At 39.0% G+C, this 72,089-nt stretch overlaps 3 protein-coding genes across 3 annotated transcripts; 2 read left to right on the top strand and 1 right to left on the bottom strand.

Moving 5' to 3' along the window:
• Window positions 1-1,575: 1,575 nt before the first annotated feature.
• On the bottom strand, window positions 1,576-11,649 carry LOC139728303 (uncharacterized). Its single transcript, XM_071639252.1, has 4 exons — window positions 11,616-11,649; window positions 7,633-8,463; window positions 5,865-5,990; window positions 1,576-3,873 (listed from the first exon to the last, which is right to left on the bottom strand). Exons 2-4 carry the CDS (start codon window positions 8,371-8,373, stop codon window positions 1,576-1,578), a joined length of 3,165 nt encoding a protein of 1,054 aa, XP_071495353.1. The 5' UTR covers window positions 8,374-8,463; window positions 11,616-11,649.
• On the top strand, window positions 9,183-11,663 carry LOC139728302 (uncharacterized). The gene is made up of 2 exons (XM_071639251.1): window positions 9,183-10,465; window positions 11,633-11,663. Exons 1-2 carry the CDS (start codon window positions 9,183-9,185, stop codon window positions 11,661-11,663), a joined length of 1,314 nt encoding a protein of 437 aa, XP_071495352.1.
• A 21,425-nt stretch (window positions 11,664-33,088) lies between these two features.
• Window positions 33,089-70,048, top strand: LOC139728314 (uncharacterized). Its single transcript, XM_071639263.1, has 7 exons — window positions 33,089-34,078; window positions 45,623-45,722; window positions 50,320-50,434; window positions 57,901-58,102; window positions 66,279-66,367; window positions 67,096-67,341; window positions 68,113-70,048. The coding sequence occupies exons 1-7, from the start codon at window positions 33,187-33,189 to the stop codon at window positions 69,769-69,771; spliced, it is 3,303 nt and encodes a 1,100-aa protein (XP_071495364.1). The 5' UTR covers window positions 33,089-33,186; the 3' UTR covers window positions 69,772-70,048.
• The last annotated feature ends 2,041 nt before the right edge of the window (window positions 70,049-72,089 follow it).

The raw sequence follows: 72,089 nt of genomic DNA, 5'->3' as shown, positions 1-72,089 counted from the left end.
ACCAAAATGCGAATGCTGGATTTTGCCATTCGCGTCCTTCGCAAATCGTTCGCGTGCTCCGTGAAATCCCACCCTAACTTTCAACAATCCTTTTCCCATCGCTGTGTCGGTTTTACTCCTTCACATTAAACGGGTTAACCCTAAGGGGAAGCAAATTTCTTCGGGATATCAGGGGCCAATTTTCATAAATCACTGGACATGAAACTATTCCATTTTATTCATCAACTTCACGATTCACATTCACTGTAACAGGTTGATCATCTTCTCTGAACATCCTTCAGTTTCAAAATGTTCAAACACATACCGACGCCTGATGACGATTTTGATGATAATCACAGTACATGTAATGATAACAATGCCATGACTCAGTGTAACACTCTCCTAAACCATATGATTAGATATCGACACAAGGTCTGGATATTTCATATTTCACATTTCGTCTCGTTCCCAGGGTACGGATGTGACTAGAATAATATGTTGCACATGTGACTCTACCTAAATTGATACATGACGGTACTGTACAAAATTGCAACATACTGGCTATAAATTACATACAGTGGACTCCCGTTACATGTATAACGAAGTCCTCGGGACAGGCAGTTTTCTTTCGTTATATCGGAATTTCGTTACAACTAATAAACAAAAGAAATACATAGAGTGCATGACATTGCAGCCCAAATCTTTACTTCGTTATAACCCGAATTTCGTTATAATCGTGTTCGTTACAACGGGAGTTCACCGTACAACTGTACGTATAGGACCAAAAATACAAGTCCTGCTCTAAGTTAAAATAGTTTTGCCATTTGCTGTCATTTGCACAATTCCATAAATCTCCCCTTTCTCCTCTTCTGGTGCTTCCCACTTCACCTTTCCTTATTTTTAGGGGTAACATTTTACACACATAGATAGCTATGTGAGTGGACTCCCGTTATAACGAATTCCTCGGGACAGGCAATTCTTTTTTGTCCATTACACAAGGTACATCAAAATTTCGGTAAAACTAAACATATAAGCAAGATATTACATGCAGAGGATGCTGCAACCTAAATGTTTACTTCATTGTAACTGGAATTTCGTTATAACCGTGTGAACTGTACTTGTTCATCATTTCAGACACAGTGGGAGTACCCAAACTACGATGTACCATGTATGTGGGTTTAGCAAAAAATAAATATAAAAAAATAAATGAAAGCATTAAAAAATAAATAAATTAATGAATGAATAGAAATAATAACAAAAAATAACCAAAATAAATAAACAAAATGCAGTCCATCAGTCCCTTCATGTAAATCTGATAATGACTCTACAACTATCATACACTGTAGAAGCTTACATGTTTATGCTGCAGCAATGTCAGCATCATTGAATCCAGTCACACATAATATTGGCAAGTAACAATAACTTAGAATGTTAAAATCTTCGTTCATGAGATGATATTTCATAGATTCTGCAAAAATATGCTCGTTGATATTGTTTTCAGACTGATATCACAAGCAAATATACATTACACAAGCACAATAAATTACCTGATATTATCATAGAACTCTAATTTCAATCTTTGTGTTTTATGTTGTATCATATGTCATCGATGTCTGACATGCTTTCCTCAACAACATAGTCTTCATCATTTTTATCATCTCCTTGGAAGTCAAGAGTCCCTGAATCAGAGGTATTAACGTCTTCATCCTCCTCATATTCAGTATTAACACTAGGTTTCTCATTATCCTTTCCTTCTTCTCCCAAATTCTCCTCCTTGTACACATCATCATCCACTGTACCCACGCCTGTTTCAGAATCATCTTTACGAGTGTCACCATGTGAGTCAGAGGCTCCATCATTATTCTTCTCCTCTTCAGGACTTTCTTGTCTGTTTCTGTTTTGACTGGGACCACCGTAGCCCTCTCTTTGCTCCTCAGCATCATCAAACGCCTCCAATTTAGATCTCGTGGACAACATTTGTCTTAGGAATACACCTGACACAGACTTGGAATCAGCAGTCGTGATGTCGAAGCCATCATCAGAGATTTCTTCGATATCAAGAAGCTCAGCGTACTCACCGTCTCCTCCACCGCTTGAGGGAGAGACAGTGCCTACTTTTTCTGGCTTTGCTCTCTCCTTACGGTGATATTTACGTTTGTGCCTGGCAAGATATCTCTTGACATGAAACTCTGAATCACACTGGTCACACTCATAAATTTTCCCGTCTACGTTGTGGAGTTGCATGTGAACGCTGAGAGCTGTCTTGGCTTTGAATTTTTTGCCACAAATGGTGCAGGTGTAGGTGTAAGCTTCTGAGTGAACAATATTGATATGCCGGTTTAAATACCATTTGATTGTGAAAGCTCGTCCACACTGTTCACAAACATGCGGTTTTACCTCCGAATGAACTTTTTGGTGCTTGACAAGAAGCTGTCTTGTCGAGAAAACCTTGTTGCACTGTTCGCAGGTAAAACTTAAATTCGAGTGTGACGCCTCGTGGACGTGCCTCAGGTGGTCTGTTGGAAATGTGTCGGAGCAAATGCGGCAAGAAAAATGCTTCTTTACTTTTGGGGAATCCCCATCCCCATTTCTGGAAATGTATCTGTTGTGTATGGCTCTGTAATGTCTTAGTAGTGACCTTCGAGCCAGAAATGTCTTACCACATTCTTCACAAGTGCTATCAGTGCCATCATTTACAGTATTTTTTGATGGAGTCCGTTTGTCCACCGCATTCTGCAGCATGGAACTAGAAGAACTTTCCTCGATGTCGTTCTTCTCAGCCTGACTATAACTTTGATCTATTTCTTTTTCAATTTCTTCAGTTCCATGTTGTTCTTCATTGGTGCCTTCACAGCCATTGCTGTTTCCATGAGCTTTTTTGGCATGCTTGTCTCTGGAGCTCTCCTTGAAAAACAATTTCCCACACTCCTTGCACAGGAACCGCTCTCGGTTTTGGTGAATCTTCTCATGCCACATAAGACTGGCTTTTCTGTAAAATGACTTTGGACATTTGGAGCAAGAAAAGGCCTTTATTCCTGTGTGCTGTAGCTCATGCTGCTTAAGGTTGGTCTTCTTGGAGAACCTGTGACCACAAACATTGCACTGGAATGGCTTTTCCCCGGTGTGCGTTCTTTCATGGTGTACCAATTCCCTTGGCGTTCGAAACATTTTGGGACAAAATTTACAATGATGAGGTTTGTGACCAAGGTGCATTTTCTCATGTGTGATTAAGTAGTCTGGATTCTTGAAAGTTTTATTGCAATATGAGCAATGGTGGGGGCGCTCCTCAGAATGAGTCCTCCGGTGGCGATTAACTTGGCTGCTAGTTGCAAATGAGCTCGGGCATATTCCACATTTGTAAGGTTTTTCTCCAGTGTGAGTTCTCTCATGCACCTGTACATCGCCAATACGGATAAACCTCTTGGGGCAAAACCGGCATTGGAGGGGTTTGTCGTTGGCATGGGTGCGCTTGTGGATGCGAAGTGCACTTCTAGTGCGGTAGACATTTCCACACTCTTGGCACATGAATGGCGCCTCCCCGGTGTGCGATCTCACATGATCCTCATACCTGCGCTTCTCATTAAATATTTTGGGACAGTATGGACATGGCATCGTCTTGTCCTCGTGCAACTGAGAATGGAATCGCCGGCAGCCAATTGTTGGGAATGAGAGATCACAGTAGCAGCACTGGTAGGGCGCCTTGCCCTGGGTGTCTTTCAAGTGTCTTTCCAACTTCCTTGGCTGAGTGTAGATGATGTTACAGTACTGGCACTGGTAATACTGCTTGTCACGAGTTTTGATGTTCCTGTGCTTTGCTTCCTTGAGGTTTTTTGGGTTAATGGGCAAGACTGGGCATGTTCCAACTCGATCAACACTCCTCTTCTTTTTACCTTCCTGTCATGAATTAAGGGAGAGAGATCCTCTAAAAGTACAGTGAATTGCCCTTTCACATGCCATGACAGAGAAAGAGTTCAAACTCAAAAGAACCTCCCTATAAACATTATCCTTAATTTTTAGATACATTCCACTATGCGGCTTTAGTTAGAATTTGCATACACATAAAGCTGATAGGAAGCCCTCTCTTTACAAGATCAATTATAATATGGTTCATCCTGTTTGTAGTGTGTGATTTTTTTTTTTTACACAGCCTTTTTCTTTTCTACAGATCTCTTTTCTTTTCAATAGTAAAGTTTACAGTTAACGCCAATAGCTAGAATACACAAAGTAAAGAGTATGAGCGCTTGATGCCATATGGGTCACTTGGAACAGGCACATGACAAGCACAAACTAATGTACATATCAATAGTTAATGTTATCAAACATAATTTGTTCTCTCAGCGTCATAAGCATTTGATGCTCCTTGCCTGGCCATTTGGTGTTTGAGCTTCTTTGAAATCTTCCCCCATCCTGATGGGGGTTTTAGCCTTCACAATTTAACAGCTGATCTACGCATACTTATACAGTGTGTATCTGAACCCTGTTTTTTGTTGTTGTTCTTGTTATGGCTTAATTGAACTGTTACTGTTTACATTTTGAAGTATGCACATACAATATATCCACTGAGCACTGCCTGATACACAATTATTTGCCAAAATTTCATTTTACAAGGAAGAGATGAAATTCACTAAAAGACAAGACAAAACAAAACAAAATAAAACAAAAATGTTGCCTGGCTATTGTGGATGTCCCTACATGTAGACCGTACACATAAGACCTCATCCAAATATACATTTAAAAAAAAGCCTGTGATATTTCAAACTTGTGAGAGAAAGGTGAATTGGAACTGAAGAAGTGACAACTGTTCACAAGGCTCTTTTAAATTTCCCAACTTTTATTCAACTTTGGTTAAATCGTACAGTATGGACAAGAGCACAAATTGTAGCATTTCACATTTCAAAACGACAAAAAGCAGTCACTAGACCATCACACCCTAAGAGCAAATAAAAATGTTTACATGCATGAAAGGGATGTCAAAATCCAGTTACACAGTTTAAAAAAGGGAAAACAATGACAACAAAAAAACAACAATACCTTAACCCTTTTCTAAGTGGGCTATTTGAGACCAAGTTTTTACTGAGGGAGGGTCAATTTGACCCCCCCCCCCCCTTTCAGATCTCGGCCGCCGATTGCGCGATCGCAGTGAAATTTTGCCTGAAGATAGAGCTGGATGGCAACTCCAAGTTTACATGGTCATACAATAGAAATATATTACCTTTCTATTTTTAATAAATCAATTATGCAAATTTGTGCATGAAATCATATTTTCACCTATAACTCCATTAAAAAGACTGGAGGATTGCTAAATTTTTGTGTCAGAATTCCTCAAGACACATCAAACAATTTTCGTGTAAAAAAAATAGCGCAATCGAAATCAATTTCTTTTGTTTTTTATTGTTTTGTTAATTTCTTATGTATTTTATTGTTTTTTCGACCTTTTGTTTTCTATTGTTTTTTGCCAAAATTTGTTGCAGGCACTCTTTCAGGCTTATCTACACTAGAATTGATTAATTTCATTGGGTAAAAGTTGAAATAATCTAATTTATATCAATTTCAACAAAAAACAAAATTTGCATTGGATTTGCACACGACATCGTGAATTTGAGCTGTTTTTTGGTAGACATGCATATGCAAAACATTACGTAACTTCAAACCCCCCCCCCCCCCCCCCCCCCCCCCCCCAGCCCCTTTAGGGTTAAAACTGAGAGGCAAGTGCTGTCCTGTGCTTTAACAAAAAGATGTTAAATAGAATGAGAAGTACCAAAATGAAAAGTCTTTGAATTACTTCTCATTATTAGAGCAAGGCAAGGTAAACTGAATATACATAAAACATAGAGACATAATGATTTGCAAGTGGAGATGTAGGTCCATGGGTTTTTCTGACATACCTGTGTCTCTGGAAGGCCATCACTTTGCAGCTGACTGGAGCCATGCTGCAGGGCCATTTGAAGCAATGAAGGTTGGGGAGGACTTTGGCGAATGCTGTCTTCACTGCTATTTTGTCTTGGCTCCTGCTACCAGAATGAATGACGGTGTGAAAAGTGCAATAAATAGCAAGTGTTAATGTATGGGAAAAGCATGATAACAAAGTCCTTGGAACCGGCAGTTTTCTTTCATGAAATCAAAATTTCATTTGAACCAAGCAGTAGAGCACACAAAGGTTTGTAGATGATAATTTGGGGACCTGAATATTTACTATGTTGTAACATTTTTTTTCTTTTTTTCCTATCAAGTATAAGGAGGGGACGCTGCACTTGAAATGATACGAACATGTACCTGTGTGAAATGTTTTTTTTCCCCCTGTGGGAACAACAAGCATAAGAGAGCACATTTTTCAAATAGGAACTTTTCACAGCAGCACCATTTACTAGATTTCAATTTTATGTGAGCGCACACCAAGTTAAATCATTTGTTTTCCATACCTCAACCCCAATTTTCACTCGTAATACCATTTGGAAAGCAGTAAATTCTAAGATAACTGAAAAGAATGGAGAAATTATTCTAAAACTTACTTCCATGGTTACAAAATTTCAGCTGATAATGCCAAAGTCATTGCAACATGTAAATTACAGTCATAAATTTACTGTGGAGCATTATTTGATTTAGATTGGGAAATACTTCACAGTGAACAGACATTGTTAAGGGTTTATCATCAGCAAATGGTAAAGTTCAGTGAACTTTATCAAAAACAATGAAGGATCATTTAATGTGTATATGGCACACCTATCTTATTCTTTATAATAATTGCATAAGATACTGGAGGCATCTTGCTCACTGCAAGAAAACTGCTCTACTTCATCAAATATGACTTTGTTACTGGCATAGTGGTTGGCTTGTTTGTTTGTTTGTTTGTTTGTTTGTTTTATCCATGTTTGGTACAAAGTTAAGGGTATCACAAGTTTTCACTCGGTGCTAGAGAAATTGTCTAAGTACGACGGGGTACCATTTATAAGGACCATTTTTGTTGCTATATATCTGCACTGCTCTCAATGTTAAACTTCTTTCCATTCAGCAGACATCTTGCAAAATATAAATTGTTATTGGCCTAGTTAAAAGGAAATTACACATGGTATCAGATAAACTTTGTTATACTGCACACAGTATATCAACATTCCTTTTTTCCTTGTTGAATTCTTAGCACAAAGATTCTCATGCCATACTTATGAGATGACTTGATAGTGGAAATGCTGAGGTAAAAGCATGCAAAGATGAAAATAACAATTATGCTAGCACTAAGATCTCAAGTTAATATCAAATATCATTTCTGTCTTGGTATTATCTTGGTAAGAATACTGGCGACTGTAAACTTTGCATGATTGACGTATGAATGTGAGAAAAAAACTTGAATTTGTTGTTTTCGGTCATATTTTCTCTTCTAAGAGGAGAGACCGTCATGTTTCAGTTTGTGACAAGTATCAATAGATGTGCATAGCAATGCCAGGTGGAGTATGACTCATTTCTTCAACTTCCTCTTCACTAACAAGATTCAGCGCACAGAAATGATCATTATACATGGCAAGAAGGGGAAACTTTTACCTGTTCACTTTCAGACGACTTATACACTGAATAAATGAGCATAGCTGGCACAGACACGTGGGCAAAGGGTACTACATGTAGTGCCATCATACTGATTTGGATCTCTACATCTATACTCACCATATTACTTGAGTTGGATGTGCTATCATCTCTACTGGGCATTCTACTGCCACGACTACAGTTCTGGTATTGCACTGTTGAAGATACCCCACCACTGCCACTACCCTTAAGTGCGTATCCTCCCACACTCAGGCCTGAGGATTCTGAGGGGAGAGGCGGGTGGGAGTAGTCCCATTCTCCACTGCGATTCTGTCGAAGCCTGATCTTGGGGATGGTGAGGATTGGAAGCGTTGTACTCAGTGGTCTTTGCTCTGATGGACTGGCCACACTAAACTGATGCTCCCTCTGGAAGAGGCCTTGGGATTTTTGCCACAGAGATGGAGGATTGGACGACTCTCCCTTCAGCACTGCAGAGTTACTGGATTCAGGAAAGCTGAGGCCAGCCTCCAATTTCACAGGAATGGTCTCAGTTTTCTTCGCCTGCCTTGACTGATCATGCAAATAATCTTCAGGACTGGCTTTCTCTTGAGCTCCATCACGCTGAGAAGTCATCTTTCCTTCCAGAGGCATGTCTTTTGAATTGTTAATGGCAAAAGCCTCTTTCTTGCCTATTCTGGAGTCCACCGATCCCTCAGAATTCTGCTCAACCAACTGCTGCAAATTTCCGGCTGAAGCCGAAGATTCCTCAGACTTGATGCCTGAGGGTTTGACGCTGAGATCCAGCACCAACATGTCCATGGTGCTCTTTGTTGTTGACGGCACTCTCAGAGAACTAACTGCATTGCTGCAATCACGATTCATCGCCACATCAAATGGTGGCCATCAATAGCCGTCAGTAGCAGGTCAGACTGGGCTTGCGGTAACCAGGATCAATGAATGCCTGCTGCATGTCTGTTAATGTCAGTTAAAAGAGAATTAACACAAAAGTGTTCATGATTACAGCATCAATGATAATGGCAAACTTTGAAGCACTTACAGTAAGGCACCGTGTCACTGAACACACTGCCACAAAAGAGGAAAATGACAAATAACCACAAAGTCACATCAGGGGGGTCCTTAGTCTGCCTGACTGTATCGATGCAAATTACTAAAATAAATAGACTATGGTTTCAGCATTAAGACAAAAAAACCCCAGCTTTGTTCAAAGGACTCTGTTGTGATCAATGTCGCCAATTTAAGTACATTTTATCCAACTCGGTCAGTGGCATTCCAGCTTTGCAAATTTTGCTCAAATACAAAGCCAGACACACACACACACACGGCCAAGCTTGCAATTTTCTAGAAGACAATTTTGCTGTCCTCCATTTCCAGCATTTTCCCTACAAGTCGCATGATGGCTTCCAAAAGCAGACAGTTTTCAAAAAGTACAATGCATTGTTGTCTCATAATGACGTGCTACAACTGTATGGGATTTACACTGTGGCACACAAAGAATTTTAACCATTTGGCCACTGAAGATTCTGTACATAATGACCTATGGTTCCCTGAAGGCTAAAAGCAATATTCCTCTCATTTCGACAACTTTCATGATGTGAAATAGCTCGCTGCATTATTATTTTTTTTCCATTTCATATCATTATTTGGAAGCCTATCAAGACTTTACCATAGTAATGGCGAGTCACAAAAGTAATACCGGCATAGTTTGGACCAAAGCCAAGATTCAAGGGAGCAGGGACCTCTACATTGCATCCTTCTACATGCCACATAGACACTTGGACAGCATCCGCAAATTAGGAGACTCACTGCAAAAATTGCTGTCCCAGCCCAAGGAGAAGCATATAGTGCTAGCGGGGGATTTCAACTGCCCCGACATAGACTGGGAGCATCTGACAGTGAGGAAAGGAGCACCGGATAGGGAGGTACAACAAGCTCTCATTGACATCGCCACTGACTATGGACTGACACAAATCCATGATCAGCCCACCAGGTTAGAGAACATTTTGGACCTGGTCCTCACCAATAATCCATCTTTGGTGAAAACTTCCACAAGTATCCCTGGAATCAGTGATCATGCGATGGTGGTGACCGACTTCTGTATCTTACCTCAACTCACCACACAAAATGCCAGACGTCTCTATGTCTTCTCCAAAGCAGACTGGAAGAAAATTCATTCTGAAGCTTCTCACCTCTCCACCATCATACTAGAAAGAAAGAAACAGGGGGATGATATATGCTCATTATGGACCACCTTCAAAACTTCACTCTCTCACATCATTGATGAAAGTGTCCCCTCAAGAACAACAAAGAGGAGAAAGTCCCTCCCTTGGTTCAACCACAAACTGAAACGTATGGTACGTCGAAAGGCCCGACTGTATAAGCAGGCAAAGAGAAGCAACGACTGGGGCAAATTCAAAGACTTCCAATGGAAATGCAAGAGAGCATTTCGCATAGCAGAAGAGGAATATGTCAACACTTCCATTATCACAGGGCTTGACAACAACAACTCCAAGCCCTTCTGGAGATACGTCAAAGCCAAGCGGCAAGACAGGACAGGACTTCCACCACTCAAAAAAGATGGGAAACTCCTACATGACAGCAAGGATAAAGCCCAGATTCTTGTGAAGCAGTTTGAGTCAGTCTTCAAGAAAGCAAGTAGTGACCCACCCACTACCAAGAGTTGCAAACACCAAATCGAACCTTTAACTGTTACTGTGGAAGGAGTTGAAAAGCTTTTAGCTGGTATCAACATCTCTAAAGCAGTCGGCCCAGATAACATCCCAAACATCATCCTAAAAGAATGCTCCAAAGACTTAGCTCCGGGATTGACCGAGATATTCCAACTGTCTGTATTAAAAGGCACCTTACCCCCTGACTGGGTAAAGGCAAATATCACACCTGTCTACAAAAATGGAGACATACACTTGGCAGAAAACTACAGACCAGTCTCACTCACGTCAGTAATCTGCAAACTCCTCGAGCACATCATTTGCAAGCATATGATGGACCATTTGGAGACACACAATATCTTAACATCTCTAAATCATGGGTTCAGATCAGGTCACTCTACCGAAACTCAACTGTTAACTACTGTCCATGATTTTATGACAGCCTACAACAAAAGGAAGCAAGTAGATGTTGCCATACTTGATTTTTCGAAGGCCTTCGATACAGTCCCACACAACAAGCTACTACACAAACTTACTGAATATGGGATCAAAGGCCCCCTACATAGTTGGCTGCAAACATTCCTCACTACCAGGGAAATGGTAAAGGATAAAGCTAATAAGAACAACTGAAAGCCGGTTTCAAGTGTTCCAGGGAGGAATACGACAGGCAGTTTCAGGTGTTTCAGTGACTAATTGGGCAAAAAAAAAAAAAATAATTAGTAATTCTGAAGTAATGCAATCATGAATCAAGACCATTCTCTTGGGGCAACCATTGTTTCGTTTCATTCCTTTATGTTCTGTGAAGAATTTTATTTCTATCTTACCTGTGACAAATGGAGAGGATGTATTAGTCAGCAAAGCCTATATACCAACCCTTTTTATCAGGCCTTTACAGTGCAAAGGGTAATCATGTCATGGACACATTGCTCATTACTCACAGTGAGTACATACCGGTACACACACACCACGATGATGAATCAGACTGCACTGTCTGTGGTACGGTGGTGATGTGTCACAGAACACTCAGCTGAGCTCTGAGTTTGATCATGGACACCTTCAACTGCCTTTTTTAAAATATCAGTTACATACTTATACACTGAATACAACCTTTATTTCCTCGAAAGAGTGTCAAGATTTATGATTCCTCTCCTTGCAACAGTCACTATTCCTAGTTGGTACTAGTAGAGTCCAACTGGTTCTGATATACGGTATACAAAATCAACCATCACCAATATCGATACATGGGACCGTACTAAACAGCTGGCGATAGACCCACTCTCCGTACAGCAAGATAAATACACATAGAGTTCTAAATGGATGTAAAAACACATCAATATTTCATCCTGGCACTAATGCATACTTATCAGTTATCGCATGCAATTTATTCTAGAGACATATTTTCCTGATCCTGGCAAATATGATTAATTTTTTTCTCACCATTGCCCTGTTTACAGCCTGCAGGGATTCCTTTTGTCCAAAATTTGACCTTTTCAATATCACCGTAGATGGCGCTACTAAATAAAAATATAATCAGGTGCCCCACCCCTTAATTAAAGCAAAAAGGGTAGAATCGTTTTTACTTTTAGGATGCACTATACAGTACCTTTGAAGTGGGTGTAAAGTTAATTTTACTGTTAATGTTTATTTTAATCACATAATGTACGATGCACGCACGCGCCAAGACTCAAACTCACGCCATCACACGCATTGTATGCCTACTCATTTTGTCATAGGCCTACCCGTCGGGCCTTCATAGTCAATAAGCACCTAATGATTAAAGAAATCCAGTCCAAATATAAGTTAGTTTGATAAAAAGAGAAAAATCTTACGACTTCAATAATAAAAATTTGACTAAAATCAAGTGAAAAAAGAAGAAAGTTATGACATTTTAAAGTTTTGTTGATTTCTGCAAAACAGTTCTTGTACAGTGGATATAAAATTTATGCAAATGAGTGACCTAACCATTATCATACCCACACAACTTTCCATTGATCGTGTACAAAAATGTGATGAAAATTTAATGTTTCTGTCATTGAAGTCTAAAACATTATGTTATTCCTGGTTGTATGACTTCAGAAAAGTGATCTGTTAGAATTCTGCCCGGGTATTCAGATGAGGATTTGGAGCCTCGGGCATATTATTGCGTTTGAGTGAAAAACTGGAAATTTCAAAATTTTATGTACAAACTCTATAGTAAGTTGTGAGGGAATGACGAGCTCACCTTGCCATTTTCGTATTGACTGTTCAAGAACTTTTCCCCCCAAAATAGCGAAATTTCAAAATGTCATAACTTCCTTATCTGTCATCTGATTTCGATCAAAATTGTGCCATTGAACTCGTACTATTTTACTCCTTCTTGTCAGACAAACTTATACTGGACTGGATGCCTTTATGATGTAAAGTATCAGTTAGTTTGATCATTGAATGTCTTGATTATAAAGTAATATTAGATGAGCATGTAGATTGTTTTGAAATTGATTGATTCCTTCAAAATTCTCCCTTAATGCGGGCGGGCAGCTTACATCTGGGACAATGGAGCTATTCTACTCAGGCATAGGCCAAGCTGCCACACCCCGGCAGGTCGCTGCTTTCTAGTCGATGTATCTCAGTTCTTTCTGAAGAGGGTTGAACCTCTTTTACCTTCAATGGTGTCGTGAAATATTTCACAGTCCTGAGAGTTTAGTGTTGAAATTAATGTTTTTATAGCAAATAATGCTATAATAACTTGACTGCCCGGTTACTGTCAAGGCACATCCCATCCCAGTTTAGTTTTAGGAAATGCTGCTTCAGGAATTTTCCCCTCAAGATTGAAATTCGGGGGTGGGGAGGAGGAGGGTGCAGAGAAGGAAACTGGGAGTGGTGTAAGGGCAAAGAGTAGACAGGATAGATAGCTGACGAAGGGGGGGGGGCGAGAGACCTCGTACCGATGGTCAATATTGTTGACCACTGTTTCGTGCCTTGAAAAAGAGTGGTTGGTCACTGATATTGAATCACACAGCACAACAAATAATATCATGGGTTGATTTCTATGAATTCTTAGAAACAAATAGCGGCCTATCACTTTACGAATAATCCTGAAAAATAAAATCAACTTAAGATGTCTATCATTGATTTCTTTTTTTTTTTATTAATTTCGATCATAATATTGCAATGCAGTATAGAGCTCTCACCATGATTGGTATCGTTAAATCAGTTTGAAATTAATGGTCAGTTAATCATTTATTATCAATTTAGCTTTTAGGTTCAAGCTTTGCAGTGTCAGACGAAGATATATTTTCCCTAGTTGTTTATACATCGATAAATCAGGTAAATATAATATTGATAATAAATGCAAAGTATAGAAAACGGTAGGCACCTATACAAGAATACAACGATATTGCCCTTAAAGTTATTATGACCATAATCATACAAGATAACTACGATAAGAATATTAAACGAGCTCAGATCGATACTCTTTAACACTGCAGAAATGATTGAAAGAACTCGAAAGATAAAACGTATTGGAAATAAAGAAGTGAATTATGCAAAATTAATTTTGTTTCTGTTTATCTTTCTACTGGATTCCTGAAGAGTAAGATCTACCTTTGTAAAAATGAGGAATGCTCCCGTGCATTTTGATTTCGCGAATTTCGCGAGAGCCAAGATTCGCGAAATTAGAATGCACACGAAAATCTTGTCTACACTATACGCATTGAATGCCAGTGGCAATTAGCCAAAATTTCATGCCGCGAGAAAGGCCATCGGCTCCAATTCGCTAAAATTTCAGGCCGCGAATATATCATGTTTTACAGACTACATAACAATGCATGAATCTATTGCGTTTGCCTGCCTCATGGCTAGTCTTGGTGCGTACGTACTGTGTAAAAAAATAATAATAATAAAAAAATGGTTACGCTGGTAGTGAAAAGAAGTTCAACTTGTTCTTTCAGAGAAGAAGTTCTTATCATATACTTATCATATAAAGAGAAATGATGGAACAGAGAAGAAACCAGAAGTAATAAACGGACGAGTTGCGGTTAACCCTTTGACCACGTGACATAGAGCAATCCATGTCCAAGGTTTGATTGGGGCTCTCTCATTAATAGACTTTAGGCTATGTGTATTCAAAGCTGTGTGGTTTTCTGCTCCGATTGACACTTAAAGCACAAAGAGGGTTAGAATTAATGTCAGAGGTGAAAACCTTCCCTCTTGACGTCATACGAGGATGATGACAGAACAGAGTGACTAATTCGAGTCTGTTATAAATGTGATTAAAAAAAGAAAACAATCAGAGTTGTTATCTGGATGAAGATTTGCAGCAGAACAAATGTAAGTTAATCATTTTGCTGGACTGTGAAGTAGCCTTCCGGTCATGAATACAGCTACCTGATAGGTTGCCCAATCAAAGTCCAATAATGAATCGACGAGGACGCCCTCTGTCTCTGATTTGAGCGTGAATCTGCGTTTCCTGCTTTGTACTTTGTTCTCCCATTTTGTTAATATAGGTTTTCCCATCCATTTTCGCACTTTTTGTCTTTCAATTTCAAAGATTTATTATTCAATTTCGTCCCGAGAAGCACGTGGAACGCAAATCCTAACTTCAATTTCGTCAATTGTCATTGTAATTCGTTTTTCGTCAAACGTTTTCGAAGACATAGCATTTAAAATCGTCAATTGTCATTCAAAGTCATCCCTCCCGCTGACGGATCGCAGAATGTAAAGATCAAATTCGTTTTTGTTCACAGAATTTCATAAATTTTTCATTGAAATTAGCCAGATGTTAACGATTCTTTATTTTGAGGGTGAACCAACTTTACGCCGACATATTTTTACATTCTCTCGTAAATTGTATCGTTACACATTCTTTGACATTAAACAGGCTACAATTCTACACTAAAATTTTGTCTTTAATCATGTTTGCCTAGAAATCGTTTGTCAGTGTTTTCGTATGCGAGACGGTACGTCTGTTTGTATCAGTGTGTACTCGGATTGCTTGTGTGTGTGTCTGTATCAAGTGGTTCTGTGTGTGTGTGTGGGGGGGGGGGGGACACTTTTGTGTGTATGTTAACTCCTGAATATAAAATGTGAACGGTTACAGAAAAAAAATACATGAATGACTGGGAAATCACACCGGATAGAGATATGAGAAGAATATGAATGAAAATGTAACGAAAATGTTGGACAAAAGACGAAATCGATCCTGCTGGTTTGAGTGCTGCGAGTGAGGCTGACGAATTTGAACTGTAAATGACGAAAATGTATGCCAAATGACTGAATTGAATGGACTTTATTTGAAAATGGACGACCAAAGACGAATTTGAAGATTGGCCTATTCCCGACATTCCGCGACGAAATTGAAGTAAAAAATTTTGAAATTGAATGAAAAAGTTTGAAAATGAATGGGAAAACCTATACTTACCATTTTCTTTTTTAATCTGAATTCTGAAGTGACACAAAAATAGTTTACCTACGAAGAAATTTCCCCTCTTTCCCGCGCAAACGCACGCAAACAGACACACAGAATAATTATTATGTAGAATATTGTTTAACGCTGTGGCTGGACGGTATCCACAGTGACTTCACGCTTTACGCTTTGATAGGGCCTTGCACTGCTTGAAATACAGCGCGGAGAGTGGAGTGAGCGATGAAAAAGACATACTGACAGTGACCATTGAGGGCAGCAAACAGGATATATGTTCAGTAAGTGAGAGAGTCTTTTCAGATACGCCAAGGGAAGGACCTACGGTTGGGAAATGGGGGGGGGGGGGGGGGTTGACTAATGCAACCACTAGCACTAACTGCCCTCGACCCCTCCCCGACCCCCAACAAACAAAAACGGAACAACAACAGTAAATATTGTTCCGCGACCATGAACGTGTTTTTATCGCATACTAGAATAAGATGAGGGTATCCATAAAATTAATATCGGTGACTTACCCGTTGAAATCAGCGTGGTATCTTTTGCCCTGCACATTTTCAGTGATTACATTAATAGCTGCACAAGACAAGATGATTGCTGGTTTTACGAATCAGAATGTTCAAGATAGTATTGTTTATAAGAAGTAGGGTTATTTCATACGACAATCGGGAGGGGGGGGGGGGGGTGGGGGCGGGGCACCGGAGGCGAAATCATTGTAATAATTGTTATGTACTCGCGGGAAAGAAAAAAAAAATCACCTTAATATACATATAAAATATATTATGCACTCAGTGTATACATGCAAAACCTCACAACCACAACTGAGGCAAGACTCGCGACTGTTTATCCCCTGTCAAAAGAGTGAGTTTTTTGCATTTTTAGATATGAAATACACCGACCTGGTGCACACCTCTTGTGGAAAATTTTGGAATCATTCAAAAATCAAAAAACAAACAAACAATAACAACAACAACAGTCAAACAGAAAGAAATGAATGTTGGGGAAAATTTTAATGGTTAAAACGTAACATATGTCACTCGCAGCTGCTATCAACGTGTGTGACCGAACAATTACCATGAACTATCATAACTATCGAGGTACACAGACTGAAGGGAGGCCGGGGGGGGGGGGGGGGGAAGGTGGGGTGGGGGGTGTCGAAAGGGGAATCCCTCTTACCACACAAAGGAACGCTTGCATTGTTAGAATTGATATTCAACGGTCTTCTGCACACTTTAGGCATATCGGGTATCTGGAATATTCTCAATCAAAACTATAATTAATTTTCATCACATTAAGTAATCTTTAAACATGTTTACAGAATTAAAAACTCAATAACTGCTGACACAAAATGAACAATAAGAAAGATAAGATTTGAATATAAAAAGAAGGACATGACCCTCCCCCTTCTGTGGGATCTTCGCTTATTTTCATAGGCCTAACTATTAAATTGATAGTATATTTTCGATTGAGATCGAGTTTCAGGTTTCCATTTTTTTTTAATAATGAGAAACCCCCTATGGAATACGAAAAAGCGTTTAATTCTAGGACGGATTCAAAGATTATTTGGTGAAAATTGGTTTTGAAATGGGTGAGATATCCAGAAAAAAAGTGATCTTAATAAAAGGTGGGATCCGCTTTTCGGATCACCTGGTTTTACATTGTTTTCGGATATAAAATATCATCCCGTTCGAAAGCAATTTTCATCAAATGAACTTGGAATTCCTCTTAAAATGCTGTTTAACGTTTCATTAAGTGGTTTTAAGTATCGCGCAAATATTAAAAGCTGTATCCTTATCTCAAACAGTGCTATACCGTCCCTTTAACGAGTCTAAACTGATGTAAGATTAATAGGGTAAATGCATTTTTTTAATCCCGCCACATACATGTTGATCCTTTTACCGTAAACGAATATATGACTTACATATTCGTTAATTCGTATAAACCTTTAGTGAAAGCAGACAAGCCTCTCCCTTCCCTTTCTCCTTTCAACTATCCTATCTCTATGCAAGTCATCCCTCCCTCCTATTCTCCTTCCGATGTACATTATAATATTATGTTATGCTACGGGGGCTGCACGCAAATCAAGCTACGCTTATGCTGTAGCCCCTCTGTATTATTCATTGTAGTATGTTTTGTTGTACTTTTGCTGTACATTGTACACAGGCAATGAACAAGAAAATACTTATATATATTATCATATTTATGTTTGTACATGAATGTGTATATGTACAATGATGATACAGAAACCAATAAATCAAATCAAATCAAATCAAATAATTCATAATATTAAACATGAAAACGTGCAAGGAACCTAAAAAGAGATTGTGCATATATTTCATGGTTATTTAATGGATATACGTTCGTGTTTTCAAATACAAATTAATTAATGTACATGATGAAACTTATCATCATTATCATTATAACCGATCTTATGCATCAGTTGTAGGCCCTGTCGGTATAAAAAAAAACCAACACCTTATATTTGTGTCATGCTTCTCACTGTATAGGGCATACCTAAACATTCTTTGGAGGATTATTCACTTTAGTTTGTGCCAAAATTAAGAAATGCAGAGGAAGAACACATCGAACATTGAATACATCAATGAGAATTGAGGAATTTTTGACAAGACCATAACAATACTCAAAGATTCAAAAGTTCTACAATTCTACAACTAATATAATGTCGCAATAGTACAAAGACAAAACGAATTAATTAGAATTCCTGAAACACTTTGATAATGAAATGTACACACCCCTTCTACTTTTTAAGAACTTAAGGAAATAAAATAAAATTATCATGTGGCTGTCTAAAGAGAGCAAATCAAGTGAGTTTTTTATGATAGAAAATTGAAAGCATATGAAATTGTGTTGATTCTATCTTTCTTAGTGTTCCACTATTATTCCATCTCAAGATTATTGTATGAATTATTATAGCCGTTTCATCTGACATAATGACTCTGGGATTAACTACACTAATGATACACTTCTTTGAACTGATTTTTATCATTTTCTTCAAATTTCACCAATCTCTTCTACTAAATCTGTTTTTGTTTGTTTCCAAACTCACTCATATCGACATACATACTGAGGTTAATTGTGACCATGCACCTCAAAAGAAACAAAAAGTCGCCAGACATGAATTTTTAGTTAAGACCATATTCTGAAAGAGCAGACTTTAAGCTTTAAAATGATGTATAACTCAAATCAAACGGACTCTCCTAACCTATCTAAATATTGGAAAGAAAGCACAAACTCAAGAAAAGTGTGAACTGAGAAAAGAGGCTCTGAAGTACAGTGTCTATTCAAGCGCTTAATCTTTACCAAACCATGCTGGCTGTGCGATGAATGGGACCAAAAAAAACCTCACAAAAACAACAGGAAGTAAGCCACCAGAGTAACAACAATGAAGGGATGATCAGATTAAACTGAAATTAAGCATGCCTCATTAACACATTCTGTTAATACTTGATACCAACTTTCAAAGCAGCAGCACTATCCTTTCAAAAGTTATTAGAGTTGAAAGTGAAGAGTGTGGACAAGGTTTTTCAGAAATGAAAAAGGGATTCTAAAGACACACCTAATCACACTATTCTACCAAAGATGTTCGAGATAAACTGCTAAAAAAAAAACACTTTCCTGCCCGTTTTATGATACCAAATTTTAGTATAATGTAAAAGAAGACCCGCTCTTTCAGAAAATATGAAAAAGTCAAGTTCGGCTAGGTTGACCCATTCAACATATTTTCAGTCCTCACGCAAAATCAGTGTGTGCGACTTTATGTTCGTTTTGAGGTGCACGGTCACAATTGGTCTTTCCATATCTTAGATACACCCTAAGGATTAATTGTCTGTTTTTGTGGTTTTGCTTCTTTTACACTGGGTAAAGTGCATATTGGACATTGACAATAATCTTACGTCCGCATACACTTTGTCTTAAATGTTACTTGAATAGATTTTGAATAGGTCAAATAAGAATTCTCGCTTATTGAGTATTGATGGAGCGATCGGTATATTTATTGATAGTCAGTTGTAACTTCTCATTTAGCTTTTTGCGCTCTAATTGTGTTTGAGCTTTTGTTGTTTTGTTTTGCAGATCAGAAATTGCTTTAATGTAAGACTATATTTCTTGCGTAATAAAGGAATTGAAACCGTTTGAAACTTTATGGCTGAGATGTGTAAATGTTAATATCAATCTCGACAACTTAGGAGAACTCAGAATTTCCACACTTTCCTTACATTTTAGATGTGTTCAACGCACTTTTGGAAACCAATTCCAGTTAACGAAGAAGGTTACACTGCTGCAATCCATAGTAATGTTCCTATTGCTAATTGAAATGTAGCTAAAATATGTTTCATTCTTGCTAACATTCGTGTAAAAACAATGTGTGATGCTTTCAGGGAAACGAGAGTCGCGGGAGAGTCCCCGCGTATGAAGATGGGGAAATTTCCCTTAGAAAGGGAAGCGGGTTTTCCCCCAACCCAACTGCGCGCTTCACCTACTTTTGTCATTCTGAGTCGCCACGTCAACCCGTGACCTCGACATGAACTGTAGGAACGCTTGGCTTTATTGAGCTAGTCTTAGCAAGAAGCCCTGTTGATGCGCCATTACATTATAAGATAAAACAATTTAGGTATCCTAAACATTGTGCGATCATGATATTATTCTGATGTCACATAAGACATTTTATTCTGTTTTTAGGATAAGGAATATCCTCCATTCATAAATTAGCTCAAATGAAAGAATATCTTTGATAGGACAAGTGGTGATATTACCGAAATGTCAGACTAACGTGGTCGCTTGGTTTCGTGGTTGCTGTGCATTATGCAGAGTCACACACATATAATACTTAGGAACTAAGGACTGATACACACAACACACACACACACACTCGAGCACTGCCGCGTAGCGCTTATGGTATCTCATACATGTATGCATGACACAGGTAAACCGGAGCCTGCGGTAGCGCAGCCGCTGCAGGAACGAACTGTAGGAGAGCGTGTGTGTCTGTGTACTGAGTATGCACATCTTTGCACACTGTGTGTGTGTGTGTGTAGGGTGTGTGTCTCTGTGTTTGGTGTGTCTCCATTGATCCCCGTTTGCGTAAAGGACACACTGCCGTTCAATAAAGAAACTCTGCATGCAGTGCAGCTTTAACGAATGCATTACATCAATCAACTGGAAGAACGGGGCTTGCGTATTCCAATATGTCGGCTCTACTCCCCGTTCAACGTTGTACATTGCGGGGGTTCCCCTAAGTTCCCGCGTACACGGCGAGTCGGCCATTCTTACGCTGTATCCTGCGTTGCGCTCCCTGTTACATGCGGGTGTCCTCTTTTTACCTCTCATTTTGCCTGATGTTACAAGGAAATCCAAGCGAAGATCTTCCTGCTGGATTAAGAAATACCAACCGGCAACTGGAGAAAAGGTATGTTGGAATTACATTGTTCATTGATACGAACACGTTGATAACAAGCAAGCCCGTACCGGCATCGCAAGTAAATGCCACGAGAAAAATTAGACCACGATGAAAGGTCTCCACAGACAGGTCTGTGCTTCCATCAAAAGTCTAACGTTGCGTTACGACGCAGGGCCACTAATTTCGTCGTCCATGTATGCGCTGATAACCATTCACAAACCTGTATGTTGTATATCTAGATCTAACGGAAATATCTCTAGATCTGGTGGCCGGCGGCGGTAAGTTTTAGGGGACTTTACATACTTTACAACTGCAACAGTGTGCACATATTGTTGAGACTGTCGTTCTTCCCTAGCCCTCACTGCACATACTGTACCCGCCCGCAGACATAAGGTAGAATCTATTTCTACTCTTCCAGTCTATTGCTTAAATTCTACAATAACTCACTCGTGTCTGATGATTACAAGATACTGCTTTGTGTTGTACGTAGGAAACGTGCATACTCGTATTAATACATTATAATATAGATTTCTTGGTTAGGGAGTTGTAACTGAAATGATTAAAACAAAATGCGCAAGATGTAGATGTATCCTATCAGCCAATGTCACAGATTTCCATGCAATGTGTTGCACGCTGTTGCATTCCCATGCAGCGGCTGTCTGATGCTTATTACAGCAGTCGGTCTCTCCATGTCCACGATTCGTCCTGATCTTTTTTTTTTTCCCCAGACGATTACGGGAAGGTTTGATTTGATTACAGATTAGATCGAGTTCGATCTACAATAATTATGTACACATGTACAGTGTGTGTACCTTGCCACGCCACGCGTGCGTGCTGCTGGACATGCTGTACAGCCGACGGTAGACTGGTGGTATCTGTCTCTTCACGATCACGGTGGGGCTAACCATAGTTGTATACAAAATACTTTGTACATGTCCCAACCTCAGATAAGTAAGAAGTCCACCGTGAAGAGGCAGATTCCATCGGTCTAAGCCGACCGTTGCTTAATGTACACAATTGTAGTACTCTTGATATATTATCGACAGTCAATGTTATGTACTTGTACAATATTTTTTACATGTCAAAATCATACCTCTTAATATATTCAACGTTAACCCGAGACTTGGAATATTCACAAGGGCTTTGATCCCACCGGAGAACGGGGACACAAAGCCACTGGTAGTGATCATTTATCCCTTTGACAATTTATGTATTCTCTTTTTTTTTCACTTACAATTTTACATATCAAGTAAAATCCCAACCACCACAATATGACAGTTTGAATACATACAAGTCTGTATGTAGGTCTAAGCACTATACAGCTGTAGAAGTAACGACTGAAGATATTCAGACTCTCAAAACTTTTTCGATAACTCTGAAATGCATGAATGCATTGTCCTATTTTCGTGACGTACACACCCGGGGGTGTTGCCCGGGGGTGGGGTAGGAGTGAACTCACACAGTATGTAAACCCTCGCTTCCGATCACGTGAATAACTACAGTATGTTTACGTTGTGCATAATCTCATATATGTACTTCATATGTTGGTGTGATGGTATAGAATGCAGCAAGTAAAACCTCGTTTGACCACTCATTGATGTCTTTTTACATGTGTTGTAGGCCCCTACACCTTGTACATGTACACTTGTATAATGTTCTTGTCTCTATCTTTCTGTACACTTGTATATCACTTTACCCTGTCACAATATGAAAACGAAGTTTTGACTTTAATGATAAATAGAGGCTTGATCCAAGACAATGATAAGACGAATATTAATGAAAGTAATACAAATGTGTAATATGAATTGAACAACTTGCCCGCTAACGCACATTGTTACAGGGTCATCTTTTGACCCGTTCCTGGGGGGCATTTCATGAAGCGTTTTGGTCGGATATTTTTCTGACAAACTGTAGTGTTACAAGCTACTGAAATCCTTGCATCTGATTGACTGAGAGCAAATTTGTCCGACAACCTTGTCGGACAAAATGTTTCATGAAATGCCCCCCCCCCCCTTGATCTCATTGATTTCGATAGCTTCTCAGGGTCAAGTCAGGAGTGTGTACAACGAGTAATATGTGCGTATTAGAAGGGCAGTTGATCCTATGTATAATTCCATTGATTTATTGATGTTTTTGATATATTTGTACTGTTGATAAAAGGTGTACACAACGTTGTAGACCTAGCGATAAAACGTTTTAAGTCTCTGTGGCACAGACCTTCCGACCATTTGAATTTGGAGCCAAACCATCCCTACTTAGTTTGTTTGTTTGTTTTTTTTTCAGTCAGGAAGGTTGGGAGGACTGCAAATGCCATTAAAGTCGTTTGTGACCTTTAATACATTAATGCACAAGTTTACTCTGGTAAATCAGTTTAATTTTGTTTGTTGTGTGTGTGTGTGTGTGTGTGTGTGTGTGTGTGTGTGTGTGTGTGTGTGTGTTTGTCGGGGGCGCGGGGGGGGGGGGGGTTGAGAAAGTTAGCTGTGCGATAAGCGTAAAAAGAAAATCTATGGTGAAATACACCAAAGGCAACGGGAAATCGTAGAAATTTATTCCTGTCGGTCGTTCTCTTTTGATTTAGAGACAACATGAAGATCTTTTTTTTTTTGCACTCCACCTTATACAAATGTAATGATGCTGTTGCATGTGTAAGGGGTTGCAAGAGAGTGCTATAAATAAGTATACACGTGTATCTATGACAGTGTATGGTATCTATCCTCTACAATATTTACAATATCGCTGTTTTAGAAAAGAGTGAAAAGAAAAAAATATACAAAACGATCACGTGCACTTGATTTACTAATGGTTTTCGGTTTTAGTTCAGTGGTATCAATCCCATCACGTACAAAACTTAGGTAACCGATCATTTCCACTTAAATTCAAACAGTATTCATCTGTACATGTTTTTGTCCTTTTGAAAAATAAAGCCTACTCCATAATTTTGTGTGAACCTGAAAAGATTGAATTTCTGACTACTTTTGACGTACATTTTTGTAATATTCCGGCACTCCCTTATTGGCAAAGGCCAAAGTCCCTCTTTGGTGTTATTGTTGTTGTTTTGTTGTTGTGGTTGTTGTTGGTTTGTTTCCATTGTTCTCTAGTCGAATTTAAATCATAATTTCCTGTTATTTATATGATGTTTGACACACTGAAATCTTTGCAGAACTGAACTATAGATAAGTATTATCATTATTGTTATAAGTTGTAGATGATAATTTGATAGTCAGAGCTGAGCGCACACTGGAATGTCTTACCACCCTTCCCCATACACACACTATGCCGATGTTTACATACGCACACACATCGCATTATTTTCATTCTGAATGTCATCGAAGTTCAAGCCTCTTTTTTTTTTTTTTTTTTTTTTTCACTAAACTCTTGCTTTCCGTGAAGCCGGTGCAAGGCCTACGATCCCGTTGCACGTGCAACTTCTGGTTCCATCACGCCATGAACGGCCGGTGGCGTTAGGCTGGTCGCAATTCTTGCACCCATGACGAATAAAGGCCCTTTCGCCCCCGCGCTCTGCTAGACTTTATTTCCAGACCTGTGTGTTAGTGAATTTGCGTATACATGTATACCACGTTCTATTGTAGGCCTGCAGACTATAGAACTACTAAACATGCATGCATGATACATGCATACACACATTTTAATGCACACAATACAGTGTAGATACCATTGCAAATTCCTACACCAAATGTCACGGCTCTACGCACGGCCTTCTGGGTCTGAAGCCTATTGAACATTTTTTTTTTCCCGTCCATACAGATACCTCAACACCGATTTGGAAGTTGTAGGTTGACGATATCAATACATTGTTAGTCTCGGTAATAGTTTAAACTGATCTGGTCCATGACCCAAGCAGATGATAGAAAACTGCGAGTAATGATGGTGCTTGATATAGTCTGAAACGACAGACTATACCTTTCCTTGTGTCATACCTATCCAAAACGCGTGGTAAACGCGACAATTGTTATGCAAATACAGTCCGTATCTCTACCTATATAAAGAGTGGTTATATTTAACTGTGATGGGGAATGATGGTCAAGAGTACTGACTATGTTTGTACAAAGCTCGTTTGATGTAAAGGGTTACCGTCATCAAACTGACGAGTGAAAATAGATGGAAATGTAAGTTGATTCGTAGATCGATGGGCCGTATGAATTTTGGATCCACAAATAGTAACAAATTACAGAAACAGAGGTATACCCCTTTGCCGACGGGGAACGAACGTGCCATGTATTTAATGTACAAAAGGAATCATCATATCTCGGAGGTTACTGGTTTTCATTGAGTGCGAGAATAATATACATTGTAATTATTCAACGAGGCCTATTAACAGTTGAATTCACCAGCATTCTACTGTTTGTCGGAAATGCGGATCAATGACAGATATTGTCATCCTATTTACATCACATGATAATTTCTACTGCGACTGCAGGATAAAGGTTGAAAGTGGGGAACAAAGTAAAAATTGAAATAGGTGCAACGTACGCACTAGACTACAATCTACAATGTTGCATGTGACCCCATCTGACTCTTGACATTTAAAGATGGAAATGTTCATGTACCTGAAAATAAGCTCGTGCGAACGGTAGAAGCGGGAAAATGAGATAAATAGGACAGTATCGGAGGTTGAGCAAATTCTGATGAGAATTGAGATGGTTTTGATTATTTGAAGTCGTGAACAATGGAACAATTGAATTGGCAATTCTATGAAGTCATCAAGCGCAAAACTTACCCTTGATTTGCTACGTACTAAAAGAGAGAGAGACAAGTCATCTCCCACCAAGTAAAGTTTAATGTCAATGTTCCAAAAGTCATTTCAATAACTGATTGATTAACTATAATATATATGTATAATAGTATATTTTTCCTACCTCCTAAATGAAAGTTGGATATTATATTTCTGCACGTGAAGCGCTGTGATACATACGTGTTCACTCATTGTAAGAGCGCTATAGATATAAGTACCCATATTGTATTGTATTGTGATAATATTTCTGTATATCTTTTGCATAACAAAAAAAATATCGTTCCATCGTCAGTGATGAAAAACAAGAGAAAGAGAGAGAGAGAGAGAGAAAGAAAATATCTTACCCTTCGTGCCCTTTGGACGCTGGGACTGGGTGGTAAAGAACATTATAAATACGTCTGTTATGATTAATATCATAAAATTATTCACTACTTCGATTTTAGTTGAGTTCACATCATCACGTTGCTCTCAGTTTATGCTTGATTGATTACAAATTCAAGAAGTATAATATACTCTCTTAGTTTTGATAAGATGATAAAAACCTTCATTTGGTGTATTGTAGCTCACCTGAGCCACAGGCTCAAGTGAGCTATTGCGATCGTTCTTCGTCCGGCGTCTGCCGTCCGTCGTGTGTCGTGCGTCGTGCGTAGTCGTGCGTAAACTTTTTACATATTCATCTTCTTCTTGAAAACCCCAAGATCGATTTTTACCAAATTTGGCAGGTAGCATCCCTAGGAGGTTAGGATCTCAATTTATTAAAATGGGCACCATGCCCCACCCAGGGGTCCCCAGGGGGGCCAACCCCCCCCCAAAAAAAATAAATAAAATAAAGGAATCTTTAAAAATCTTCTTCTCTAGAACCAGAAGTGATAGAGCTAAGTTAATACTATGAGTTAAGATACATTAATGATTGTAGTTCCAAGTTTGTTCATGGCAGATCCAGGGGTGCCCCAATTGGGGCGGGGGGGGGGGGGGGGTGGGGAGGTCCAAATGAGGCCTAAATTTTACATTTTCATCTTCTTCTTGAAAACCTCATGATGGATTTTCACCAATTGATATAGGTAGCATCCCTAGGGGATTAGGATCTATTTTTTTTTTTAAATGGGCACCATGCCCCACCCATGGTGGCCCCCATCCCAGGGGGCCCCACCCCCCAAAAAAAGGTATCTTTAAAAATCTTCTTCTCTAAAACGAGAAATGATAGAGCTAAGTTAATAAGTACTATGAGTTAGTACATTGATGACTGTAGTTTCATTGCCAAGTTTGTTCGTGGCGGAATCAGGGGTGCCCCCCTTGGGACCCAGGGGAGGGGTCCTAATGGGGCCCAAATTGTACATTTGTATCTTCTTCTTGAGAACCCCATGACCCATTTTCACCAAACTTGCCAGGTAGCATCCTTAGGGGCATATTAGCTCATAATTTGTTCAAATGGGCAACGTGTCCCACCTGGAGGCCCCCAAGGGACCCAAACCTCCCAAACTTACAGGTTGTAAGGAATCTTTAAAAATCTTCTCTAGAATCAGAAGTGATGGAGCTAAGTTAATACTATGAGTTATACATTAATGACAGTAGTTTCAAGTTTGTTCATAGCAGATCCAGGAGAGCCCCCTTTTTTTCGCGGGCAGGGGAGGTCCTAGGGCCTAAATTGTACATTTTCATCTTCTTCTTGAAAACCTCATCATGGATGTTCACCAAACTTGACAGGTTGCATCCCTATATACGGGGTTAAGATCTCAATTTGTTAAAATGGGCACCACATGCTCCACACAGGAAGGCCCCAGGGGGCCCCAATCCCCCAAGTTAAGGAATCTTTAAAAAAGTTCTCTTCTCTAGAACCAGAAGTGATAGAGCTGAAATTGATACTATGAGGGGGGGGGGGGGGGTCCGAATTTGGGCCCTAATTATATATTTTCATCTTGTACTTTAGAATGTCTGGTCAAATTTTGGTAGAGCTGTGTGTAATTTGCAAATGTTTGAACAATATTATGTCATGACATGTATACTTTGTTCTATGTTTTGATTTTCGTTGATTGGAAATAAACTATGATTGAATTGAATTGAATTGAATTGAATTGAAATGAATTTAGATTAGTGACTGTGTGAAAGGTGAACTTGCGATACTCAGGTGAGCGCTAGACCCGCGGGTCTCTTGTTCTCATTCCTTTTCAGCCACTGTTCACACAAATTGATTATCAGAGTGAACCTCCCCTTTGAATTAGGTGTGTATCATAGTTACAAGGAATGTATGTACCATTCCAAGAGCTGACACCCCCCCCCCCCCCCAAATTATGTCTGGTAACCAAGTTGTCCGGTAATTTTGCTGGAGAATAACCATCTTGTCCTTATTGAATTGAAAGCTCTGAATTTTACTGCTCTCCCCCCCCCCAAAAAAAAAAGAGTAAATGGACGCAACTGGTGAAATCTCTTGAATCTTTACAGAATTTCATGCACGGACACAACACACAGATAAAAGAAAATAAAATATCAATTTGCTACAAAACTCATTTTTTTCTTTATTTTTTTTCTCTCTCTCGAAAGGATGGCTGGGCTGGAGGGGGGGGGGGGGGGAGGAGGAGGGTCAAGTATATCTTATTTCGATTTTTTTTTTTGGCCCCTGAAATTATATTGACCTTTTTCTCATCGTAAAATATGTTACCGATTTAATGGGTCAAAAAGATCTAAAAGCTTTGAATAATTCTGCAACCAAAATAGGCAATCAAAAGTAATGTTGATTAACATTACGAATTTAACCAAATTAAAGAAAAAAAAAGAAGAGGAAATACTGACTTTGAACGATGAAAATGATACAGCACCACAGAAATTAAGGGCCTGAAAAGTGATCGGAATACAGTAGGCAGTATGCATTTTTTCTTCTTCAAACAATACACTGTATAGACTATAGTACTCTGTTGGTATAGGATCGCCCGTATTAACACGAGGTCACCGAGTTATAGACCTTGTCGTTGAGCATAGATAACCGGAGTTGCAGGTATATTTCAGCTTTAATTGTTGTTTTTTGTTGTTTTATTTGTATTGTTGTTTTTTTTTGCAATCGAATTCAGCGTTGAATGCGGGTCTCTTAACATTCTTGATGTCTGCGTTCTTTGCCATCACCCTTTCACGTATACTTTCCTCAGTATGACTGTATGGAATAGTCCGGAAAAATGTTCAAGAAACAGAGAAAACAAAATAGGAACCATGGTTGGTGTATGAGAATCATGAGTAGGACTATTTCATTGTATTTGTATTTGTATTTGTATAAAGCTATTTGTAAAATTCTTATTTGTATTTGTATTTGTATTTGTATTATTTGTATTTGTATTTGTATAAAGTATTTGTATTTGTATATTTGTATTTGTATTTGTATTAAGAGGATATAATGGAATGTGTGAATTGTCACAATTGTAAGTAAAAAGGAGTAATGCTTAAACACATCTCTTTATGTGCATATCACATCAATATATTGAATGACTCAATAAAACGTCAGTGTTTGTTAAAGTTTCTACAAGAAACACCTAACAGAGAATAATGACCGTAAGAAGTTGGTATTTAGAGACAATGGATGCACAAATACAACGAGATGATAATACAGATCAACCCAACATTGATACACGATAAAAAAGGCCTAAAAGGCCGACATGCTTCCAACAACAAAACGCGAGCTCTAATGGTTTCGAGTGTTCATCTACACAGTGTATACAATCGGTCCGCTATACGTGTACGTGTATGTCAGCCCACTTATATAGCACGTAACGCCACCGAATCTAAAATCCGTTCTACTGTACTGTACGTCAACTTGTGTACCAGTATTATTCCTTGGTATGTCGACGTCATGTATCCCGACGATGACGTCACAGGAAAAAAAAATCCCCGATTTTTTGAGTAGCAGCAACGAGAGTGTCGGGCTTCGAGGAAATTTTCCTTCAATGAAATTCTACTCCATATCCGAGTCTTCTTTTTTGTGCGATTGACTTTGGACAGTGTGTACATTATACATGTATAGGGCCACAGTACAAGGCCGTGTTTTTATGCTGTGTCATTTGGCCCTCAAAACACACACATTGCTATTAGACAAAATTAAATCAGATGTAAAGTCGTTAAAGTCACGAAGAATACAATGTTAATGTGAACATGAGGTGCAAGATTACAATGAAAAACAATATGAGCAAAATTCCACAACACAAACTGTGCTCTTTATGTACTGTTAATGTCTAAGTGTCATATGAAAATATTCCTTTTTGGGCATGTGTGACGATGACATGTCATATACATGTAGCTTTCGTATGCTGAGTCAACCTTTCATAGAAATTACAGACCAGATAAGATGATTACTGCTGGAAGTAATGAATTTCTCCGATTTGTATAACATATAGTGAGTTCACTCAGTGCCTATAATAAGCAAAAAGACAATAATGATGTCATAATAACTGGAAGATTTCGACGGCGAAGTATATACAGTTGTAGGCATTATTATTGTTATTTGTCGTAAAACGTGGGTGATCAAAAACTTGTCTTTTTATTGAATTAAGCGTACTCGATATAATGATAGCTATCGATATATCATTAGCAAGAGATCACACCAGTCAGATTGTGTATAACCCTAAATCTGATTTAAAAAACTCTGAAAGCAGTATTATTATATCTGTAAACTTATGATTTTGTTTTACCTTACGAAAGTGATATGATTTGATAATATAGAAAAGAAGGAAAGGAAACGGTATGCGACAGCAGGTATTGAAGCCTAACAAGAAAAAAAAAAAGAGGAAGAGCGAGGAGCTGAGAAAAGACAGTCAATAGCGATATTCATCATTTACGCAAAATATTTCCTTTTGATTTGAGAGTATATCGCCGAGTATATAGTACCATTTATTGCTCAGGGCACCTTTATACAACTGTAGGGTTAGTGTCTGTTCTTGCAAATCGTCCACTTCAGCTGCCATTTCAAACCCGGATGAGGCAGTTTTACATACGTATTGTATACTGAGGATCCTGTTTCTTGTGGTATTTTGATATAATGGGTAACATACCCATTGGAAGCATTTTCAAGCATATTTCACAAAGTTCAGTATGTTTGACACGACAATGAGGCATGTATAGCGGATACCTGTAGGGCTAGGCTTGATTGCGAGATCCATATGTACGTTGCAGGATTCTTTACAGGTTCTAAATAATGATGCGTCAGTTGGTATCTAAGTATGTATTCGATGGTTTTTGTGATTGTGTTTTATTTTTCCCCAAGAAAGATAGTTTTTGTGTTTGGAAACAAGACTAAGTGTTCAAATAAGTTGAAAATATACCTCCTATCAGAGAAGCTTGAACTGTTGAACAACAAACAAACAAACAAGCACACACAGCACACACACAAACTGGAAAGCAACCAGGGCTCTTCAAATGCACAATACACTCTTAAAACATCCGAGTCAGAATTGACCTGGAACTGGGTCCGTTGGGGTCACACACCGTTCCGGGTAAAAAATGACTTGGAATTTGGTCATGAAGACCACGAATGGGGTCACCCTGACCCAATTCATGACACTGAATGGGTCATATCTGACCCCATCCTTTGTCATTTCTGACCCGGAACGGTGTGTGACCCCAACGGACCCAGTTCCGGGTCAGTTCTGACACGGATGTTTTAAGAGTGTAGACCACGAGCACTGACGAGCAGAGAAGTATTACAATTCCATGTCACATTGGATAATGGCAATACACGATATAATAGTGATGTCACTCAGATATATATATATATATATATATATATATATATGTATATATATATATATATATATATATATATATATTTGGTCTTGTTTTTATTGCCCTTTGATATCAATAATTTGAAGAGATTAGATGATTCTGTTAAAACGAAGGCTAAATAATTACTCAAACACTATAAAGATTAATTATATATGGCACTGTCTTCGGTCGCATGGCACCTATGTATAGGCTCGTTCTGTGAACAATGACTTTATAATCAATCAGTAAAAGGGATCACTCAGGATTTCCGACTCTAATTTTGCTTGACCAGTCGTCTGGAATTTTCCAGACTGTTGGTCAATCATTACAGTCAGTGAGATCCATGTCAGTGCATGATTATTTTATAAAGTCACTGAATAAAGCGAACATGCTGAAATGCCATCCGACTGATGGCAGTGTTTTAGTGATTATTTGTGTTTCCGTAATTGTTTGGCAATGTCAGTTATGACGTCGATGATTTGTAGACATGCATGCTTCATGATATGTAATTGTACATGCCAATTCGATCAGCCACTGTGAGGTCTCTTATCTGTACTGAATCGTGTGTTTTCTTGCAGAAATCTTTGACTGAACAATGAGAACCAGGGTTCGGAAGGTGGTGATTATTCCCTTACCAGTGACGCGTAGCGACGTCAATGCGAGCCTTTGAGATCTGCGCTCAAGTGCGGCAGAGACAATATCCACACCTGCCTCAATACCAGCCTCATTCTTCCGTGACGTCTTTGGGTATTTCCCCAATATGAATGCTCGGTCGTCCTATTCATATCGCGCGATTTGTGAGACATGTATGAAGAAACAAAGCGGCCGATACGTGATCAGGATCTCTATGTGACTGAATATGACTGATACGGTAGTTTAGCTCCTTCATTTTTTTTTCTCCCCTGAGGGAGACTAGATTGACTTCGCGTCGAAGAGGAAATTGGCCCGTTGGTCTTATGTAAATATGGAGCAGGGTGAAGAGAACCGTTCAGGATCGCCTGCGCCGTTAGACCTTCGTGTCAAGAAGGAGGTGAAAAAGGAACCGCTTACCCCCGAAAATGCCCCGCTCAATTTGACAAAACCTCTACCGCAACTCGCACCGTCTCCAACAAAAGCGGTAAAGACGGAGACTGCTAAAACTGTGGACAGGTACACTGGTGGGGGTGACGAATCTGTAAAGGGGCATTTGAATGTGCCACCCAATACTAAAGCGGCCCTTATCAGCCACTCTGTTGTACCTATTGATCCCAGACACCATCTGCACGCGATGATACCGCCACACATAGACATACCAAGTCGGTCTTCACCTGGTCCAACGTCTACCGGATCTCCCAAACAACGTGCGGGCCAGTCGCCAGACTCGCACGCTACCCACCGTCAACTACTGGCTGGTCATACCGGGGAGGGAGGCAGTGGCACGCCCTCTCCTGCAAACTCCGATAGAACAATCTCCAGCCTGTTGCGAGGAACTGCCATGCCTGCGACGAGTGTGACGACGCTAACTTCGGTGCCATCGCAGACAGTGAACTCACCTGCCCCCTCGCCTGCGAAGAAGCACAAACAACATGTTGCACCGGCACAGCCCCCAGTTGCTGGTACGTTTTTACAGGTCAGACTACCCAGTCCTGGCACCAACACAAAGAAATCTGTGGGGCCCGTTGCAGACATCCGTGCCGCACCGTCGGAAGCAAAGCCGCCAACAACCATGGTTTCCAAGATATCTCCAACGTCAAAGATACATGCAAAGAAGACCTCTAAAGGTTATCAAACAACGACTGCCATAGCTTCTCAGCCAGGGGTTCAACATGGTTCTGAACGTCTTGCTACCCACGTGACGCCAGCAAGAAGCATGAGTGTCCCACAGCACTCCGGACAGGCACACGCGTCACAAGTTACCTACCCTGTTCATGGACCCCTTTTACCACATGCTCTGATCCAGCAACGTCCTCCTGCTGGGCCCCACAGGGGAACAGGTACCTCCCAAGTACATGAACTCCTCGCCCTCGCCCCCAAGCCTCGCTCCGTTGTTCCACCCATAGCTCAACTTCACGCTGCGCACATCAGAGCGGCAGCGCAGTCACACATCCCAACTCCTGCGACCGAGGCACTACTGAAATTACGCCCACCAGCTGTAACGACATCTCCGCAGGAGACCCTTTCGCAACCGGCAAAGGCATCTTTCCCTCCCCCTGTTCTGGTCTCATCGCAGCATCCACCTCCAGTAGCTCCTCCTTCTCTGTCGCCTCAGCCAAAGCCCCAGCTGAAAATTGGACCTCCTCGCTCGTCACCTCCTCAGGTCGCACCTCCGCTTTCCAGCCAGCCAAGTCAGCCTCCTGTAACGCACCCACAGCCGCCAACTCTTCCTCACCCGCAGAACCTTCATGAGGTACCACCCGAAAGGGTATTGCACCAAGCAGCAGGGCAAGGCTACATCTCACCTACCAGGGAGTTCTATCCCCTGGCACCCGTAGTGAGAGGAGTGGCTCCAACGGCTGTTCAAGCAGGACCCTTACCCACTTCAGCGCCGGAACCTTCGATATCATCTGGAGCTCCTCCGATTGTGCAGACACCGGGACCTGCGCAGACTTCGGTTCCAAGTGAGTCGTCTCTTTTCATAATTTGCTCAAACTTTGTTCTTGTTATTATCATAGTAATATCCTAAATATCCTATATTATCATTATAATATCCTATGTTATATGTAATCCTTTGTTGTTGTTGACTTCACGATTATTCCACCATTGCTGTGGCACGATTATTTATGTCTATTTCTTTTGGAAGACAATTATAATGTATTGTGTACCATTGTACAAGCAGCCTAGATGCGGAGCAGGGCACATTATGTCCCCATTTCACACAGAGAAAAGTCCCCGATTCCCTTCACTGCCGATGCAATCTAAATGCCTTATCAAAGTTTGCTTTCCGCTCATACACCGCTATTTGATGGGGAAAGCCGATAAGGACTGGGAATGAAGGAAATGTGCAAGGTGACGGGGTCGTCTCTCGTAGGTCACATTGTCAGCAATCAAATAACTTCCGATTGTGTCCATATCTATGATTCGCCTGACGTCACTCGGGTACCTTGCACTACGATCCGCACCCCGATGTTTATAGTGATTGAAGCAGCAAAATACAAATCATATCCCGATTCATCATTCATAGTGGCTCCGTCGTTGTTATCAATGAGGAAACGGCGTAGCCCGAACAAACAGACCAAAGATCAACTCTGGGGGATTTAAACAGCTCCTAAAAATCTGTACAGTCGTCAAACTCTCCCCCCCCCCCCCTCGTCTTATCTGCCTCTCGAGTAAGTGCTCACTTTGCAGTGACATGCAGTTAATGGTGTCCAATAGGAGTAGTAAACTTTATGAAAAACTAACAAAACACATATCGTTAAATGCGTGGTACACGTATAGGTAGATGCGATCAAGTTATTTACCATGAAGAAAATACTCCTTCGTAGGTAAGGTATGTTGTGGTGGCTACAATAAAAATCATCGCGAAATGTAAAAATCATGTAGTGTCTTACGCCCTGCGTTATGCACACCTTAGAACAAGTTTAAAATAAATGATAAATGCTTGAAGATTTATCGCAGGAAACCGGAATGTCATGCATGACTTCAGAGAACACGCTATACAACGCACGACAATCGGATTGCCTGTGAAAATAAATATGTGTCTCGCAGTGTTGCCAATGACGTTTCGGTGATTTATCGGTTATATGTTTTTGCCAAATTTGAGATAGATTTCGTGATTTATTGTATAGTTCTCCCAACCTTTCTTACTGAAAAAATGGGGATGATTCTTTTCAGAAGTGAGAGAGGAGCAGTTCCTGTAGGAGAGTGTCGTGAAATTATCAAGAAAAATAGGAAAATCATTGAAACAAGACCTTGAAATAATCAAAATTAAGATTGTGTAAGAGATTATATGGGATGTGCATGCACATGTGTGAGTGAGTGAGTATATGCATATGTGTGTGCGTGTGTGTGTGTTCCTTTGTCTGTGCAATGTTATTGTCTTCTACGCCAGTTTGTGTGTATCTTCTGTACTGCTTATTTCGACATACGCCATTTTCTTTGCGCAATCCCCCGACCCCAGAGCCTGTGGGAATTCCCCGGACTAGCACGCGTGCGCGAAAACTCTTGACTGCAGTAATGCAATGTGTTCATGCCTAGAATTGGAAGCTATGGACTGAGGCTAGTTAATATTAAGTGCTTCGACCCCAGTCCCTTCTCCCCTGTTGTAATGTTGCATTGGCACAAATCTCGATGATTCTCGACCCCCTGAGCTACAAATATCTCTCTCACTCTCGTTTTTTTTTTCCCAAAATGAGAGTTGTCATAAACTTTGTCTCCTAAATCTGTCAGCTTTAACCGTCAATGCCGTCAGGTATAGAAACTTGTAGTTTCTGATGCCACGTCTAAGACATTGACATTGTTTTTCTGGCCTTTTACACTTGTAGTACTAGTAGGCCTATATTCTTTGCAAAAATAATTTAGTGGGAAGTGGGAAAAATACTAAGGGAGTGGTCCGGATAAGCATTATGATTGCGTTACAGTTGCCAGTAATATCGAAAATCCATATGTGTTTAGTTAAAGGAAAACGACTATAAAATACCGGTATGACCCGGATGTCTCTAACGGTAGTCTACGAAGAAAGAACGTAGATGGCGAAATATACTACATTGTATCATCATCGATGAATGAAGGAGCATATAATGAAGTGTAGTGTGTTTTGATGTGCTGCGCTTACCCGTCTCAAGCATCTGACTTTATTTCCCTTTCTCTCTCTTTCTCTCTTTTTTGTCTACCTCCACAATATCGTTTTTCTTTTTTCGTTGATATACATTGTATATTTATACCTGGTTACATGTAGGTTAGCCAAAAGAACGGCAGTGAAAATTCCTTCAAAGGCGTGCCACAAAGATACACTGTTTTATTATAGATCATTGCTAATCATTTTTTACCATTCGTTTTATACATTATTGCCAAAGTGTTGATGAAATGATATTCAACAAATTTTACCTAACAGAAGGCCTACGCACGAGCGCAGTTAAAATTGGATATTTACATGTAGTAAATTACTATATCGCTATTCTTGATACTGATAATATATTATCACTACTGAGTCTATTACATGCGCTTTTTATAGTTTTATGGATCAATTTCATTAACGAAAACAAGGACTAGGAAAATAAAAATAAACTACTTTTTCTTCATAGTTGATTTCCTAAAAATACTCTGCTTCTTGAATTCCACGATAAAAGTATGTACACGTGTACGATTCAAGGAGAGGCTTCGAACATAATTTTGTTGTAATGCGAGCTGATATACTGCCTTAACTAAAGCGACTGTTTTATGGGACATAATTATGATGCCCATTCTTTCAGTTTCCATCAGTCACAGTGTCTGGTGGTATACGGCATGTTTGGATGGGGAATCCCCGGTCCAGGGCGCATGTGCTGTGCATAATATACACGAGATAGACCCTTGTGTTGAGCACTGTTATCGTGGTTGTTCGTATAAGTTTTCCAAGCAAATTTCGTCAAATTGCCATATATTTTCGGTAAATTAACGTGCATTCAAATTTGCGTGTGGAGTGGTGTGGTGTGCAATGGAGTTGCAATGGCGTGACTTTGGTCCAACGATTTCTGGTTTAATGCTTTCATATTCGTTTCTTGGCAAATTATTGGCCTATATAAATATTTCTTTTTTCCACAAAAAAATTTAATTCACTTATCATCATCCTGGTACAAATAAGTGATATATCTATATATATATATATATATATATATATATATATATATATACATATATATATATATATATATATATATATATATATATTTGACAGGTATATAGCCGCAAACAGTCGAAATAATATGAATACGATTCCATTTAATATTACATACAAAACCTTTATTTGTTTTTCTAACATATATTCATCTACGGTACTCTTTTTCGCTTGCTTTAAAAAATGACAAAATCGGCAAAAGATGAAAAAAAAAAGATTTCTTTCTGTTTCTGGCTGAAGATATAAAATAATGTGCATACAAACACACACACACACACACGCACACATTTTAACTCTTAAGGTTTTCTACAGAACCAAAGTATATAATAAAAATACTTATAGTTAATTCAGTTTGATTCCGAGTTTGATTACTATGATTTCCTGTATATTTGAGAATAAATCTTTGAGTAACATCGCATTCCCAAAACAATATACATTGTTTCTTTGGAGCTCGAACGAAATATACAGAGGTATGTGTTAGAAATTCCCATTGCAAAAAGTAATTTATTAACATCAATATTTCTGTGAAAAATTGTATATTGAAAATAACCAAAATAAATTGTTGCAAGGTTCAAGTTCAGATGTCAGCATTCAAGTGTCGTGTTTGGGCATAAATTTACAAAATGCCGGCATTCATAATTAGTGCAATACGGTGGGTAAGCACTTCCAAGCACTTTCAGTTTCGTTTTTGAGTGATCAATTTTCACAAGTGAACATTAATTTTCGTAGTATACACATTTTTTTTTTTAGTTATGAATATTAAGCAAGAGTGAATGTGGCTTTTATTTTGTATCTTAAATTTCATCATCATGAGATCATCACTTTCTTTTTCTGAGCATCTTTCGTTTCCTCAAAAATTTTATGTGATCTTTCGAATCTTCAATATAAATCCATTTCATCGTGATGATATGTGACCTTCAATTTACATGTTTTCATATTATGTGTGAAATATTTATCTTATCTTTTTTTCTCTCTTTTCGTTTGAGATTTTCTCGGAACGTTGACCAAAATGATATTTATTTCAAGTGATTCATGTTGCAAAATTAGCGGAGAATTGTTAAAAAATATTATTTTGCATTCATGTCTGAATTTGAATTGAGATTCTTATTGATTCTTAAGGGTGGTTCACGAGGGGGGCGCAACATGCTCGAATTCTCATGACACGCCCCTTCCCCAAAAGCCAGCAACATGGTATGGCATGCAGCATCCTCCAGAACCAGCAACATGCACAAACTAAATTGTGTGTGAAAACATGTGCAAATCTTGAGAAACATCTAACTATACTCGGAAAATTTGTTGGCAAAACATGAGACAGAATATCGAACAAGCAGCACAACCGGCAATAAGTCACGAAATACTGCGTGATGTGCCCTTTGCCCACATATACAATTTTCGCAATATTCTCACATTTAGAGCTTGTAACATGCTCAAATTTCAAGATGTAGACCACCCGGTACTAGATATAATGATTTTGTCTAATAGGGCAATTGGATTGTGTGATGATTATCTTGAAAAACTCGGAGAAGGGCAGCCGTGACGTAGGCCGATTTTTTAGATGGATCATTCCACGGCTCGTTGTCATTTTGGTCTTTTTTTTCATAAACTTATCTGGGGTTATTTTCTTTTTTTCATTCCAATATGGAGCTTTCAAAGTATAGAATGAAGAATAATTGTAAGGTTATCGGAAAAGTCAGTACAGTCTTTCAAAGATTCACTGTGAATGAATATAAGGTACAATGTACATGAATTATGTGATATTTTATCAGTATGTTATGTGTGTATGCGTATGAATATGCTATCATACAATGTACATACTGCAAACATTATCATGTACTTCGCATATTGTCCTTAAAGGGACTGTATAGTACTGGTTGAGGTGGGGATTCATGTTTTGAACATTCCTACAATGTAATTGAGATAATGAGAAAGCTGTTATGAAATATGAAAGAGCATGCAATTTTAAGAAGGATTCAACGTTCATTTGATGAATATCGGTTTTCAAATGGCTGAGATATCAAAAAAGTGATAATAAGAAAAGGCGACAGGCCACGCCTTTTATTAGGATCTCTTTGTTTCACCTTGTTTTTGGATATCTCATCCATTTCAGAACCGATTTTCATAATAAACTTTTGATATCTCTTAGAATTGCATGCTCGTTGACATCTCATAGAGTGGTTTCTGAATATTTCGCAAAACGTTAAAAGCTAAATCCTCACCTCAACCAGAACTGCACACACCCTTTAATGTCGAGAGAAAAAGTATTTCAAATGTCAAACTGTGTGGGAGAGATTTCCGAGAATTATGGACATGCAGATATGAAACGTACATATCACATTGAGGTGCATGCAACTTGCTGTAGCGGATTGTGCCTTCTAGATCAGTTAATCAATGCAAATCCACCTTGCATTTTGTCTTTTGGGTATTGCACACAGCACCAGACGTGTATTGGGAGACTGTGTAGCATTTTACACTGTGAAGAATCCACGCTTGCATATTGTATGACAGTGAACTTTATACGATTAGATTAATTCTCAAGCTTGTATCAAAATACAACAGCGCAATGCTGTAATAATGTAACTTCCATCAAGCCCTAAATAGCCCTATAACTTATGTCAAATCGAATGTCATTCGTTATACAGGAAGAAATGTCCCCTTTTGTCTTCATGTCACGACAGGTCTACAATTTTGTATCCAAGTCATAATGAGCTACCTCGTGGAGACATTCAGTTTCCCCATGGAGACTTTTATTATGAGCTCCCTCGTGGAGACATTACATTGTATCAATGTTTGATTTCCATGAGATCAATCATGATCTGATATTATGTCAGTATTATCTGGGGTAAATAATTGTTTTAATAGGGTCCCATTTTTCTCTCTGTTTTTCTTTAGAACAATAACAACAACCACAACAATTAAAAACAACACATCCAAGTCAACTCTCCAATATCATTTTGGGAGACATGTTATTGTTTTCAACTCCTTCACTATACTATATAAACTACTGTATCATACCTCGTCCTCTTCTCTTCTTCATATTTTATTTTATATTGCAATTTAAGCGTTCTTTGTAATGCAAACTGGCACATTCATCCCAGGCACACAGAATCACTCACGCAGAACAGAGATGAATCAGAGATAAGAGGCGCGAGGAAATGTTTACTCTGTAACCATGGTCCAAAGTTCATCGACACTCGACGCCAAAATACACACCATGTATACGAAGTCGCTGTGCTATAGCATTATAAAGTTGACCTTGCTATGAGGTGTGCCCGCGCTTTTAACAGGGACATGCCGAAAAACAATAAGAAATACCCTTTGTTCTTTTGTGCACTTTATGAGAAAGTATGAGAATGAGATACAATGGCCCGTGTCCCATGTTCTCACAAAGAAGACAGCATGTAGAAATTGAAACATGTTCGGCCTGTTCGACAAAACCTTTGCAAGATCAATGCCAGACTATCGAGTATTGTCATTATTTCCATCATTCATCTTTTCTCCGTTTCCATCTCCTCCATTTTCCTCTTGCCTCTTCTTTATCATTCTTCCCTCTCTTCTTCTTCTTCTTCTTCTCATTATTATTATTATTATTATTATTGTTATTATTATTATTGTTATTGTTATTATTATTATTATTATTACTACTACTACTACTACTCTGTATCATTATCGTCATTATCATTACCATCAATACTTGTTCGTTTTATTTTGTATCATTGAAGTCGTTAAAACACCTGTTTATCAATTGAACCAACACGATTATCTTACACTGAATTCAGATTTGTAACTGATCCATGGGTATGAGATACATGTACTACAATGTACATTGTACATGTATGTATTGATCTAAACACTATAGTAACTGGCACATTACACATGCAATCTTGTAGGCCCTATTGTGTGGCACAACGTTTTACGTCGTAGAGGGCGCGCAACCTACGCGCTCCAAACACGTTTCCTAGCTTCAATAGATTTAATGAATCTCAATCTTTAATTCTTCTTTTTATCGTATATTTTGCTGGACTCTTTTGCGCCCTTCTTTTCTATCATTGACACTAATACAGGGCCCCTAAAGACATAAAAATGAAAGCCATCAAGTAAGAATGCGAATCAAATAGGAAGACAAACCTACAACATTTGGATTGAGATACTTTTACAGCTGTGTTGGATGAGGATGAATCTCCAGCAAATCTGTCGTACCCAGGGACGGGAAATGCCTTTCTTCGAGTTTTAGTGGGAGTACTTCCGTTACGCTATACAATGTACAGGTGTTCAAAACATATGCAATTTTCATCTTTTAAAATGGGGGCTACTTGTCTTGTACGTACAGTGTACAGCCTGTTCTTAATCATTTATGTATGTATGTATGTATGTATGTTTGGCATGTATTTATATATATATGTATTTATTTATCTATTCATCTATTTATTTATTTATTTATGTATTATTATTACTTTCATTTTTATCATAATCATTAGGAATTCATTCATTCATTTATTTTTTAATCTTTTTTCCCCCTTAGGGAGGGGGGGGGGGGGGTGAGTCTCCGTCTGCCAGATTATATTGTATGTAGTCTGGCTAAAGTGCCTGCGTTTAGACTCAAGGAAGCACGCTGATTCACATGGAAACCGGACTCGAAACACCTGACACTTCTCGCGCTGCCTTCTACGTTGTGTTTTGGCTCTTACTTTTGTACCTGTAAGAGGGAAGTCCGGACAGGTGTTATTCTACCTCATGAGAATTTCAAGGATGTACATGAATCTTTTGCGGGAATCATTGTCGTCATGTGATTTGATACAGATTGATATCCATTGCCCTTTGCCGAGTTGGTCTTGGATTTATTATTATTTTATTTATTTATCTATTTATTTATTTTTTTAGCTCAGAGGTTTGCTGATTTTAGAGCAGGCCTACATTGTATAGTTCACAACAACTGTAACTCACAGTGATAGCGGTAATTGTTGGTTATTTTACAACAGCCTATCAGCTGCGAAAGTTTAAATGGTTACCATGACAACTAGAGTATATTACATTCACTGTCATTCGCAGACGCCAGACCTCAGCCTAGTTTCGGAGGTGGGAATGGGGGAGGAGACAATCCTCGCTTGCCTGCGCAAGAATGCGGAAATGGTAAGGAATAATTCTTGCGCCTCAAGCCACGGGATTGTGTGCTTGCAACCACCTGCTCTCCCTTTCTTTGTTCCCTTTTGTTTATCTGCCTCCCCCCCCCCCCCCCACCTCCCTGTTTCGCTATATAGTCCATGGGCCAGGCCAGATATTGGTACCATCTGAGGTGGCAAAACCTTTTTAGTGTCATTTTGTTTGTCGGGCATAGATATGCTTATCAAGCTATGATAGCATTTCCAAATGAGTAGCTTAGTCATAGTAAATGAATTTTTAACCAATTTGTTCTCGTTGTTATATCCCTATACTTCTGAATCGAAACTAACCGCCATATAAAGGAGAGCACTGTCTTCTGTATGTTCCATAGAGCTGTAAAATGCAGCTCTATGGTATGTTCACAGGTGTTCTGTTGTAAACGCGGTGCGCTTAGTCTTTATTCAAGGCAGCGAAGGGAATATCCAAAGGTTATGATGTCCACAGCGCTTAGTCTTTATTCTAGACGGCGAAGAGAATATCCAAAGCGTATGATACAGTGTATATCCTTTTATCTAAAAACAACAACAACAACAAAAGCAATTCCTAGTGAATTTTACCGTCTTTTTCAGTCATTTATCATTTTCCGGTGAAAACGCTACGGTGAAAACGCTGATACCACGCCAATGTCGCTTTATTTCCCTCCAACAATATAAGATAATGCAAAAACAATGTACCGGTACACTACGATACATTATAATGAATGATATTGTAAATGAACAGAGTGATTTTTGTTTAAAACTGATGTATTTGTTGATAGGGTAGTATAAAAACAGTATAGATAATCCCTTTTGTGAGGAACTTTAGATATGATAACGGTACATTGGTCTAGATAAAGAACTAAGCGCACCGCGTGACAGCTGTGGACATCATAACCCTTCGGATATTCCCTTCGCTGCCTTGAATAAAGACTAAGCGCACCGCATTTACAATAGAACACCTGTGGACATACAGAAGGCAGTGCTCTTCTATGTATAGCGGTTTAGTTTCGATTCAGAAGTATAGGGATATAAATATGAGACCAAATTGGTTAAAAATGCATTTATTATGACTAAGCTACTCATTTGGAAATGCTATCATAGCTTGATAAGCATATCTATGCCCGACAAACAAAATGACACCAAAAAGGTTGTGCCACCTCAAATGGTACCAACAACCCATTTTTCGGGTCTTGGCCCATGGACTAATACTCGTGTAGCGGGCCTGGGTAGGATGAGATATGGTTCCATAAACACCGTTTTCTGCTACCGTTTTCTATGGTATTACTTTCAAAATGACGCGTTTTTAGAAGTTTCCACACTGAAATTAGTCGTATGATGCTTTGACAGAATAAAATGGAAAGTATACCTGTCGCATAACGTGTCATTAAGCTCATCAGGTGATGTCATTTGCACCATAAATCATGGACTGTAATAGGCCTATAAAAAGGCAACGCTATTCATTGAACCTACAAATAATTTCCACGTGAAGCCTCTAGTCTTTCAAAAGCCACATCCACCACAAGTCGAAGTAAAATGGAATTTAAGAAAGATTATATTCGATAAAGACGGTGCATACAATGTACATGTATAGATGTCGTTCTGTGACACTCCACAATCTCTACATGGGAAGGTATACAAAGAACATGCATGGACACTTTGTTATATAGCAAATAACCGCAAAGGGGTGGTGGGGGGGGGGGGGGGCGAAGAAGGGAGGACGAGGTAGGGGGGGGGAATGAGATGAGAAGGAGGAGACAGGAATGGGAGGAGGAAGAAGGAAGAATGGGGGATTAAGAAGACGGAATGGGAAGACAGTATCACAAACAAGAGGCGAGGAAGACTAACTAATAAGAGAAGAAAAAAAAAACGAAAAAGGAGGAAGAAGAAAAATATGACAAAGGATAAGAGGAATGGACGACGAGAAGGAAGATTTTTATAGCGAATATGAAAAGAAAGACAAAATATGGGTCAAGGGAAGAGTTCACGTGAAAGAAAAGAATGAGATTTGTTTTTTGTTTGTTTGTTTGTTTGTTTGTTTTTAAACAGCGCCTTGCAAGGTCTTTAATACAAAGTCTATAATACTTCCCACGACATTCATGGAATACAAGGCAGGTTGCTAAGTATGGGCAATGATCTAGCCGTGTCAGCACACACACGCACACACACACACACACATACACACAAAAGAAAAAAAGAAGAAAAAAAGGCAAGCAAGGAAATGAAAAATGCATCAGAAAATCGGTAACGATGTATGCATCATTTGAGCCAAATAGGCCTAAGTGGCATATATTAGGAGCATTTTCTTTGCTTGTGGTAGTATACGCATGTATTATCTCGAGGGGTTTTAACGCCGTGTTAGTCCGTTTTTCAGAAAGGAAAACATAACCACTGTGGTTAGAGCAGCCTTCGCATTTCCCTTCCGCAAGCTCGCGCCTTTGTCAGCACATCTCTCTAACACAGCGTATCGAGGGTTCGGCTGCTAAAAAGGGAAATTCCCTTTTCAGAATTTGTGTGGCAGATATTGCGCGAGATTATACACCGAGATTAATGATCGTCTAGTCTACGGCATCGCCACGTGTCTTGTCATCTGGCTTGCTTACAGCATATCATTGCCCCGTATTAAAGGGAAATGTCAATGATTTCCTCGCCATTGTTCTTGGTCGTATATAATTTTATTCTTAGAGATGCGCAAGCAATGTTATTTTTGAAACGTTTCGATAACGCATCTTATTCTTCACTCTTACATCATCGTCTTTTCTGGGGGGAAAAATCCCGCATGATGGAAAAATAGGAATTCCATTTCTATGTACTGTACTATCAGTTTACAGTGTATGTGTATCTATGCATGCATGCGCTGTCGGTATGATTGTGTAAATACCCGTCAAGTCCAGGAACACACAGAAGCACATGTATGCTTACATTACATGGACACAAATTCCTATTCTAATTTCAACATGGTATGTGTTAAAAAATAGCTATAAAATGATTATTGAATTTATGCAAGTTAGTGTATAATTATCTTTGTGTGAGTATGTGTGTGTTTGCTTGTGTGTAATGTTGCTTTGAAGTGTATATATGCGTTTAATGTACAGAGATGCACGTGGGAGGTACTTGGGTGTATAAGACACTCGATGTGAGTGGAGTTGGCGCATCAGTTTGATATTTTCTGTATTTCATGATTCTCCCTCTCTCTCTCATCTTCCCCCGTCCCGCAGGATACCAGGCGGCTGCATCGTTCGCCGTCAATCCGTTTGTCAGCCTGTCGATCGCCATTGACTGCCAGCGAGCTACAGAACAAGACACCGACGGCGACACGTAAGGATTCACAACGCCAATTAATTATAGGGGGCCTTAGATATTTGTTTTCGGCAACATCAGCGTCGTAACAACGTTGTATGGTCACGTGACGCTGTATAGACCAATCAATGAAGAGGATATCCTTATTCAGGGGTAAACTACTTCCCTCTCTCTAGGTGTTCTTAAATGATGCGGGTATCTCGCTCCATGCTGGCTCCGTCATTTCCAGAAATTTAATATTATTATGTGAAATTGTCTATAGCTCTTTATAGTAGCACATGATATGTAAAATCATTTGCCCTCTCTTGTTTCATCACTTTGGGGTTTTGTAAGCATTGAGCAATGAATAAATATAGTTTGTATAATTATATCGTCTCCAAAGATTCCCTAAATTCTTAGATTAGATTCACACATGACATTGCTTCCGGTGTATAGCCAAAGATTGCTAGCGGTGTGGGGGTGGGGATGGGGGCGTTTTCGTTTGACGAGTAATGTAATGACTAGTTTATTGGAATACTTGTTTTTTCTACGTTTTTTTTTTTTCTGTGAGTATTCCTGAGATTAAACCCTGTATTGGAAAAGTCGTTACGTAATCCCACGCATTAACATTACAGTAGCATATTCCTTTTTTTAGCACTGCAAATGACGTACTCCACTGAACATCGCCCATCACAGTAGGGAAAAAAGGATACCCTATGTATACTCACATTGTGAGGTACTACCGTATGGGCTTTAAGATCGTAAAACGGTCACGTGTCATTCCTTTTTGACCCGCCCACTTACTGTATATGAAGAGCAGAACAAAGAAAGGGGAGATGATCAGCCAATCTCTCATGAACGTCATGAAATCCGCCCATTAGTAATACCAAGGAAATGAGCGAATCCTAGATAGAATACAACTTCAGTTCCAGACATTACTACATTCAGCGAGCTCGATTAACGATGATATGAAATAATTCCTTCCTACGACACCTAGGAGCCTACAATGATGTATCATGGATAATATATCGAAAATTGTGTAGGGGAAAGTACCGTGTCCGCAATACATTCTTCGCCCATTCCTATCACTTATGCACTCAGTGGTAATAGAATGGGCCCCATTCTTTTTTTTTTTATGTTTGTTTTTTTTTTTCCTCGACACTACTGTTGGGCGCCCTTTGACCTTTCATGCGCGTAACATGCAAACAGCCGTGGACTCAAGTATCTATGAGTTCCGGCTGTCCGTGCACTGAAATGTGCTGACGGGGAAACCCCTATTTTCGTTCATCACATTACAGCTTTTGTCATCCGACTTGCCCCATTGATCACAATGCACACAATTCAACACATTGTTCAATGTGTATGTAGGCATACATGCATTCCTGTTAATGTGTCATTGTGTTCTGGTATCAATGGGTATAGTCAACTGGTCATTGTTCCTTTCTAGGGTATACCCTATACGTCATGTCAAACTCTCAAACAAGTTAGAGGCAGGGTTTAAAGGGATCATGGCAATTTTCAAAATAATTTTTACAAGGTTATGTTTTGCTCAGTGCGAATGATTGTATACTTATAATATATTTTCTCAATAATCATTATCCTCCCTCTCCATCTATCTATTTATATTTATGTGTGTGTTTTTGTGCGAACATGCATTTTATTGCCCCTTTTTATTCTCGACATGCCCTTTAATGACTTAAAAGCAGAAGACATAATTATGCTTCCATATTATATTCTTCTGTTTTGCTTCCAAGTTTCTTCAAATCTATTCATCGACATAACAGGAAGTTGGGTGCTTGTGGTTGTACAAAAACAAACAGAAATCCGTAAGCAGCAGACAAGAGAGAGAGAGAGAGAGAGAGAGAGAGAGAGAGAGAGAGAGAGGGAAAGAGGAATCATGAGAAGGAGACCACATTCTGCTACACTGCACGAAAAATGCACGTAACCGCGTCAATTTTCTCAAAAAAAGATATAACAATCCAGAATTGAATCAGCACCGTGAACTTCGACCTTTTGTTCCGTGACGCGAATCTTGGCGGTCGACTTCAGAATTTGAGTCACGTGACCGCCCCCCCCCCCCCCCCCCCCGATAGTAACAATGCAATCCAAGCGTCTGAAAGGAAGTACGTGTGCGGGGTGTGGTGTTTGTAGCAAATTTGCCAATGAGAGAGAGAGAAAAGATGGAGGGCAAAGGAGACATTGTTCTATGTCTCCTTCTTTTTTAGATCAACATGAGTTAAAGTTCGTTCTTAGAAGTAAAATTCCTTTCAGAATCAAAGTTTCCTGACACCACTTTTATATTATAGAACAGATAATGACCGACAATTAATTCATTTAAAGTCAGACATAGGATGGGATAGTTCTGATTTAACATGCAGTCCCACGTGTTTACATGAATAAAGCAGTGATGTTGTATGGTAGTCACGTGTGCCGGTATGGATAGAATGCCACACAGTTCAGGGGCCCGTTGCATGAAAGTTACCATGGTAACTTCCATGGAATTCTTGATTTTGATTGGCTGTTGAGTATTGTTGCCATGGTAGTTACCATTGGATGGCAAAGTTACCACAAAAGTAACTTTTATGCAACGGGCCCCTGACGTTGGTTTGCACAAGGGGAGACGATGAATTTATGCGACAAGTCCAAATAGTAACTGTACCTCCGTCCATGTTCAGGGTGCACATTATGTTATATGCTAACAATGATAATATTCTTGGTTTTCAGACCCATATAGAATATGTGCAAGAGCGGAGATTCGTGTGCATATCAATAGGAAACGTTTTACTTAATGACGCCATTATCCTTAAGTTTTATACACTGTGATTGTGAGTAACTTTACTCTTTTAAAATCATGTTGTGTTCTGCGTCTAGTTGTACGTCCTATCTTCACGAAATATTTACTACTCTATACTAGTCATTATTATTGTTATCATTATGTATTGTCATTTTTACGTTTGCCTAGAGGAGATTCCAGAGAACTTTAGTGGTTTCACCATTATGTAGTCCTAAGAAGGAGTGTTTATTGTAATCTTTCTAAAGTAGATAAAGTTATCAGAAGATATATTTCTATTTGTGTTGACATTAATGACACGGCGACTGTGGTTTTTTGTCTTACAGGATTTCAATTCTAAATGTATGTCGTGTGGCACTCATGTGCCATACTATAATCGGAGGCTTCAGAGTCATTAACACTGTCCTTGCCATGGAGTCCTACTGTGGAGCTTGCGATGCCTGTAGTATTTTAAAACAATGTAGTCTTCTGGAGTAAATAATGATTGTATACCGAGTATATCAAAAGATGAGAATTTTCGCAAATACACGCTGACATGATGTGCCATAATCAGAAGATTTGGAAGAAATTAATCGAGCATGCTACTGGGAAACCCTGCTGTTAACGGGAAACAGACTCGTGATTCAGAGGGCGCTGTTATACCTGGACCTACGCTTAAGCATCCATTTTCCGAACGTCCGAATAAAACCGACTTGTGGGACATAACAAAAATGGTTGAAAAATATCACTTTGCGTTCGTTTCTTGATTTGGCCGTTGTTAACTCTAGCTGGTTCAGCATAGTAAATGTACTGATTCTTCAAAGGAAACAGCTTGCTTGCTGGCTATAGCCGCGGAAACTTACGCGTCCGTGAGGCTCTACATTATGATCAACAGTTGGCTAGCTTTACGATCTTCGTAACAAAGATGGAGGCGATTTTCACTACATTCAAGAGCGCCCCCTTGAACCGTGGGTCCGTTTTCCTTTAATGGGGTATTTCAAAGGTCACATGTCAGAGGTGTGGAATTGTAGTCGTTGGACTTGAAATTTTATCGCACTCTTGTTACGATTGCTTTTAAGGTCCATAAATGAAACCCATGAAACGATCACCGAGCAAAATCAATTCTATAATGCATTTCCAAATTTGGGACTTTACAGCACATTTATTATTACACTCAGTACTGACTTACGTTAGTAATTTGTTTGTTTGCTGCAGTCGTATTTCCTGTTTCCATTATTCCCATGGCGTTTTGGTCCGAAGAGCAATGGACTTTGGTGAAAAGAAAGCTATAACTGCTAACACTTGGTTTAAGTTGCAATATGGCACTTTTGTTCAGGCGTCTGCTTTGATTCATGCATTGTACGTTTTATAGGCACCTTATTACAACAAAGGAAAAGTAAAAAGTGAAATACTTTAATACCTTTATATACGTATAGAATTGACAAATGTTAACAATAATGTGATTTGGCATACAAGACAAAAGAAAGTGTAGGATTATGCCTATCTGTGAATGTATATTAGGAGAGCATAGCATTTCTCACGTAATCCAAATAACGTTATTAATCCAGGGAGGTGTTTCCACCTCCCTGGTTAATCAAACACCCACCCTCGATTGCGTAAATGCGACAATGTCAAGGAACTTTCCACTGATATGTCAATATTCATAATGGCCCCTTATTCATTATACTATTTATAGCTCCTTTCCTTCCGAACAAGAAACGGTCCTATAAAGTGACATCATTTTGGTAATCCCGCACTTTGCTCTTGATTGATGATGATATATTAATCTAATATTGATATGTCCATTGTTTCGTATCCCAGCGTTATCATCTCCTATTGTTGTTGTGTTATGTTTTTTGCTTGCAGGGCACTACATATTGCCATCGTTCAGGACCAACCTGATATGGGTCTGATACGGAGGTTGATTGAGCTCGTCAGACTAGCAGGAAAGTCCGTGGATATATTCAATTACATGCAGCAGGTAAGAATATAGTCTACGTCGCGCTGACGTTATTTCTCTCCATTTATGGTTCAATTCTACCCTTAATACGAAGATAAACGTCTACTATAACCGGATCTGCGAGTATACGTGACATGATTAACTTCTTCGCTTTTGCTTATTGATGTGGTATATATACACAGTCGTGTATTTATAGCTCACACTGCCTGGTATTTAATGTGTGTTTGTACTATCTGTCCATAATTGTGGGTTTTTGTGTATTAGTCACATTGTAAATTTTATGTACTTTTTTTTTCTTAAAGCATCGCATCATATTTCATTTTTATGCCTCAGCCAGGAAGTGTCGCAGGAGGCATTATGTTCTTTTTCTAAGTCAAAAGCTTCTGCACTCTGTGTGTAATATCACACACACACACACACACACACACACACACACACACACAACTATTGATTGGAGAAGGGACATGTATACTTTGGGAACTTTTCTATGATGTAATTTACCTGTAGTCATTTTAAACACGTGTTACTCTTTTTGCACATAAGCTTTTTCCATCGCTATCACTAACTTTCATGGTTTCACAGGCACAACGCGCTATGATTATGATCTGGGTTTATTCCCCAGATATTATTTTCCTGTTGTTTTTCTTTTGTTTCCGTATGTGTAATATTCTCGTGATAATGTGTCAGAGATAATGCAACAAAAGGAAAACAAATGGAAGGTATAGAGGAAGGAAGGAAGGAAAAGCGTAAGAGGGGAGAGCGATGGAGAATATTTTAAGCATGACGTGAACAACGGATCAAATCAGACATTGCTTCTTTTAATATTGCTCAACTGACTTTGGTGGCCTTGTAACAAATTTCAGGGTTCACTGATTGTGATTATAATAGCTACTGAGTATAATGTCAGAGGTTAAAGGGATCGTATAGTTTTGGTTGAGACCTAACTTCAGGTTTCTAACATTTATGGGTGAGATAATGAGAAACCTCTTAATAAATATGAAAGAGCATGTAATTCCAAGAGGAATCCAACGTTTATTTGCTGAAAATTGGTTTTGAAATTGCTGAGATATCCAAAACAGAGCAATCCGAATAAAAGGGGATTATATATACGATTGCTCTATTTTACTTTGTTTTTGGACGTCTCAGCCATTCCAAAACCGAGAAAAACGATTTTCATCGAATAAACTTTGAGTGCCTCTTAGAATGGTATGCTCTGTACTATTTCATAAGTGGTTTCTTGGTATCTCGCAAAAAGTTAAAAGCCCAAATCTCATCTCCACCAATACTATACCATCCCTTTATGATTGAAGCCGTGATCTTTCACATGACGCGGGTCTTAGATGTAGATCTGTTCGGGGGTGGGGGGGGGGGGGGAGGTATAGATAGATAGATAGATGGGGGGGGGGGTATAAGTAGATGGGAGACGAAATGGGTGGGAAGCGTGTAGGGAGGAGGGAGGTGAGAGGACCAGTAAGATGGGAAATGCTAGGGAAGAGGGAGGGGGTCACGAGTGGAAGGAGAGGGGTGCGAGGAGGGAGAGGTGTGGAAAAGAGAAGGGATGAGGGGGAGGGAACATGTTTGGGAAGAGGGGGAGGATGTAAGGGGATGGGTGGAGGGACCGGAGTGGGAAAAAAAAATCTTTAACAGTTACAATATTAGTGGCATGCTCATCGTAGGAATCGTGCCAATTTGATTACAATCGTCTGGCAAATTCATATTGGCCATCATACAAATAAAGAGTTACTTTTTACCATGTAAGGGTGACTTGCAGAAAACTACGGGCTGGTCTGCTCAGCTGGGAAGGATAATTCCTGATCGCACCTGCAGCGGCAAATGAAGAAATGACGCTATAATAAAATAATATCAATATAGTAATGGTATTCGTATTGACGATGATGACATACATTCTTTTTTTAGGAACAGAGTACGTCATTATGTCACTCACAAACGTAAACGCATTTATCCAAATCAATGTATCGTCTCCCTCATGAATACGGCCTTTATGTGTGTATGGGTGTATGTGCCCATTTGGGCTTGTGTTTGTCTTTCACTAAACGCCTATTTCAAGTAGAAGGGTTGTGCATGTGAACATGTCACGTGGGTAATATTTGCAGTACATCGTGTGGATGTCGAACTTTTTTTTTTTAAATTCAATTGTTTAATGGTAGTAAATAGTGGCAGAAGGCTTAACACTTGTGATGTGCAACCACAAATGCCATGCTATTTCGAGACCGTTCTTCAATCTGGGACGTCTCCACACGCACACTCCCTCACGGCTGAGTGCAAGGAATGCAAATTAGAACTTAATATAATCCCCTCGTACCTCCTTGCTTAAACCAACATTGAGTACGTGCTCAATGATTGACTCCTGTTTTAGTACTATGTGGGGATGTCACCTGATTTTTGGTGTGGCATATGATCGACAATAAGGCGACTTTTCTGTCAATACCTACAGAGCCTATAGCTTACACCGAGTGTTGATGCGAATGTCAGTGCAAGGAAACTGGGAGGCGGAAACGCGATTGTTGCGTTTTGCAGGGGAAAAACATAACCTTGCAGTAAACCAGATTCTATAATGTGTCCAAGGCACACTTTGGCACAATCAGAATATGTATACTCCTTATTACAGATCCATGCGAACTTTCGTTGTTGAGCAAGGTGTGTTACAACGCATGCGCAGACGAGCTAGATTATCGCTAACTTCTCTAATTTAAGCCGGACCAATGTTACAGATTATAAGGCTAAACTAAGGTATACATTATCTAAACTACCTTAGTTGCCTAAACTCTACTTGAATTACTGTTGATATGACTAAAATGAACTAAAATGGAGAACACTTATTAGGTCAAACTGAACTAACAATAAATTAAACTAAACCACACAAATATTAATGTACCCTGAGTTGTATGCTTTCAACTTAACCTTTACTAAGCCAATCTTAACTGCACTAAACTGTACTAAGCAAAACCATCCTATAGCAACCGTACAAGCAAGCCTACTATAATGTATTTAAACTATATAGCTGATATAAAGCAGACAGTGCCAACATTCCCGAAGCCATATACAGACTCATTAAAACGAAATGATTGAGTACATGGGTGTAGATAACCGATGGCATTATCTTCACGGAAACGGTGACTGAAGTAGAAACGTCGATTTGGGAGAAACGCTGACCTTTTTGGCCTTTGGTGATCGACAACGTTTGTTGGTTTCGTGATTGAACGTGACCACGAATTAAGTGACGATGGATATAGCTACATGTAGATGAGAGCTATTAAAGGGGCAGTTCCGTAAAGTCGGACGTACATTTCGGACACTTTGAAGGCCTGGATTTTTATTGCCAAAGGGGGCATCTATGTTTCTAAGTGTGCAAGATGTGTAAAGGTGGTAGTACTATAAACTCACTTATTATTATGGTGGTACCTCGTTTCATTATGGAGTTATGTGTTAAAAATACCATGGTGTCGGACGTACGCGCACGAAATGACTTTTTCAACATTGAAGATTCATGTTCAAAAGTCTGTAATGTGTGAGGGCTTACAGTAAAACTGATACTAGTTTTGATTGTATGAAGGATTGAGCTTTATAACATATACCAGCATTATATATAAATCTGTTCCGAAAGTTGTGTAAATCATCGAAGTATGTCGGTGTCGGACGTACATTTTACGGTGTTGGACGTACTCGTGTGAAATTTTCAGAGAGTACGTCCGACACCGCTTCGGCACTTCGTATTTTCAAAAGTACAAAGAATATTCAAGTAATGATTCATATTTCAGACACATAAGGTAATACTCCATGCAGACATATATATTGAACATTCACTCGAATTTACTTTCTTCATTTCAACCAGTGCACAAAATTGAGAAAATCAGAAACGTACGTCCAACACCAAATTGTAATTTCGTATTTTGAAGAAAAAATGGTCAAATTTTCCTTGTATCAAAAGCATTTGTACTCATAACAAATTGAATTAATTCAAAAGCAATGATGAACTCTTTTATTTTTTTATTCTTACTTCTTTTTCCAAATGCACATTGATGTAAATTACCCAAAAAAAGTTTGAAAATCCACAATTTTGAAAATTTCTTTGAATTATCAAAGATTAACAATGGTCAAAACATAATAGAACAAGAGAACAGTCTAATGTGATGTCAAGCCAAACTCAAAATCTTTGAAAAAAAAAATCACAGCTCAGCATTCCAAATAAAACTTGTGGACTTTGTGTGTTAAATGCCAAAATACAACAATAAAACTAAGTTATTTGTGATCAATGTAACTGAACTTAAAGGGATAGTACAGTTTTGGTTGAGATGAAAATTGAGCTTTTAAATTTTTGCAAGATACCAAGAAAACACTTATGATATAGTACGGAGCATACCATTTTAAGAGGAATTCAAAGTTTATTTGATGAAAATCGGGTTTGGAATAACTGAAACATTCAAAAACAAAGAAAAACAAAGCGATCGTTACAAAGTGTGGGTCCCACACTTTATTGGAATCGCTCTTTTTTGATATCTCAGCCATTTCAAAACCAATTTTCAACAAATAAACATTGAATTCCTCATAAAATTGCATGCTCTTTTATATTTTATATGAGATTTCTCATTATCCCACCTGAAAATGGTAGAAACCGGAAATTAGGTCTCAACCAGAACTGTACGATCCCTTTAATAGGCCTACTATGTACATGTACATGTACATAATGTACTATATATTGTACAGCCCTTGTAAAGACCCTAAATCATAAACTCCATGAACATATAAATTCTACTTATTCATGCTTCAGAAAATGTTTTATATTATATACTGGATGCTATAAAATGTAAATTCAACAAGTTGCAATGTAAGTACATGCATACTCTCCAATGTATTTTGAGAGACACTGCGTGATCAATGTAATGTCGCCGCTTTAGTAGAAATACAAATTGTAGCTGCCTAGCTTACATAGGAGAGATTAACAAACACTTTCCTATCATTCCAGTGATTGATAAAACTCAGTTTATTTGAATTGCAACCATATCTATTGAAAAGTTCGAAATTTTTGAAGTTTCAGTGCTGCTATTGCTGGATGGGAAGACTACAACAGCTTATGTGTTACACATGAAAATATGAAGAAAATTGAACATGTTTTCACCTTTCTTGCATAATAAAAAAGAGCGCTTGACTTGTCTCTCTGAGAAGGAAGAGGGAATAATATTACACTTGAAGGGATGGTATACACTTACCGGTAGTTTTCATTGTGATGAGGTTCAGGTTTCCGACTTTTTTGTGAGATTTTATAATGAGAAACCTTTTATGAAATATTAAATAACATTCAATTCTACGAAGAATTTAAGTTTATTTGATGGAAATTGGCTTTGAAATGGCAGAGATATCCCAAAACAAAAATGTCTTTTCGATAGTAAAAGGTGGGACCCACCTTTTATCAGGACTAATTTGCTTTTCTTGGTTTTTGATATCCAAGCCAATTCAAACAACCAATTTTCATCAAAAAACTTTGAATTTCTCTTAGAATTATATGCTCTTTAATATACTCATACACTGAAAGTGGTTGCTAATTATCTTACAAAAAGTTTAAATCTGAATCCCCAATGTCAATCAAAACTATACCTTCCCCTTAACATTCATCAGTGACGGGTTAAGAGAATGTGTACTGATAAAAAAATTTAATTTTGTGAATTCTCTTTGTATTTTCTTTATATCCTTCTATGCATGTGACACCATAACCAAAGTAGTCTTCTCATCCAGCAGTGACTGCATAGAAACTTCAAAAATCCATACATTTTGAACGGATTGTCCGATTTTCCTCAAACTTTCACTATTAAATGCCCATGCATGGAGGTGAACTTGTCCTTTAAAGAACAGAGCAATGCAATCAATACCGGTAACTTTCAAATACAAAATGCTGGATTCAAGCAGGGAAGTGAGACTAAAATTTTCTCTCACCTCCCTGATTTTAGGGGCTAGCCATGCTGTTAAAATTTTTGTGTAAATAATTTGAAAGACTGTTTATACAGAAAAAAAAAAACTTCAGCAATTCAAGCTTTTCTGCAAATCACACGCTGAATTCTGCTTTCTGTTGAATACTGGTACCCTTAATTGGGGTACTATAGTATAATTTAAAAAATCAAAGTACCTAGTTCAGCTTGATCTATTTTCAGCGACACAGACCCTTGTTGCCAGGCATGCTGTAACTGTATTGAATTGCATGCTCCAAATCTCTTTTATAACTTGAATGTTCAAAAATTCCTCATAAAATATGTTTAGTGTGATTATTTGCTTTGATTTGATAATGAATTCATTTGCAGAATACTCTATAATGAAGAAAGGTGTAAACTTAGCTGTGCCATGTCTGATAAAATTGAAATTGTAGGAGTTACTGGAGTGACAATATCGTGTCGGACGTACACAGTGTCGGACGTACATTCAAAGTGTACGTCCAACACCATGATATCTCAGTTTTGACAAAGCATACAAGTGACCTTTGATGTTGGTTACATTGCCTATGACAAACTTACTTTGCATCCTAAGTGATATGTTTTATCTCGCTTCAGATTAATGTGAATTTTAAAAAATGTATGTTTGCGGTGTCGGACGTACATCAGCAAAGTGGTCGAACCTGGGAAAACTGTTACTAAAAAACAAAAAGACTGTGGGTTTTCTTTGATTAATAATTGAAAAGTGTACCTTTCAACCTTATTGGCAAGATATAAGAGTTGTGTAGTTTTGAATTCTTCAAGAAATAAATCAAAAGTATATTTGGTTATTTTTTTTACAAAAAATGAGAGGAAAATTAGCCTCTGACTTCAATACCCATAATTCTTAAAATACACATAACAAATTGAAATCATCAAAAGTCCATAAAAATATAATCTATGACGATTGATATGGTATCTTACTTGTAGTGATTTGACGATTTCGAAATTTTGACATTGAGGTTTACTATTTTAAGGAACTGCCCAAAGGGGAATATTGAATACACCGTCCTTCTATTTACCTGTCTATATGTCTCTATCTATTATATTTATATATCTATTACCATCTGTCTATCTCAACCTATATCTATCTATCTACCTAAATATGTATATCCATCAATATCTGTTGGGGGCACTGTGGTATAGTGCACTATAGGACTACCAACTCCTAATCGGGAGGACCCTTGCGTCCTTGGACAAGATGTTTTAACCTTCCATGTCCCTCTCAACCCAGGTGTATAAATAGGTACCTGGCAACGCTTGGGTAATAATAATGGCAAGGCCCTCTAGTAGAGCAGTGGCAACACTGAAGAGGTTACCCTGGATAAAGAACACCTTATCATAAGTATTATTATTATTATCATTATTATTATTATTATTATTCTATTATTATTATTATTATCATTATTATTATTATCATTATATCTACATAATGTATCTTTCCTATGTCTTTCTATCTGTCTATCTGCATTCTATGTAAGTATCTCTCTTTTTCTCTCTGTTCCTCAGACTCCTCTCCATCTGGGGTGCATCATGCAGAACTCGGACATCATTCGGCTCCTCGTCGAGGCAGGGGCGAACCCGAACGAGGCGGATCGGAACGGACAGACGGCTGCCCACCACGCCTGCAAGAACGGCAGCGCTGGCTGCCTTGGCGCCATTCTCCGATATTCGCAGGTCGACGTGAATCTCAACATTCGGAACTACGAAGGTGAGAGCTTATAGTAGATACCTTCTTGTAAATCAACAACAAATATGCAGTATATCCGTGACTCTGGATATAATTGGGTAAAACTGGTTATGATTGCAAACTTGTATGCACTCAAAAAAGGGCATGATCTACGGGTAACAGCCTTTCATAGACAACCGTACTGTTCATTTGGGTTCCATAGCAGAGACATCCTTTCTGCAACCTATTTATCTTTTTTTTTTAACTCCACTTCCAAGAAATGTTCTAGCCCCACCTCGAATATTCACATGGCCTCGAGAAAATGTCGTGTGTGACTCAAAAATTTATCGTGCAGATCGCGTGTTTGTCATGGCTCACAGAGTATCCGTAAAATCCTATGTTAAAGCGATGTTAAGTTGATGCACTGTACCAAAATAGCCAAGAAATTTCAGCTCAAGGGACTCGTAAATCATGGATCCTTTTCATGGGTTTGACTCGGTTTACTTTTGACACTTAGTAGTCAATTCATCCCTTCTTCGGCGGAAGGTACACTATTCATAGGCTATACGGTCTGACCGAGTGTTTTACCTTTTCCGTACAGTAATATACATTGACAAAGCAAACCAAGGGACATAAATTATCAGTTCATTCCGAGGAGAAAAAATTGGAAATGAAACTGAAGAAACTGAAGACAATGAACACAATCTCACGTGCATGACTACCCGCTCCACTACAGTTTGCTGTCGTTCGATTCCAGCCTTCAGTTTGTGATTATTTTGACTGGGTCGTAGGGACTGTGAGAGATAATGTCAACAGGAGGAAACGGAAATGGGTGAGATGATAAGACGAGGAATTGAACTATGAGCTGTGCCCGGCTGAAAGTGCACGGCTGATACTTGTCCCGACTTGTAAACGCTAATGGACACGGCTTATAACCCTTTGCGACTTCGCTTTGTTTTTTTATTGTTGTCTGGATGGTTCATAGAAAGTTTCCATCAAGCAAGATTGTCTGCTCTTGTTCTCTGTGTGGATGTATGCTGTTTTTGTTTTTGTATCATTATAGAAGAGAGAAAGACATACAGGAGAAAGAGAGAGAGAGAGAGAGAGAGGGGGGGGGGGGTGCACAATGCAAATGCAAAGACGATCAATGCTGAGCTTTCCAAGGCAGATCAAATACGTAATACTCGGTTGTAATCTAATGATATTAAGTGTATTTCGCAGTATTGAAAATGAATTCCCATGCTTTTGTACATCTAGAAGCCACACATATTTAATTCGACAGTTCGGATAGATCCCCCATTTTCTTAGGCGCACTTGTTGATATTGCTCAAGTTGGTGGTTATATCCTACGTCTACAAGGGTGGTGCATGTAAGTGCTTGAGTTTATGTATTCGTTTGTTTACTGTTTCCTTTGAACGGATAGAACCGTAATGCTATTACACCTGTTGCTGCTCTCTGTAGCCACGGGTGCCTTGAAGTGGTGCCAAGTTTACCTGGCTGTCGGCACGTTACCCAAAGTTGCCAGATTACGAAATAATGCTCATGTAAACGGAGCCCAATTCGAAAGTGAAATACCACGCAAAGTCACAGCCTTTTCGTGGTATCCCAGCTGGTTGGATACTTGTGGTTTTCCTCCTGCATTGCTAATGACATAGTTCGCGACAAATCGAATTTATTTCAACTCTGTTCCACGTGAAGACGCTGATCAGCAGATCACTTTAAATTTATAATGTTTTACAGTTACTGCACTTGCCAGACGTGCGAACTAAAAGTACGAATGATCGTAGGAAATTGCCATGTCACCATGCTGTAAAACAGATACCAGTTTCATATTGCGAATTCTGTGACGTTTCCGTGGAAATCAAATCTCACGTGTGTTGTAGCGTGATTTGAGTCTACGCGCAGAGGTGTTAAGATGTTTCAGAAAGTTTAAACGAGAAAGATAAACCTGAATACCGGAACCACACAGTGCTATATGGTCAGTTTCACAGTAAAGGGTGTAACTTTGATGTGGCAAGGGTCAAAAATTAAAGTTGTGTTTCCATTTTTATCTTTGCCTTTATTTTATATAGGAATGTCTATATTTTCAATATTTTGTCATTCCAGAGCTTAATTCTTTGGCTAAATATAAAAAATGAAGTGACTATTATGGAATTTTAGATAAATTTAGGTAAAAACAACAAGAATGTTTTGGTCACCCACAGCAACCAAATGAAGATAAATGGTGGATGTAATGCAACTTTTCATTTGCTGTGAACATGTATTTGAAATATCAAAACACTTTTCCCCCAACAGATATTCGCTCTTGCAATTATTTGGATGTGAACTTCAAATTCCAAGGTAAAAATGGTACCTGACAAACTATTTTTAAGTTAAGAATGTTCTAGAAGCAAGAGCCACTCTAAACATAGCCCTAAATTATCTCTTGGTAACAAACATTTATCAACCAAAATCCCAAAGAAATTCGATTATTTTTGACAAAGTTGAAATTTTCAGACTTGTGAGTTTCGGAGGCTTCAGTTAACAAACTAGTGTGTTTCGGAGGCTTCAAAACTGCTAACACAAAGTTCTAGTCTTGTATTCACTTAAAATAATAAAACTACAGTAAGCAACTATCACTACATGCTAGAATAACGACCGGGCATCAATAAAATGTGAATAACAGTATACAGATGTACATTTTATGGCAGTGCATAATGTTTACCCTTCATACTTATTATTATATTAAGGAAATTGGCTTCCACAAAAGTGAATAACAAACTGTGTACACTTTGAGCAATGCTAAGTTCAAATTTATGACATTACATGAGGCAATATGATTCTAAAGGGAACTGCAACAGTAGCAATAAAAGTACACTGATTAGGAACATCTTTTTTTTTTTTTTTTTTTTTGCAGCTTAAAGTTAGCAGCAATGCATGTTTCGGAGGCTTCATCATAACTGTTAACATGCAAAAATAGTCCATTTTAAGGTGATATGAAGTACATTAATGCAGCTGATTGTTTCCAAATACACAACTAACAATGTTGTAACATGTAAAATAGTATTTATTTGTATGCAGAAAAAAGACTTTCCAACATATATGTTAAGAGACAAAGAAAAATATTTTAAATCTTTATGCTCAGTTGTATACATACACTGTATTTGCATATGTATGACTTTGGCAATGCAGAACATGATTAGGCTACACACGTACAGCTGTATGCATTTGTCAAACTTTTCATCATAATGCAGTAAGAATTACTTTCAATGAGTTAGAACTGTAGCTAGACTTAATGCAAAGATTATGCTTGCTTGCTTTATAAGTGCAGTTTGTGGGATGTATATTGACATAAACCACCCATCATAATTGTTTTTATGTGAAATCAATTTCAACTGTTGATGAGAAAGGGATAGAAAATAGACTATGTGATGGCATGACGGTTAGATTACAACATAGCATTGTAAAATATAGAAAGGGGAAAAAAGGCTTATAAACATTCTTTTGCATATATATGGACCATGCCTGATATCCCCTACTATAGCTATCAAATGCAGTGATCATGGTCATAGAACAGCAATCTTAAACACCGATCAGCCATTCCATGTAAGGGTCATCATCAAACTGTCATCATCAAAATGGAGTTGGAATAATCAATATATTGGTGATATCATGGAGCTCAATAGAAATTGAAATGGTCAAGACCCCATTCATCTTTTTGAATCACCTGTTGAAAAGATTGTATACAGTTTACCCTACCCATGACTGTGTATGAATTTGAATTAAAAAAAAAAATGCTGACCAAATGTATAGTTCCCTATAATATATGATAGTTAGAATTTTACTTTCTTTTTATGTGGTATACAAGTCACCCCTGTTTCGTATAATTTAATCTTTAATTTACTGTTTCTTTTTTTATAGTTATTTTATAAAATTCCAATTTGTGTGACTCCTGTGACAGCTAGGAGGCCTGTTTTTGAAGGTACACATTGAGAAATTGCTAACAGAACTTTTACTGTTTCTAAAAATGACAACCTTTTTAGCAAAAAATTAAAAAGCAGCAAATGTGTTTAAATACATTTTGTATCTAAGTTTGTTAGAAACCCACAAGTTTGTTTTAAATAGTATATAAACCCACAGACTACAGTTTTAACCCTTTGAATTTCAAAATAGTTAGGGGCTTGTAACTTTTTCCAGAAAAGCCAGGACTAAACAGATTATAAAGATTTCAATCATTTCAATATTGTTCTTCATGAACATAACTTCTCCAGTCACCCATCCATGTAAACTACATGTACATGTACCCCATGACAACAGGCTATTTATAAGTAGAGGTCTATATGTCATTTATAAACAATCCTATCCCAACCATTACTGTCCATTTACTGCACTGAGAACTACATCCGCAAACATGTCATAGAGTCTCACATGTGTATGCAAAGAGATGTTTCGTAACACAAGTTACATTTTGTTTAATCAAAAATAGTCAAGTGGTCCATGCCAGCATGATAAAGTATGGAAAATAAGGTATAGTATCAAGATTGTGTTGCACCTAGCATGCATTAGATCTGACATACAGACTGACATGAAAACCTGTCTGAATGAAGTAATCAAATGTCAAAATTCCAACACAGTACCCTGTCATCCAAGTCACACCACAGAAATGATAATCTGCAAGACGTTAGCTATTTTCAAATCCACTCACAAATTTATTGATTAATTACTTTCCTCCAAATAAGTATTGGAAATGAAAGCCAAAGAACTTGTTAAGAAATGGAAAGCTAAAAAAGTCAAGATTTAAGTATGGCAAAAACAAATGCCATGTGAGTAATAATGGAATGGATTTGTCAATGGGTTATAAATGGACATGTAAAAGATCGTGTTTCGAAACTATTACACTCAGATGATAGTGAGTCGAAAGTGTAAAAATCCAAAAAATATTTTCCACCATTTGCTCTTGATCATGCATAAAAGATAGAACCTTAAATTCAAAAGTAATATATTTCTTAGTTAAGTGTATGCTTCCCTCTTGAATAACCATCTATTAAAGTCCTTGAATCTTCAGGACAGGAATAGTGTTCAGTTCTATTTAAAAAAAGTGTATTTAACACTAAATAATCAAGTACTTGTCCCCGCCGAACGAGTTCGAGCAGGGGACTATGAAACGGGCTCCGTACGTGTGTGTGTCCGTGTGTCCGTCCGTGTGTGCGTCCGTGTGTGATCAAAATGTTCAAAATGCTACTCCTTCGCCATTTCTAACCCGATTTTGATTCTGTTTGCTTTATATGATAGCACTACATGGGAGCTTTGAAACTTGTATACAGAATTTCAGTTGTGACCTTTTACCTTGACCTTTGACCTATATTGTACATTTTGCTTCAAAATGCTACTCCTTCGCCATTTCTAACCCGATTTTGATTCCGTTTGCTTTATATGATGGCACTAGGTAAGGGCTTCAAAACTTCTACACAGAATTTTGACCTTTGACTTCTTTGACCTTTGACCTTGATTTTTGACCTATATTGTACATTTTGCTACAAAATGCTACTCCTTCGCCATTTGTAACCCGATTTCAATTCCGTTTGCTTTAAGTGATGGCACTAGGTGAGGGCTTCAAAACTTCTACACAAAATTTTGACCTTTGACTTCTTTGAACTTTGACCTTGATTTTTAACCTGTATTGTGCATTTTGCTACCAAATGCTACTCCTTCGCCATTTCTAACCCGATTTTGATTCTGTTTGCTTTATGTGAGGGCACTAGGTGAGGGCTTCAAAACTTCTACACAGAATTTTGACCTTTGACTTCTTTGACCTTTGACCTTGATTTTTTTACCTATATTGTACATTGGCTACAAAATGCTACTCCTTCGCCATTTCTAACCCGATTTCGATTCCGTTTGCTTTATGTGATAGCACTAGGTGAGGGCTTCAGAACTTCTACATAGAATTTTGACCTTTGACTTCTTTGACCTTTGACCTTCATCTTTTTACCTATATTGTACATTTTGTTACTAAATGCTACTTCCGGCGGGGACATATATTACGCACCGCGTAATTTCTACTTTTCCTTGTTGTTTGGTCTTCATCATCAAAGTGTAACCAGTCAAAAGAGTGATACAAATATGGTCACAACACTTCAACTTCTCTCAAGAGTAAAAATGAGTTATCCAACTTAAGAACATTGATGTATCCACAACTACTTGCTTTGTTGCACTACTGTTGCATGATGTGGGCATGTACACAAGCTGGAAGTCACTTTCATTACTCACAATATCTAGCCTGTTCCATTGTTTCAAAAGGAAACCTACAAAATAAATGCTTTTCATACATTTAAACAACTATCTACACCTTGCTTGAGGAATCATTACGTCTCATTCAGTCCAAACAGTTATTTGATAGACTTAGAATTACACAATTGTAATCAAAACATTCCATTTACATGCTGTTAACATAAAATGAAGCCTCCGAAACATCTGGAAAATTAATTTGGTATGCCTTATGTTTTTATGAAAATCATGTATGTTATGTAGAAAGTGATGGATAAATTGTGTCTTTTTTGGTTGATATACACTGTTTAAACATATTCATCCTCATCTGCTCATATTTTATTGCTGAATGAAAAGGTGAGTTATGTGTGACACGTCTGCACTGTTTAAGAAAAATAGGTAAATCGTATAGTAAATCTATATTGGTGAGTAAACAAAGCAGCCAGAAAACTGAATGTGATTAAACATCTTTAGGTATGTCATAAGCAATCATTGGGTGGGTGAACAATAAATCTAATTTGATTTTGTCCAGAGAAAATCACAAAAATGCAGTGTTAACATCCGTTTGAAGCCTCTGAAACCACTTTTTCTCTATAAAGTGTATTGGCTCAAAAAATTATTGCAGTATCATAATGTTTTTATCATTTTTGTTGTCTGTCCATGTCTGTTGATGATTTCATGGCATAATTTGGGGCAGACACTCAAAGAATTTATCAGAAATGTCAAATTAGATGTTTTTGCTGTTTCGGAGGCTTCAATGCGTCTTGGAGGCTTCACGTGTTAACGGAAAATTTGTATTGTCTCCTATTTTCAGAGAGTTTGGCGGATCTTAACTATTTTTGGTCTATTAGGTTAGGGCCCCATATCCTACATTTTGACATATAGATTAGGTCGCTTCTCTTATCTATATTCATATTATTTGACTAAACACTTTGTTTCGGAGGCTTCAAAACTGCTAACGGAAATTTCACTTGATGGAATCAAATTATCACAAAATTTCAAATAGCCCTAAAATCAAGTAAACTTTGATGTAAGTCTAAAGTTTAGATGTACCTTACTATTTTCAGCATAAAAGAAAGTAACCAAAACACACCCACTGATCATTACTGTCCATCAAAGTTTGTAAACAATTGTTAACGGAAAATGAAGCCTCCGAAACCTCAAATTTGAAGTCATAGCATTCTAAAATAAAGGGCCAGATGTAAACCAAACTAATTTCGTCATTTCAATTGACCATACAACTATGCTTTTAACATAAAAAAATAGATCTCTGCAGTTGCTGTAGAAAATTATTAACATTTCAAAAATGTTATATAAATTTCAATGCAACAAAGTAGTCATTTTTAGGGTACATATGTGACTGTCAAAACAAAACGCATCAATACCTGGACCTGATTATGCTACCCAAGGTGGCTACTCATAAGGTGACTCACATGGGAAAAAATCTTTGAGATCTGTAAATCTATGTGTTCAGGGTGGGCCAAAAGGCTAAAAATTGAAAGTTACACCCTTTACCGTGAAACTGACCATATACATCTCTGTCAGTCCGTCTGTCGGTTTGTCCGTCTGTTTCTGTCTTTCTCTCTACATAGCTTATATTTTTTTTCTTTTTTTGTGTCACATCTTTAGTGGGCTCCTGAGTTTTTCCGAGTCCCGCTACCTTCCCATTTCTGTCTCCAAAATATTCCTCCCATACCGTGGCGCTGTATTCAATAAGTTACGCACGTCTGCAGACAAACAATAGACAGTTTCCAGTCACTGATTTTCTTCTCGTTACAGGTCATCGCGTGCTTACGAATGTCTTTCATTGTTACGTACTAGAGACGTACGTGGTGTACGAAAAAAATCAAACAACGATTTTTTTTTTCGCGTACAAAACAGACATACATGAACTAAAGCGTGCTTACCCTTTTTTACTCGATTTCTCATCAGATTTTTTCCGTCTTTTTTCTCCCTTTTTTCACATCAACAGGATATACACCACTCCATCTAGCTGCCATGATAGGTAACCCAACGCTGGTCACCATGCTATTAGAGAAGGGTGCCGATCTAAACTCAAAGGTATGTCCCCGCCAGTGGGTTGGAATTCGACCCCTTGGGTTGTGTCCAAGACTCGACCCCTCAGGGTGGAATGTTTCCATGTATTGTGTTACTGGGGAATTCCCGTAATTTCCTAATTCAAAGCTGCCAAATCTTTCTTATCCTGAACGAAGCTCCCTACCAATGAAATATTTCTTCACGTCTTGACAAGAGACTATCAAAAAAAGTTTCCATATTATATTAAAATCATCTAGTATTCTGTGATATCGGTGTGTAAATGTTACATCCCCGTCTCACTGCTACACGCTAAAAGTGAAAATAAAACTAAGTCATACCTCAGCAATTTCATCCATGTGTATGATTTGTGCCATTACAGCAGATGTAGTCGTCGATGGCACAAGAATTTTTAGTAGGAAACCGGCCTTTAATTTAGGTATATGATTATCCATCAGACTTTTAGAATACAGTATATAATCATTTTCAGGAAACACTTCAGCCTTCCGATTTCCTTCTGTCTGCCTTGCATATTTTGTCTGGTTATTCCATATTTTTCCCCATTCCATCACGACGAGATAATTTCATAATGTTTTACAATCCGAGGATTGAAGAAGAACCCACCAAATTCTCTCACAACACATGTAGCCGGTAAGTGATAAAGGTAACAAGGACACTTATTGTGTGCGAAGATAAAAGAACCACATAGTATAGTCGGATGCCATTTGATGACTGTCTTTCCTTTATAAATCCAGGATTCAAAGAATGGATGGACGCCTCTCTTCCACGCTGTCACCAACCAGGACACCAAACTGGTCCACAAGATGCTGAGCTCCGGGGCGGAGGTCAACGTCCAGTCCTACTCCGGCAACACCGTCCTCCACGTGGCCACGGGGCGTGGCTACACCGACATTGTCAAGATCCTGGTCCACTACGGGGCCGACATGAGTCTGAAGAATACGCAGTGGGACACTCCAGCCACCATCACCACTGATAAGACAGTACGTGGCTCTATTACAACGCGCCTTTCTTCTCAGTCTGTCTCTTTTTCTGTCTGTCTGTCTGTCTGTCTGTCTGTATATTTCTGTGTCCCCTGAGGCTTTGTCGTCCGGAATGCCTGCTGACTTTATTGAGCATGACCTAAGGTTATGGTATAAACGTGCTCAGAGTACTTTGTGTAGACTTCAGATGTTCCTTTCTGGAGAGATTTGCTTGTCATTTATCAGAGAAATAGTCAAACACCGTTTCGTGTTGTACATGTATAACGAAGTTTGTTGCATTCGGATTTTTGTTCGACAATTCATAAGGAACGGAATAAGAAGGTTAATGTTAACATGTAAGATAAAAGATCGTCTCTTCTTTTTATATATGCAAATGAGAACATCGAAAGTCACTTCTCTGTTCAACTCCTGTGGAAATTTGGTCTGAGTTTCAAAGTGAAAAAGAAAAGTGTTTGAACAAAGAGTTTCTCGGCCATGGCACAGTGCTTCTTTACTGTGGTCAACAGAATGAAATCTGCTCCTGCAGCATACAGCATTCTCTTCAGAACTTAGCGACCCTCTTCTGCCAGGTTGATTTTTGTTTTATGTAATCACAAAACATTCCGATATCGTCTGGAAGCCGTACTAGTATATGCCTGTGGGTAGGGTACAGCGGTATAGACCAAAATTCTTGCCCGAAGTATAATGTCGGTAGGCCTTCTTATCGTAAGGGTGGTAGTCAGTCCAATAGACCACCAGACTGTGAATGACTCCTGCTTCTTATCTTTGCAGATGTCAACTCTCCTACGAGGCCTGGGGGCTGGCAGCCCGCAACCAAACGACACATCGTCACCCTCCGCTGCTACTCCGGCTCCGAACCTACCCATACCCATCAATGACGCTTACCTGATCAGACCAGCTACAGTAGCAACAACAAGTGCACCGTCCACTGCTTCCAAGCCCTCAACTGTCACCACTTTGACCACGGAGCGGCTAAAAGGGCCCGCCAACGAAGTTTACACGGTGACCCGTTCTGTGACACGACAGGATTCCGTGAACGCCGGGGCAAGATGCCGGTCGCCCGAGGGTCAGCGCGCCATACACAAGCAGACACAAGAGCGGCTCCGAAACTCGATACAATTTCGTAAGGTCGTCAACGAGCTCCGAAGCGAGTCCCAGCAGCGAAGGCCAGAAGGTGGACCGCCGACTACGAACAGCGAAAAGGTGGTCGTGCTCATTCCATCGAGGGTCGACAAGGAAGGAAGGATATCGGTAATCGAGAAGGAGGCGGAAGCGGGAAGTGGTTCTAGCGAACGGAATGCGTTCTTCACTCAACTAGAGGAGAAGGTGAATGCGTCCACCACGGCATCCGTCATGAAGTCGAAAGACGTGAGCAAAGTCCCGAATCATGCCACGTCTCATCCTGCACCACATTCTGTAATGGTCAACATACAGCCCAGGCAGACTCCAGACGTAGTGCCCTCCAGCGAGAGAGGGGTGTCTCGTCTCTCTCCAGCCACCGGTAGCAGCCCGAGTAACGTGAAGATGGAGGACAGGAGGGTAAAGACGGAGTATGCCTATCTTATCCACAAGGACGCACCGGTGGTTCCCAGTGTCAACGGTCATATCGGCGCATTGCTGCTTAATACCAGTAGTGACAGTGAGAAGAAAGTAAACAACATCAGCAACCTTCCACTGCCGAGGGATCCCAAACCGGAACCGAAGTCTGCCGAGGGTTCTCCGAGGAGAAACGAATCCGCGCCGAGCTCCCAGTGCCCGGAGGCAGCGATAAAACCAGCCACGCCCACAGTACTGTCCACAGTGGAGAGTGAAAACGAACTCCGCAAGAGCATGCTGTCGCTTCAATTCAAAAACAGCGGCGCTTTCCTCGGGATACGCCATGAGAAGAAGGCTGAGCAGGTCACCAGCGACCAGGAACGTGAAGAGGCAGCTTCTGCCATCCTCGCCATCGGCTCGGCCTGTATCAAACAATCAGCCGCGCACCGACAAGCATCGCAGACCTGCGACGCAGATTCCACAGTCAAATCGGAACCCATCAGCCCAACCCCGGTTCTGAGCAGTACTAGCGACACCACGCCCTCTTCCCACTCACGCCCCTTGTCACCGCCTGTCCTTGAACGGGAAGGCGATAAGCCACCCCCGCCCCTTCGACTCGCAGAGTACGATGACGACGAACCTAGTCTCGTCATCGACGAGAGCTTCAAGATGAAATCGAGAAAGAAGACGAGGACGCCGACGAAGTCGGTGCCAAACCTGTCGCCAATGACGCCTGAGTATACGGGAACGTCGAGCGATTCGGTGAAGCTCGGCAAAGTGAAAGTGACTGATCCCAAGAAACTGTGGAAGAAGAAAGCACTCGCTACGATGGCCGAGGCGGAACCTAAGAGGAAGCGAAAGAAGAGCGAGAAATCTAGCAAGGAGTTGTTGTAAATGACTCTTCAACTATCGTTGGCTGCCATTGGGCTTACTATTGTTTGTTCATATACCTCAGTGTGTTGTAACCTTCCTTCGTATTATGTTCTTTTTCTACCAGAGAGTGTAAAACAACAATGTATTACCTGATCAGACTCCCCCCATTTCTCTTGAATATGCGCATAACTTCAACGGAAATCATCATCAATCTGCATTCCATATCACAAGAGATGTCTGGGTTATCAAGCTCAGAATTACACAGTTCAGGAAGTCTCTGCTTCCACTGTGCCTGAGCCCCCGGATTCAAGATTTCAATTGACTCTTTTTTTTTTTCTGTCTTGATTTAAGTTCGATTCACTTCTTTTAATTGCCGTATGCTACTAGTATCATATCCCCGACTTAAAGAGAAGAAATTGTTTTGCTTTTCGTGTTCCGTCGGGGGAAAAAACAAAAACAAAAAACAAAATAAAACAAAACAACTTAATGAGAACATGTCTCTATGAAGTGCATATGGCAGATACACCATGTACTTATTTCTCGTAGTTTATGTCACGTTGGTGTATGCGAGTATGTGTGTGCGTTTGTGTGCAAAATGCTTTTCAGTAGTAATTCATTTGACATGTGAAGAGATGGCTCTGCTTCTTTACATGCGATAAAACAAAGGACTTCGCAGTTCGATTGAAATGTTTTCTATGTACACGTTGTACTTTGTGCCGGCCCTCTGTCACTTGTTTCCTCCGCACACTATCTCAGAGTAGCCATTCACATTGTGGGGATTTCATAAAGGGAGAATATTACATGCGACTCCTGTTGTAACAAATTCCTCGGGACCGGCATTTTTCTTTCACTTTATCGAAATTTTGCTAAAGCTGAATGATGAAGCATAATAAAGATATATGGATAACGTTTTTTTTTTTTTTTTCGATCTGAATTTGTACCTCGTTGTATCGAGAATTTCGTTATAAACGTTTTCGTTATAACGGGAGTGCAATGTTTACATGTATGGATGACGTTTTGATCGTCAGTATGAAATGAGAAAGATCGAATGACTTCAGATATATAAAGTACCTCGTATATCCACTCAGTAAAAAATTCCTACGTTATTTGGTATCCCTGTAGGTAATTGACCTCTCACAAAATTATGCTAGAGAGAGAAGAAAGGAATGCAGTGTATCAAACTCGTTGTATTGTTTATGTCTTTTTTTTAACGTCTTGTGCCTACTTCTTTACGGAAATGCAATAGAAATGATACATTGAACGGCCAATTGAAAGTACTTAGAGGAGTACTGCCATTGCCAGTTTTTCTGTGGAAATCGCTATGAAGGAATGTTGTATGGATATTGGTTACCTTAGTGACGAGACAAATCACTTAAGAAGGGTTTTGCTCGTCATTCCGATTCTCTCCTCTTTGATGACAACTGTTAAATGACGATGACTGCTTTAATGGGTATATAATATTTTTCTTTCATCGTCTCTATGCGCAATGTGGCATTGAGTGCTAGGATTTTTTTTTTTTCAAATTTAAAACGTATCATCAAGTTGTTTTCCTCCCTTTATACGCGCACAACCCTTAACAGGTGCTTTAGATGTTTACCCACAAGTCCAGTGTATCACGCTGCTAGAGGCAAAATTATTACACTCTATTGCCTATGAATGATGGGATTATCGTATACGTGTAGGCCCTATGTAGAAGTTTGTGGTGTTTACTCTTTACGATGAAATTTTCAAGGCCTATGAATGATAGGACCATGAAATACATGTATATCTACAATTCTGTGGTGCGAACTACGATCCTTGCACCAAGTTTATTTTCTTTTTTATGTTCCCGTTTTCTTAGCAATTTTCCCCATTTATTTTTACTCGCACCTGTTTTTCTGTTACTGTACAAACTCGGAATGCAACTGAGTCGTCCAAAGCCTGCCGTGCCAGCTCGATTGTTGTTTCGCGTGTTGTTCCTGGCTTTCTTTGCTGAAGTGGTTCCGTCTTTCGAAAATAAACATTGCTAGTTTCTTTTAATTATTGTTTATATTTCTGCAGGCTTACTCACATTCTTTCGACATTTGCCGATGCCTTGTAAGCTTTCGCGGAAATTCCTCACGCCTGTCTTCAATATACACTGTACATGTACATGTTGTACCCTTGATGCTACTAGGCAGCGACATAGGCCTACAATGCCTGCTACAGTTTCCAGAGGAGGTTTTCATGCCCAATCATGGACTATGGTGTATAGCCTTTCGATTATGATTATGACCATGTTACTTTGATATCATTTCTGGTTCTTTCTTATTTGCCTTTTCTTCTCCTTCTTCCTCTTCATCATCATCTGCATCTTCTTT

Source organism: Diadema antillarum, unplaced genomic scaffold (assembly GCF_040938485.1).
Source record: "Diadema antillarum isolate AM-2024a unplaced genomic scaffold, OU_Dant_1.0 seq00000172_RagTag, whole genome shotgun sequence".
Classification (NCBI taxonomy): Eukaryota; Metazoa; Echinodermata; class Echinoidea; order Diadematoida; family Diadematidae; genus Diadema; species Diadema antillarum.
This window is presented reverse-complemented; position numbering and strand designations above follow the sequence as displayed.

What these genes read in the sequence shown, in the direction of transcription:
- LOC139728303 (XM_071639252.1), bottom strand. Translation starts at nt 8,373, where the DNA reads ATGAATCGTGATTGCAGCAATGCAGTTAGTTCTCTGAGAGTGCCGTCA. An exon ending in CATCCAACTCAAGTAATATG is followed by an intron (nt 5,991 to 7,632) that starts GTGAGTATAGAT and finishes TCATTCTGGTAG; the next exon opens with CAGGAGCCAAGACAAAATAG. An exon ending in ATGGCCTTCCAGAGACACAG is followed by an intron (nt 3,874 to 5,864) that starts GTATGTCAGAAA and finishes AATTCATGACAG; the next exon opens with GAAGGTAAAAAGAAGAGGAG.
- LOC139728302 (XM_071639251.1), top strand. Translation starts at nt 9,183, where the DNA reads ATGGCGAGTCACAAAAGTAATACCGGCATAGTTTGGACCAAAGCCAAG. An exon ending in TACAGACCAGTCTCACTCAC is followed by an intron (nt 10,466 to 11,632) that starts GTCAGTAATCTG and finishes CCCTGTTTACAG; the next exon opens with CCTGCAGGGATTCCTTTTGT.
- LOC139728314 (XM_071639263.1), top strand. Translation starts at nt 33,187, where the DNA reads ATGGTTTCCAAGATATCTCCAACGTCAAAGATACATGCAAAGAAGACC. An exon ending in GTGCCGATCTAAACTCAAAG is followed by an intron (nt 66,368 to 67,095) that starts GTATGTCCCCGC and finishes TTATAAATCCAG; the next exon opens with GATTCAAAGAATGGATGGAC. An exon ending in CCATCACCACTGATAAGACA is followed by an intron (nt 67,342 to 68,112) that starts GTACGTGGCTCT and finishes TTATCTTTGCAG; the next exon opens with ATGTCAACTCTCCTACGAGG.